General features: G+C 36.9%; 2 protein-coding genes across 6 annotated transcripts in view; one reads left to right on the top strand and one right to left on the bottom strand.

Annotated features, from left to right (window-relative positions):
- Window positions 1-3,524: 3,524 nt before the first annotated feature.
- On the bottom strand, window positions 3,525-44,994 carry ZFC3H1 (zinc finger C3H1-type containing). Of its 5 annotated transcripts, none has more exons than XM_015627857.2 (35): window positions 44,353-44,994; window positions 39,603-40,022; window positions 36,389-36,447; window positions 35,941-36,136; window positions 35,564-35,790; window positions 33,880-34,003; window positions 32,220-32,317; window positions 31,089-31,292; window positions 30,290-30,454; window positions 28,583-28,720; window positions 28,066-28,184; window positions 27,589-27,735; window positions 26,497-26,671; window positions 26,153-26,281; window positions 25,071-25,619; window positions 24,878-24,987; window positions 23,528-23,659; window positions 22,538-22,659; window positions 21,891-21,992; window positions 21,406-21,522; window positions 19,968-20,151; window positions 18,101-18,287; window positions 17,486-17,677; window positions 15,316-15,553; window positions 14,099-14,204; window positions 13,824-14,022; window positions 13,244-13,338; window positions 12,240-12,350; window positions 9,913-10,017; window positions 9,655-9,820; window positions 8,881-8,981; window positions 7,643-7,744; window positions 7,008-7,047; window positions 4,508-4,570; window positions 3,525-4,382 (listed from the first exon to the last, which is right to left on the bottom strand). In XM_015627857.2, the coding sequence occupies exons 1-35, from the start codon at window positions 44,936-44,938 to the stop codon at window positions 4,245-4,247; spliced, it is 5,946 nt and encodes a 1,981-aa protein (XP_015483343.1). In that variant the 5' UTR covers window positions 44,939-44,994; the 3' UTR covers window positions 3,525-4,244. The 5 variants fall into 5 exon arrangements, with proteins under 5 accessions (XP_015483343.1, XP_015483342.1, XP_015483341.1 ...); XM_015627856.2 differs by having other exon boundaries at window positions 35,941-36,139; XM_015627855.3 differs by having other exon boundaries at window positions 36,389-36,453.
- A 15,172-nt stretch (window positions 44,995-60,166) lies between these two features.
- The window catches only part of TMEM19 (transmembrane protein 19), an 11,212-nt gene continuing 9,120 nt past the window's right edge, over window positions 60,167-62,258 (top strand). The window contains exon 1 of the mRNA XM_033514514.1: window positions 60,167-60,190. Within this exon, the coding sequence (XP_033370405.1) occupies window positions 60,182-60,190 (9 nt within the window). The 5' untranslated portion in view covers window positions 60,167-60,181. The remainder of the gene's footprint in view (window positions 60,191-62,258) is intronic.

Here is a 62,258-nt window from a genome sequence, read left to right on the forward strand (position 1 = left end):
CCATCACCCAGGTGATCACCTGACTGCTTGGATGCTGGGCTGATGACAGGGCTATGAGCCTGGAATGAGGGGGCAGGGAAACCAAGCAGCTGGGATCACCTTCTAAGCTCTGGAAAACCTGCACTATATTAATGGTATCATCATGTGAGGCACTAAGCAGCAGATTCTTTTGAGAAAGGAAGGAAAGCATTAAAAACTAAAATTTCTTATTAACTTTTCTTATCTCAACCCATATATTTTACTTTATTTCCCATTTTTATCCCCAACCCAATGGGAAAGGGAGCAGTATTAGCAAGGGGCTGTGTAGTACTTGGCTGCTGACTGGGGTTAAACCACAACATAGAGGGTGAAGAAAGTCTCAGGACGGAAAGGTGAGAGCTGATGTGATTACAGAAAGTAGGTGTTGAGAAAATACAGGCTATTTCCACATCACATAAAATCACAACTAAAACTTCCTCTTGGAAGCTAGCAAAGGCAGTCCTTATGTCTTCCTACTCTTGCTGTATTAACCCTGGTCAATATAAGAGAAAACATCACTGCACTTAAGACCCATTCTTAAAAGTTCCCCAAACACCTCTCCTCAGCCAGACAGTTTTCTCAAACTGACCAGCAAAACCTAACTCCAAGGGTCACAAATGAAAGCCAGATTGACAGCTGTAATGAAAATAGAGAGAGATAGAAATCAAAATGGATTATCATCTCATGGAGCAGATCCCCACAGATCACCTCTGGCCATCACATGCTGTGGCAGCAGAGAGAAATTAAAAATCAATACCTTTTCCAAAAATAGTTTTTCCCAGCTCACTCTGAAGCAAATCACTTCTACAACAGCACTGTATTTTCTGTTCTATTTTCTGCTAGATCAGGCCTTCCTGACTGCACTGAAAGGCTTCTTCCCATTTAATCTTTGTCAACATTTTACTGAGCCATCATACAGTCACTGCTGCCAGTACTCCAGGTGCAGCAGTGCAAACTTTATGGTTGCATTTTATGCTCCCATTAACAGAGAACAAACAGACATATTGGTAATTCATTGCTAACAGCTTTACAAGGTTTAAGTTTCAGTTACAGGCCATACTCTGCTTTATTATCTGCTACTCTGGTAGGACAATAACAAATAGTTGCATGCAATAAAAAAGAAAAGTAGCAGTTAACATTTATATCCTCTTTCAAGCCAAATTTTAATCTTGGGCTCCTTGCAAACGTTAAGCCACCTTACAGATAAGGGTAAGCTGACACTCCTGCTCTGTTCTGGAAAACCAACTTTTTCTGCTCTCACCTCTTTTTTGACCACTCCTTAAAAATCAAAGATAGGATGCTTCCCAGCCTCAGGTGAAATAGCAGGTCTTGTAAGGACACAGTCTACATTCCCCGGGTGCGATGCAGCTCACTGCCCTGTAATTCTGAATGACATTTAATGGGATGTGAACTGAAATTACCTGTGAGGAGGAAAGGGCTTAGTCAAGGTCTGACCAGCATAAGGAAAGATTCAGGCACCCCAAGGATGTGATAGTCACCCTTCCTGGATATGTTCCAAGAAATGAGTGGACTTGGCACCTCGTGATACGAGGTTTAGCAGGCATGCTGGTGAGGGCTAAGGCTGAACTTGATTTTGCAGGTCTTCTCCAAACTTAACAATTCAACGTGAGTGCTCTTGGAGCCTCACAGACACAAACTCATCTCACAGAACATTTATAGCAAAATGCAGGAGAATAGGGAGCCAAGGAAAAACACCTTATCTTCCTCTATTAACACAATCTTGACCTTGGGTATATTGTGAAACTGGATCCAAGCATGTGGTTGGACACAGTATACATGCAGGACATCAGCACAGACCAGTGAATATATGGGGGTTTGGGCTATATTGGGGTCTTCAGGGAAGCTGCAGGATGTGGAAGTTCTCACAGCCCCTTTTCACTTAGCTCATCTAAAGATTGTTTGCATTTCTAACGTTTGGGGGGATATGGACACATTGAGAAGTCAGCTACCCCTTTGAGTAGTTACTGAGCACAGCAGTAGCAGGAGAGATGCACAAGGAATATGCCTAAAGGATTTTGAAAGCAAGTCCATTTTACACCTTCTGAGAGATGAGGCAAGGTCTCAAAAACCTGCTGCACAAGATCAACACACCTCCTTCATCTTCTTCAGTTAAATTGTCCATTTTTCCGTTTCTGACAATCATCTTAACAAAAATTTACATAAAATTTTAAAAAAATGAAACAACCTAAAATATAATTTCCATCCAGAATTAATAAAGCCAGGCAGGAAGTCTCTATCAGTAACTGAAATCAGTGCACTGACTATATAAAACAAAAGGTGCAGTGGGGAACACCTCAGTAACAACATTAAAGACACCAAGAAGTCCATAGCTAGTTCTTCAGCTCCTGTATATACTAAGGCAAGAAGTATTTACAAAGTTAGTCAAGAGCAAAAGATCACACACTCACAGCTCTGCCTTGGCCAGAGATGGTCAGAAAGGACCAACACCACTGGCCTGGCCCTGTGCTTTTTGCCCTTGAGTAAAGGAGCAGAGACAACTAGGGCGGAAGGTGAGGTTGGTAAGACAGAGCTGGTGAAAGCACACAGGTTTACGTTCACCAGGAATGCAACAGCATTGAAAAATCACTGAAGCTGGAAGGGATCTCTGGAAATCACCTGCTTCAAACCTCTGCTCTAGCAGGGACATCTAGAGCCAGTTGTCAGAACATCCAGGTAGCTTTTAATGTCTCCATCTCTGGCCACCTGTGCTAGTGCATGCCACATGATGTAAGTGGGGAAAAAAATCAGGACACCACCCTACTCCAATAAAGAACAGGTTTGAGTCAGTTTTCCAATACTGGTTGTACAGTCTGCAGGAAAATCTGGCCCTTAAAGTGAGTGCCTGAAGTTTTATATTTAAGCATGAATTTTAAAATTAAGTATGAGTTGTTTAAAAGGATTTAAGGTGCATCAACACTCTCCATTCCCCTGGAAGAAAACCAGTATTTTTCCACTTTGTCCTCCTTTAAGAGAGCTGCTTCATGTTTAGCTTCAGATAAAGTAAGGGGTTTGAAAGCTGCTGTAAACACTATGTCACATTGCCTCACTCTCTACCATGAAGACTGCTCAATTACTGGCACCTTAATGAAACACCTATGCAATAGGTATTACAGCTACCTTTTGATATGACTTGGCACATATTTCATCTCTCTCTACAATGTAGATGTAGCAACTTTGGAAAGTGGGCCTCATTTCATTAAGGGCAAAAGGGACAACATAAAATGCATTTTCCTCTACTGAAGTGGTATTATTGATAAGATTAGTTGTTATGGGACAAACAACTGTGTACCTGAGGCAGAGGGAAGAAAGAAATCACAAAGGGACAGTTATTCTATAGCCACAATAGGCAGCTCAACCACATTTGCTTATGTCACGATCAAAATAACAGAAGACAACAATTTTTTTTAAAGGTCAGCTTGTATTGAAAATATCTCTATAAAAACACCTGTAATAGCGCAAGGTAGTACCAAAACAAAACAGATAAATGTTATCTTTCTTTAAACTGTTAAACTTTATTATAAATTAAAATTTCTTTACAAAAAAATTGCACATAATTGACCACTCTTAGGTTCTGATGCACTGGCATTTGCAAAAGTTTCTTTAATCTTCAAGTTTAATAGTCTCTGCCATGAGTCCAATGCAGAAAAGGGCAGTAAGCAACCCTCTTAGAGCCTTCAAGTGCAAGAAGCATACTTGTGGCCACGGCAGTTACACTTTCCTTAAGAGCGGCTGCTTTTGTTTTAAATCCTGTAATGAAAAAGTCTCAAAAAAGGTTTAAAAAAGGAAAAAACCCAAAATGGACTAGTTGTTTTTTACTGTAAACACAGCCCAGTAAATTAATCCCAAACACAGATCTCTCAGGCATCAGCGAGAGTGTCAAGTGAATCAGGAACAGCAAAACAAAAGAAAACAGTAAATAAAAAGAAAACATAAAAAAATAAAGTCTGTCATTTTGATTAACTATACTTACGTAGATGACGTTATGAGAATCTGGCAGGGCCCAGAAGCAAGGCCAGACAGGAAGTTCATGTTTCCAGATGAAGGTCATGTTAACTGTTTCCAGGTTCAAGGAAAGCAGACTGGAGACTTGATATGCTCAGCAATACTCATCTGCCTTACATAGATCTTAGGGCATGGATCAGCCTGAAGAACCATTCAACTGATTTTGGCAATTTATAGGACTTATGGCTGACCATACCCAGCGTTCAGTGATTCTTGTTTTCTGTTCTGTAAGTGTTTAAATTTAAAAGCTCATCTAGGCTGACTCCAACCTCTTGGCACTTGGAAACTAGTTTTCTCAGGTTATCAGTTTTACCTCCTCCTGATGCTTCAAACAAGAGTTGCTGAAAGAGATGGGGAAGCAGATATAAGATTTAGCCAGAGCCTGAGCATCACCACATCTATGGATATGGGATATGCAGAGAATTTATATGAAACCTCAAACTTAATCATAAGGAGAAAACATTACATCTTTCCACAGTGTTGCACATAGAGGTAACTTCTGAAGGGCTCTCTGATATAAATGATGGACCTGTAAAATAAAGGCAAGTATTAAAAGTCAGCACAATTTCATGCATTCAAAACGAATTATTTGAAGCACAAAAATCTCTTGCAATAATTTTTAAAATAGTTTTGAAGTCAAGCATTAAATTGGTACTAAAAGCAAATGCAAGTTTATGTCTGACCTTAATTCTGACCCTTGTATGAACATGATTAGTTACATGAGGACCTGCTATTTTTCTTCATAAGATTCTTGCCTCATTCATTGCACAGGATGGAACACATTCAGGGAATGAAGCAGCTTACTGAGTATTTCTCTCACCACTCAATATGTAGTCTCAAGTCTTGTTTATTGCATACCATCACAATCCTGCAATGAAAATAACTGTTTCATGGGCTTTTTTCCTTCAGCATCTATCTATCTATGCTTTAACAGTCAGTATGAGTCTTTGGAACTCTCAAAAGAAAAATGGTTTTACCATTTTATGGCTCAAAATAGAGGACCAAAATATTTAATACTAGTACTTACTCAAGTGTCCTTCAACTACTGGTATCTTAAGTCCCAACTTCAATCAGAGTCACTAGGGGAGGTATTTGTTGGCATTTTAAATACTTGCACTCATTTTCATATTCTTTTAACAAACCTTTACATGACCTCTGAAGGAAATAAATGACAGGTTCTCCAGGAACAGGAAATCCAGAATCTGAATCACAATTCAATTTTAAACAAATATCCTACTTGTTTACTAGAAAATCCAGTTATCTGGAACCATCACTGATTTGTGTAAACAGTTTTAAGTGCTCACTACATCCCAGACCAAAACCCCCACAAAAGCCCAACTGCACTGTGTGTGACTACTTAAAGTGATTTTACCACATACCGTATAATTAGTGAGGTGGTTGCAGAAGAAAACCACAAGATTTCTTCTGGGTGTAATCCAGCTACAATGTTTCACATATGCCTTCATCTTAATTGGCTCATTTTCTTTAAGGGCCCTCTTTTTTATGCATTTGACATACATTTTTCTAACCAAACAAATCAGAGTTCTTTTCAGTCACTAGCCTTACTATAGGCAGTGTCTTAAGATGTAGTCCATCTAATACAATGACTGAAGCAGGGATCTGTGACTTATTACAGATTACACCAAACCATCAACACAGAGACAGAATTAAGGTTGAATAGGCAATCCAGCCTTTGGTATCTCCTGACTTCGAGCTATTTGATCTAACAAACCAAGTAATTCTGCTTAGGGGATGCTCTTTTTAAACATTCTAGGAGACCATAAAAAAGGAAAGTAAACATTTCATATGCGAGTCCAACAACTGTCATGCTACCCTTTATGGATCAGTTAAAGCTTTAATATTGATCCAAAAGAAAGACCACTGACAAAAAAGAAGGATGCTAAGAGAAAGTCATTACAAGATGACAAAGAACCAGGTACAGCAAAGAAGCAGCTCAAATACCACAAGCAAGTGGTATATGTGGATGAGTCACGAACCCAGGGCCTCATTACAGCCCCCACCCTCAAATACATAGCATCTTTTCACAGGTGGAAGAGTATTTTAAAGTTGACAGCAACAATACCAGGAAGATCATTCTCTTTGAGAAGTGATGCAGCTGCTGTAACAAAAAAACCTCTTCCATGTTTGTACACAGAGTGATATTTCCCTACCCTAAGTACAAACAAGTAAACCTATTATTTCTGGAAAAAAGGAACTGGAGTCTTTTGTGTGGTCAGGAACTACGGCAACTCTTTCCGTACACTAGTTTGGCAGACCCACCCTTCCAGCTACTTCACAGAATCAAAGAATGGTTTGGGTTGGAAGGGACCTTACAGATCATGTAGATAAACAAATCCCCTGTCATATGCAGAGGCATCTTCCACTGAACTAAACTAGGTTGCTCAAAACCCCACCCAATCTGGTCTAGAAATCTCATCTCAGGAAGCAATCTACAACTTCTCTGGGCAACCTGTTTGTGTCTCACCACCTCACAGTGAAGCTGTTTTCCTTATTTCCAGTCTGAACCTCCCCTCAGTTTGAAGCTATTCTCTCTCATCCTAGTATTACATGCCCTTGCAAAAAGTTTCTCTCTGGCTCTCTTGTCCACTTGTAAAGATAGCCATTAGCATCTTTCAGCATGAGTTTGCTTCCCTCTGCTAGAACTTAAAATACAACAATCTCCACCAGGTAAAAAAAATAAAATGGGAGAAGAATCCAGCCTTCCCAGTATGGGAACAGAAACAGCGTGCACACAAAGAGCATGCACTCATACAATCCATTCTCCCTTGATTGTTAAAAACATTTCTCACACTTGAGGCACATGTTTTGGTGTTTATAAAAAAGAATATTTCAACTAACTAGGAATCCTGGATTTACAAGATTACCATTGCTCTGGATAAAGCCAAGGTATGAGAAGTTTTACAGAATTTCATAATTACTCATTTTAGTACACTGTGTTGACTTACTTCTCTTTGTCCCATTAGAAAGCATTCGGCAGCAATGGCTCTGAGGAAAAGAAATATATAAAAACATTTATTCTTGAATTATTTTAAATGCCATTAATGGCAGAATACTGACTGTGGAATGGAATTACTAATTCCTTGAGAAGAAACTAACTTCCAATGAGGTTAATCTATTGTGAAAAGATAAAAATAGCCATTTTTTAAAAACAACCTTACATGAGGCAAGACATTTCAGTGGTTCCCCATTATGAACAAACACTGAAGAAAAAGATCAGTTCAGCATCACTGGATAATGGAGAATACTGCTATTGTGATATATAAAGGGGAGGGGTAGAGAGGGGGAGACAGAAGTCAATAGTTGAATTTAAAAAGGCAACTTGTAAATACATCATTCATATTTATCTGCATATTATCCATTCACTTAAGTGTCCCAAGAGGGAAATTTCATTCTCATTTTAAAGAAATGACAGTATGTCCGTCTGCTGGTAACGAACAGTTCCTCTCTAAATAATAAGCTAATGAAAGAGAAGCTTCCAGTTCAAGCCCACTTGGAAGGACATTTCAGATTTACCTTTGTGAAGTAAACCTTACAAACAAAAGCAATAGCTATGAAAACAGATGTATGACTGTTGCATTACATTTTCCAGATGGCCAGGCATGTTGGGATATTATATGTAAACATCTTGGCTTGTAGTTTCAGAATCTGAACATTGCTCTCCTCCCAGTATCGCAGAAGCAGTCTGTAAAAGGCATTCATGAGAAAAGAACACTGCTCTAATCATTTGGAACAGAAAAGCTATCCAAAGATACAAACACATTACACAAAATATATTACGCCTCATCTGAGTCAAGAGCTGCAAGTAGGAAAAAGCCCAAGCCACCATATACAATATTGATTTGATCATGCTCTCAGAACAATACAAGTTAAGATCCACTTTCAGAGAATAACTAAGAAGTGTGAAATAGGAGAGAAAACATGATCTTGGCATATTGCAAGATTACAAATGGATTCACTTTTAGTATACAAAAGGTAAATGCACATTTGAAAAGAGACAAATTAGTTTTATAGTACTGGGGCTATTGATACTGTTCAGTCAGTTCTGCTCACCCATTTCACGCAGTATCAACACTGTCTAAGCAAGTTCCATCTAGACAGAATTGCAACTTGGTTTAAAATGAAGCCATTCAACTTCATGTGCCAAAGGCAGGTGTGTCACACTCTCCCCCATGCCCACAACCACACATGAGCCTTGCTCTGAGTTCTCTGGGATCGCTGTTGATGATGAACAGTGTTTTGGGACTTTTCAATATTACTCAAATATTCATGCATTCAGTGCACCTGAACACAGTAAAACACTTACTCTAATCCTGGCAGAGCACATTTTGAAATGCTGTTCAAGTAAGAGCCAGTGCAATGCTTACATTAACTGGTTGTTTCCCATCAGATTTCCTTTAAATTATGATTTCTCACTGCTAAACAAATGTCAAGTTAAGCCTTAACTAGTGTTAAAGACTAGTTATGGACTGGTGTATCCATTTTTATCTGTTCTGGAACTATACCTGTAATAGGTTATCAAGTAACAATAAATTCTTAATATATATCTGACATTTCTCTACCCACTTGAAATTTTGACCCATTGTAGTCATCATGTACAATGCAGAGGTAATTTTTGTATAATTATAACCTATTTGCAGATAGAACAGAACATTGTCAAATCTAAGATTGAGGTGATGTCAGTAGGCATAATATGTCTCAAGCAACATGCGATAATAGAGGAATAGTTTTACTTCTGTAGCAGAAAGTAAATCACGCATATCTTGCACAATAAACAAGTTATGTTAACCACCTGCCTTAATTGAAAGTATTTTTACATACCTCAGTGCAAGTCCAGGATTAGTAGGCATGGTAGAACAAAACCGTTCCAATGTTTTGGAATGCTGAGATTTTGGAATGCAGCTCAAATAAAAAAGAATTACCTGTAGAATTTGAATTATAAACATTAATCTACTTTATGGGCCTTATTTTGCTAAGAATACTGGTATGACAAACTATGAACACTATAACTGATTTTCCACCTTCAAACCTTATCACTCAAGGGTAGAGAAATTAATCTGTATAATATGAATTCAGTGTCAAGTTGATAGCACCACCTATTTTAGTTCTTCTAGCCTGCATTTAGTGCATAAATGCACTACTTGTCAGCAAAATGGGATCCAAGATTTCCATAAGCTTTATTCTGTCTAACTGCTCAACTTTTTCTGCCTACTTTATTTCTTCTCTTCTCAACCATTATGAGTTCTATGATCAAAACTGTTTCCATCTACCAGTGGCAGAGCTCTGCAGACATCTCTTGTGTAACCACATGTTCCTTCCCTTACCCATTTTCTCTTTTCTCTAGAAAAACATCATTTTTCATTACCATGCCAATAAGTTTTTCTTTGCATTACAGGATCTTTTTTTGAAAAGGCCAGTGCTAGACACTCTTCTGCTCAAAACACTACTACACTCAGACACTTCATTTTTTTTTCTAGCTCTCAGTGCTAGAAACTGGTGCTGCACTTGAACAAATAGATTACCTACTAATAGGTACCTACTAACAGGTCACCAGCCTCTTTGTTTAACTAAAACTGTCCACAGACACATTTTTACCTTATTATGAAACTCGTAATTGGTCCAATAATCAGCAGTACTAAATGGAATTGGGTATCGTGTGGGGACTGTCACCAGGCATCTGTTCACTAGATCAGTAAAAAGCTTGAATTCTTGAACTTTGTTGGTGGATTCAACAACTTTACTATTGAGAAAAACAAGATAACTGGAAGAAAAAAACAGAAAAGAAAAAAGATGGTTCTGGCAGTGTTCACTTCATAATTGAGATTAATTAACTTTCCTCCCTTAAGAACTTACTCCAACCAAATGTTCTGAACAGTTTCCTGCTGCATCACTGCCCCCAAAGCTGCTTCATAAGCATCCAGGGCTTCACCAACACTTGCATGAAGGGACTGGCACAAACTGTTTATATAAAAAGATAAAAACTGTTATATTTCATAAACAATATGCGTAATTATACATTAAGAGTAAGACATAATTAAGAATTTCCCATTCTCAGATGCAGGGAAAAAAAAAGCAGTGTTTTCAGTTTAACAGTATCATGGCCTAATCCATCAGTCAATTTATTAGAACGAATAAGTCTCAAAAGCAGGTTACAAGGAATAATAAAATAACCATGAAGTTTGAAATGCAATTCTTAAAAATAAGTATTACAAACTGCCTCCTACTCTTGTAAAGTACCCCCTACTAATCCTTCTAAAGGTAATGCTCTAATTGCTACAGAATGGAGACAAGTCTTGAGCGTCCATTTGGAAAGGTCCACAACAATACATTTTAAAGTCCAATTAAAGCCACTTGAGAAACTGTTTCTACTGCAGATCCTGATACTTACTGATTGTGTCAGAGGGGAAAAAAAAACCCTGCCAAGAAAGGTCAAAACCCCTCCCCTTAATTTTGTTCAACAGCTTCTCAAAGAAACATACAGTTAGACCAACACACAAGACCTCATCGAAGACAGAAGCAGACACATTCTTAGATCAAGACACAGTGAAAACTCCATATTTCAAAGTGTAATGTAACAATGAAAAAAGGTAAGACTTTCAATAAGTAATGGGGGGTGGGATCTAACAACCTCATAAAGGATTACACAGAAATATATTAAGGTAAGGCTGACCTTCCTTACCTTGCTACAGAACCCTCCTGACTCAAATCACATAATCAGTAGTTGATTCTACTCCGGCTTTCCCCAGGAATTATGAACTAAATCACCTATTTTCTACTCTAAAAGAGCGTGTGTAAACATTTGTATGCAAACACAAACGTGTGCACACACAAGTGATCTTGCCAAGTAAAACACTGTTACAAGGCCTTTAAGGTGTTGTTGATTTCAATCTATTTTCAGTTGGTAAAAGTGAACTTGATATATCTTTTGTCCTCCGTATCTGAAGAAAGGAAATACAGATACATAGGCCCAGATACCTGGACACTTACTGCAGCAAAACTTAAAACAGAGAAACACTCAATTATTAGCTCTGAAAGTAATTTAGGTACTTATTTGAAGAACATTTATTCTCCATCTTAGAAGCAGGTGCTAAAACACCAGAGAATCTGAGCTTAAGTAAGGGTACTTTATAACTAAATAGTGACCTCAAGTGTCTTAGTAACAATATCTCTACTGTGTAAGTGCCAAAACCAAAACTGAGCTTGTCAAGAAGTATTTTGTTAAAAAAAAAATAAATTGAAAGTGTTTAAGTTGGTAATAATAGACAACACAAAATAAACCCATAATCTTTATGAAAGGTCTAGATCAAATTTTCTTGAAAGCCATACATTTTACCTGGAAGTTGTCCACCAACTAAAAATAATAAGCAACAGTGTTGAAGTTCTGAAGAGTCCTCACTCTGTATGTGAAGCAATATCATCCTTGCCCTTTTACTTATCTGAAAAGCCAGCTACTTGTGAAGACTGACAAACCCACACTATGAAATGGTGAACTTCTTAAACAGCCTAAGCCAGCACCTCAGTAACCACATTTAAGTAATTAGTGTAAGTTACAGATGGTTAATAATGTGGTGTCTGGCAATCCTGCATACTGCTGCTATCAAAAGGAATGATGGAAGAAATAAGGAAAAAAAAACAATAAAGAAAAAAGTTTGTGTATAAGTGATAAAGACATGTATAACTTTACAACCTCTAGCAGAGGAATAGGTTACCCTCCTGCATTACTTTGCTGTGGAGTTTCTTCATGAACAGCTGAAACAATGAGTCAAGGAGCTGGAGAGATCAGAACTAAACAGAATGGAAACTTTTATGAAATAAAACTGTTGTAAAATAAAAGGGAGACAACTGAAAGCCAAGAGAATTAAGAACACTACTAGCCGCAGCAACCTAAAACAAAAGTAAAACAAACAAAAAATCATTTTGAGATGAACACACCTATTACCATAGGTCAGAATTTCTGAAAGATTTCTCAAGTGGAAAACTTATGTTGACATGCAACTCAGTTTTATGAAACTATCTCCATTGTGCAGCAGGCCAGTAGGTTTTCTAGGGACTGGCCAATCACTTATTCAGAGAATCCCAAGCAACACACCATCAGGCAAGTAATGAATACTCAGCTTTTGAAAATGCAATTTACTCAGACACAATAGCTGTTTCTCAGAAATTCCTGGGAAAAATCTCACCAGTAGATCTGCCACAGATACGGGATTTGCTGGTTAACAACATCATCTGTAAGATGTTCTTTATAGAGAGGTGATGTAAATTCAATTGGCATTGGAAAATTCAAGAGATATCTACAAGAGAAAAAAGGAGTAGTAATAGCCTCGTACATGGAAGAATCCTATGTAGATGTAATGTTCATTTACGAAGTTCAGTTCACAAAAAATACTAAAAAACATGCACTTTTCCTAGGTTTCAGTTTCACTCTACCCACATAAATTCTGTTAAAAAGCATTGCACAGAAATATAGAAATAATTAATACAGAAGGCATTTACTCTCTAATTATGTACAAAGTTAAATGCTGCCTTATATCACAGACTCTCCCCCTCCTTCATAGAATACATCAAGTACATAAATAAATGTAAGCAAAAATAAAATCTAACACCTAACTTAGAGATAAAAACATTTCATCTGAATGAGCTTTAGCATGTAAGGCTTTTGCTTTGCAGACCTTCAAAGGTATCTGTTTTGACCATAGGGAACTTGCAGATTTCCAAACTCCTCTCTTTCAAGTAGGTGCTAAAATTCATGGGGAAAATCATCAGGCTATATATGAAACCTGCATCTTTTCATCAACAATAACCTAATTAATAACATGCTGGACCTCTTGATGGAGGTCTTTTTTAAGTGCCTGAACAAGAGCATTTTAGATATGCAATTTTAGGCTCCTAGCTTTAGGGCAGAAAGAAAATAAACAAAACCAACTTTGGCATATATATAATTGATTTTCATTGCCCAAATCCAGACAATCTACTTGCTTGCTATTTCATTTTTAGATGTTCATGGCTTTATAAATTAGCATCTATGCAAAAAGAAGTGTAAACCTTACACCAAATCACCATTCACTGAAATTTTGGCAAAACATGCCATGCTAAAAACCAGAGTTTTTAAGTTCTAGATTATCATGTAAATCAAGAAAATACCAATACTGCCAACATTGAAATAAAAAAATTATTCTAAACGTACCTTAAGAGATCCATGGGACCATGTTGTTGGCATGTATTCTCAAAAAAAGCTGCTACGAAATCTTGCAACAGTGGAAGAATACTGCTTGACTTTTCCTGTTTTGTTGTTTGGGGTTTTTTTTAAAAACAATGAAAAAAATTAAAATCAAACATCAACTTGAATATGGTAAGACTAATTTAAGAAAAAAAAAAAAACAAACGAGGTGTGTCTATCTCTAAAATGCTCCATTCTCTTCATTCTCTCACAAATCAAGTTTAAATGGGGCAGTGAGCAGTAGAAAGAAACTGAAAAAATATTACAGGGTATAATTTTACTTTGTTACTCCTGCTTAAGGATATTATTAAACACTGAATTAGAAAAAAACAAATTATAATCTATGATTTTATGTAATTGCTAAGATTATATTTTATCATGTCACTTGTCTTGCCAATTATACTTTTCTTAATTACTGGAAGGAGTTCTAGACATTACAAAAATATCCCTAAGTCGAATCAATTTGATAAGACTTTTAAACAACACAGTAACCCCAAACTCTGCAGAGCTAGCAGACCAGCAAATAAGTTTTCAAGTGGAATATTACCTGTGAAACAAGAAATTTACACAATCGATAAAAAATTTCTGCATTCTGAGGATTCTTCTCAAAAGCTCCAATCCACACTCTGTGGGCATTTTCGCTCTGCTCCATCTGCAAATATAAGGTGGCCAAACTCTCCAAGAGCTGACAGTTGTTAGGGCAGAGCTCCAATAAAGATCTACAAAGTTCTGCAGCAGACTCCCACCTTAAAGAAAAGTAAAGGTTAAGTTTAACAAAACAGAGTTGAGTATTACAGTTAAGAATGTCTTGAAACAACTTACCTTTCCAGAAGTTTCAGCAGAGCTATCTTGTTTCTGTAGAGAGGAAAGCAGATGGCTATTCTTTTGTCAGCCTCAAGGCTTTCATCAGTACATGTTTTGACTGCATCTTCAAAACAAAAGTAAAAAACAAAGCCTTTACACCTCAGTGTCAAAGTTGTGCAAAATCTCCTTGAACATAAAGACTAAACATAAGCCTGAAAAGATACTTCTGAGAGTGCTGTTTTTGCAAATTATTAGAAATAGATGATGATCATGTTTGGAAAAGCTCTCTTATCACCACACTACAAAGACAAGTCTTTCAGTTTCATCTCTTACTCATTTTAAAAATAGGAAACATCCTACAAATGAAACATTAAGGCAATGTTACAGTCAGAAGCATATCCCTAGATTTCAAATCACATTCCAGGATTTTCAGTGCAGTTGCTGAAAGCTGTTGAAGCAAAAGCTGATATAGGATATTATTTTTCTCCTCAGAGTAATAGTCACCAACAATGAACACCCCATTACTATAGCTAGACTGCCTTCACTCACACAGTTGGGCTACTCCGTTGATCCTTGTGTATTTCAACACTGCTTTACCACCAGCAGCACAGGTATTTTTTCAGTGGCAACTCAATACTGCTGCTGGCTAACCACTAAATACTGACACTTATAAATACTATGTAACAGCATTTGTCTGCTAGTATGAAATCTACCTCTGGCAGCAACACCATAAGCTAAAAACTCAATTTTTTCTATTATCTTCATCTTACTTTTTAAAAAATGTATTCAATTTACTTAAACTCTTAATTAAGATAAACATGCATTGTTCTGCCTCTTTTAAGGAAATGCACTAGTATTCCAGGCCGATAAACATATTCTAGTGAGGGAAGAAAGGGTAAGAAAGAATGACAGCTGAAGCTTGGCTTTATGCTTGCATAAGCCCAAGAAAACTAGCAATGTCATACAATCACAAGTCACTGACTGGTCTTTTTCTCTGAACTATCACAGTCTACCAAGATGAAGCTGTGGGTTGAAACTACACTGAAAAACTCTGTGTTGGTTAAGCACCCAAGAATGTGGATTTTCCTCGTTATTCTGCTCAAATCAAAAAGCAATATTCACTGGATTAATTCAATGGCTTAACATAGCACTGCCTTGAAATTCTGAAGTTGAATAATATTTCTTGAATTACAACATATGAAGAATGTATTAAATATTTACCACCTTAATCTTACCTTCAAACATAGCTAGAAGTGTATCAGGATCAGTCTTCACATCTTGAGCTGTCTGCCATGGTATTAAAAATGGCTCTTTGTGCACAATCCTTGAAGGACTGACATTAGCAGGATCATAGAACTTGACTGGGAGAACACCAAATTCAATTAGATGTATGTAAGCCAGCCAAGCCAAGCAACGGTCACTTGCAGTAAGGTGTTCTGATATTATCTTTTCATTTGCTGATTTTAAAGCACTCTGTAAAGATTAAAAGAAGTAAAGACTTTGTGGTTGAAATGTAGTGTAAGATTTATGAATGGGAAAAGAAAACAGGAAGAGCAGGTTTTAATATTCTCAAAACTTTTCCAGAGAGAAGACCAGGACTAATCCTTCATGTAAATCAGGATCATATTCAGCTTATGTGAATATGCGGCTATTCAAATTATATGCAATTCCTAATAAAATTTCTAGTTCAGAAAAATTGCAGAAGATTGTTATTGTAAAAAGTGAAGAGAGATACTTTGAAAACATGCATCTCCTAACATGTGTTCGTTCTATTTTCCTGCTTTACTCCCCTATTACTTCCAGTTCCATAGAAGTATGGATAGATATTAAATCTATCTAGTATCTAGATAGAACTCATCTACAACCTGGATTCAACTTACTATATCCTACTAGGTTTTGTGCATTTGGGTTGTTTGTTAGGCTTGGGGCTTTTATTTAATGAATTCTAGTTATAAAACTAAGTTACACCTATTCAAGCCTACTGAGCGGCCACCATCTCCAGGTGTGCTCTAAAAAAATGTTTTGGAAGCCTTACTGAGAACAAGGATACTATTTCAAATTTTTCTACTAGTCCAGTTTAACTAGCAAATCCCAAATAAAATAATTAGAGCATGCAATTAAATAAAGTCTAAATACAAATTCCTTCTAAAACACAACAGAACCTCATGACTAGTGATGTGCCAACATTTTTCTGGACAAACACAGTATGATCAAAGAAGGCATGTTTCGAGAAAATGAATATACTTGCAAATTTATGCAAAATACAGCAAGACACATGTCTTGAAGTTGGTGAAAACTGGTGTTTCAAAAGCATTTCAGTTACTCATTCCACAAAATACTTCAAAAAAATTGCTTTCAAGTTTTCCAATACACTGTGCTATCAACTCTGAAGTAGCAGTAACTTGGAAATTATTTTGTCTGAAATATTATTAAATAATCTTTTGCCAAGCCATTCTTTTGAACTACACATTACAGATTAATTCAGAAAAATAATAGTTTGGCTTTATGATGATGATTTGTAAAAAAGGTAAGGGTAACCAATCAGTATTATTCTTCCTGGATTCTCTTACTGGATTTCCATGTTGATTTGACAAACAGATTTTTTTCCCTTATGCTCTTTTTATTCATTCAGAATAACATTTCTCAGTACATCTGGGGAAACCAGCACAGCACTGTGCTTTCCTTTTCCAACTGGAGCCAGACAAAAGCCTGAGGTTCTCAAGCTCTGTCTGCAGGCAATGGCAGGCTGCAGCAAGAAACAGGTGGCACCTGGTGGCAGGAATGAAACAACTTGCAATTGAAAGGACATTGCTCCCACTGTGGGGGAGGGTGATGTCCATTTCTCACCCTCAACCACCACTTTTATCATCCATGCAACAGTTAACAGTCACCTAAACTACTTCTACAGTCATAGTTCTGGCCTGAGATAACTCAATGACTTCAGAGTTGATAGGAGCAATAAAATCTAATTTTACAGTCTCCAGATTTGAGAGCAGGGTAATACTGTTAGATAACTACTGTATTCTTTCCCAAGAACTACTGGTTTGATAATTTCTGTAGCAATTTTGAGTAGTTAAAGAAATACTCACAGGCCTTTCATTGCAAAAACCTGATCTATGGTTTACTAGAAACCAAAAAATAAAAGTATCTATCTGGGAATTATTTTGATACGTAGTACTCTAGGTTATTAGCTACACAAACAAAAAAGTATACAACAGAACTCCCCCAAAGGTATCTGGCTTTTACAGTGGCATCACAGCTCAAAGCAGAAGCCTCTATTTGTTGAAAAAGTTCTCCTGAAGGAAGACACCAAGTTCCATTCCACCAAGCTCAAAATACCACAGTCACACACATTAAAAAGGTGAAGCTATGAAAACACTTCTGGGGTGGTAATGTGTAAGTTACCTGCAGCAGAACAAGAGCATTCTGATGTCTTCCTGTAAACAGGCTTAAATGAACCCTGTAGAGGAGAGTCTCCAGTAGCTGAAAGGACACAAGATTCGGGTTTTCTCCTCCTCCTGTCACTTCCATTAGGAACTGTAGCATCCTCCCACATACATAGTCTTTTCCATCAAAGGAATTCTCCAAATTCAAAAACTAGAGAAATAAATCATAGTAAAAACAATCACAATGTAAGTAAAGCTTCTATGTTAAAGTTTTGAAATCACACAGATCAAACTGAATAATGGCTTTTGCTATCTTATGAACTGTTTCCCTCCATCACACCAAATTTTCATACTAAACCTCAAAAGATATCACTTTTAATATGTACAAGAAGATCCAAATTCTGCAATCAGTGTAAAAATGTAACATGGATTTTAAAAAAACTCTTACTACCTGGGGAAAACTGATGATTTCTACAAATAACCTACAAGAACTTGAGTAATTTAATTTTCAACTTTTGAGTTTTCAAAAAACTACAGTGTTTTTCATTTGACACTTCCCCTGTCACACATGCTGACTATACAGTAGAAAACACACACAGGAACATCTCATATATACTTTGAAATTTTTACTTACTGTCCACCAGATTTGATAAGAGGGAGCATATGCCACTGCTGTTTCACACATTTCCTGTATCTCCTCCTTAGTTCCTCTTTTTGAGAAAAGTCTGAGGTAATGACACCAAATTTCAGGATTTTCTTTGTTGTTCTCAAGGGCTCGAGCCAAAACATTTAAAGTAGAATCTAAACACTCAGATGATGAACTGCAAAAATTAAATATTGAAAAAAGTACTCGGGTCAACTGTGTTGGTATTATGACTTACACAGTATCAAACATGAAAACAGATGCTTTTAGTTTGAATGGAAATCATACACAGTAGGTCATCATTTTTTACACATTGTCCTTCACTATCAAGGGTTCAAAGCTTCAGCAAGTTTTTTACCTTCAGAGGTTATCAGGTACAATTATCACAGTGCACAGAAAGTGCACTGTGCAAAGTAAGTATTCTGTCAAGATCGCAAATTCAAATAAGAGTTGAAATTAATTGCAAATGGGTAAGATTGATTGGTAAGCAAAGTTCTCAAGCTGCAAGGATATAAAGGCATTTACATCATAAAGGCTTAAGAACTTATGTAGATATTTTAAAGGTGCAGTGAAATAAGTTATATTTTTGTTAAATATTTAATTTACTTTCTATAGTCATTAAATATAAGCTTTATTTCAGTATATCATACAGGTTATGTCTCTAAGGCATGAAAAAAATGAAATTTTCTTTTTTGAAATAACGAATTGTGAGATGACACCCGCCAAGTAATATAAGATCAGCTAAAATAACTGACTCTACTGCAAACCACAAAGCTAAGCTTTAATTCATAAATACATCTTCCATAAAACCACAGAATGCTTCTGAGGTTCCACTTATTCTGAAAATATCTTTAGAAATTATTTTGCATGGACATTTATGAGAAGCAGTACCCAAGTCTCAAAAAAAACCTAACACAGCTAACCACGCGTAAGTCTGAAGCTTTTCCAGTCCCACTACTTTCACTACTACAGCAGTCAAATTTCTTCAGAGTACTGAGGAAGGGGGAATGGGAGAGGTGGCTGTTTTAAGAAAAGGGTGTGTACCTTCCACTGGCCTTTCCAGTTCTACCCGTTCTACTGTTCAGGCACCTACTGATACAGGTAAACTGATTTTTTTTCTGTATTTTCCATTATCCACAGTTTAAACAAGACTTTTAAAGCAGAAAGCTCTTTTAAAGCTCTTCTCCATTCCTCTTGCTTCCTGCTACAGTTGTTCAACTGTACCTCATTATTAAAATTAAAGTTAATCATCATAATGGGTGAAACCATCATGACAGAATTCCTATTGAAATGATCTGACTGCCTATAGAAACATGGTGCCCTGCAGCATAATTTTAAGGAACAAAAGCTAGAGAAACTTAGGAAACCAGTTTAAAAAAAATCACAAAATAAGAAACCAAATGCTCAGTTGGATGATTTCTACAGGGATAAAACCAGCTAGCATAACCATACTTAAAAGAAAGTTTGCTGATGCAAGTAATTTCAAACATTATTCCAAATCATTTACTCTGTAGAGGAGAATGATTTCAGCTCATTGGTCCACTTTTACTGCTGGAAGTAGTGCATTCCACTAAAATCCTACACAAAGGACTTCTCAAACACGAACAATTATTTCTCCCAAACTACTTTTCACCAACTTCCATTCTGAATCAAAATCTACCCAAAGATAAACCACCAGGGTAATTTATTACTCATATACTGTACTAAATACAGTAGGAAATATATTCTATTTTTTAGCCTGTTTTAAAGTAATGAATTATTCGTGGCATTATTGAAGAAAGTTCCTTAACATCAAATAGAAAACTTGATCATAGCAGCAAGGGTAAATGTAGCAAGGTCTCAAATGTAGCAGACATACCCTTCATTTTGATTCAAGTATTTATATGCAAGTTTAATCCAAAGCTGTACATCACAGGGGTTTTCTTGGACACTTGCTTCCAAGTTGGAAATGTCATCAGTCTCACTTGTAAAATACCGAACATCATCTGGAGTCACCACAGTATCGAGCACTGGAACTCTTTTTTTATGTTCTGTGGGATGGGCTGTAAATAATATACAAATTTTTAAAAAAAGAAAATTTCCTTTTTAAAACAGTAGTGATCTGTAACTCTCACAAGAGGTGGCATTTATGTATTTCAAGTATACCCATCGATCAGAACTAAAGAGCATTCTCTCAACACCCTTCAAACTGTATTGCCTGTAGAGAACTAGTTATATTTCAAATGTGAAGGAATGAAAGAATTAGCAGTAAAGGCTGCCTTGGATCAATAGACACCAACTAAGGCAGCTCGTAAGGCAGCATTAAGAACAAAGACACATTTGACAAAGAATTTATCTCAATTCTGAGCCTCAAAAAATCCTTTTTAGAGATTTGTTAACAAATCCTAAAGCTCCTATGTCACTGTTGGACATGAAATAAAGAGTGTGGATGCAATGCAACAGGAAGAGTGAGGACGATCAGATGATCAGAAGCCTTTATTTCTGAACTTTTCAGCTTCTTTATAGGGTGTTACGATACAGGTTCAACATGATTGGTAAAGGGAACACCACCTTTCTTGTCCCATTGGTGGAACAAGAGAAAAATACCCAGCACAGCTGTACTACATTTGTTTTGAGAAAAATGAAGTTATTTACAAAACTGGTCCTTGAGAGAAAACGTTCTCAAGAGACGTTCCCTTGGAAACAGATCAGCCACTGACAGGCTGGGAACTCTCTCGGACTCAGAAAATCAGGTCCACACTCCTACCTGCAAGAGTCACATGTGAAACACTATCAGGTTACTAATGCTCTAGAAGCTTCCAAGTCTCAAATGCTACTTTAACTCCTGACCTCACACCAAATATTAACTGTGTACAAATTTAAAGTCACTGAACATTGATGTTTTACTATTTAAAGTTCAGGAGGAGGGGGAAGGAGAAAGCAGGGCTGTTGAAGGTAAAAATTTATTTTTTGAAGGTAAAAATATATTTTTTTTTAATCCTAATGGTGTATGGGCAAGGCTGAAACCTTCTAGGGAAACAGTTCCTTATGTTCCTTTCAAGAACACGTAAATAGAAATTCCACCCTAATTTCCTGTCACATTAAAGAAAAAAAATCTAACAGAATTATAAGTGTAGGTCAACTTTTACCCAAAAATCTATGTAAAATAAAGTTAGCATACAGGAAGTATGAAGTCAAGAAAACTATTAAAAGCACTGGTTTTCTCAAGAAGCATCTTAAAAATCCAAGTGTTACAAAGAAGTGGGTGAGTTTTTTCCTCCAGTACTCATTTAAAGGGTGCCACATATCCAGATTACCATATTTAATAGGTCCAACAAACTGCTCCTCTTCACTGCTGCTACTATCTAACAGAGGTTTTCTCCAGTACTTTGGTCTCCATTTCCTTTTCTCTTTCCAAGTTGTATGCGGAGGTGCTGTAAAGGCAAACAAGGCAGTAAAAATTCTTCCACTTTTCTGTGTTCAAGACTAAAATATCTTTCCTAATAAAGGTTCTAAATAAAAAGATAGTGAGTTCAACAGAAGTGTATAAATTTCAATACTACTTATTTAAAATTTGTAATTTGTTGTGCTTAAGTGCATAAATAAATTCTACATAAGGAACTCCAAAACTATTGTATTGTTGCCTTAAACTCTGTTGACTTTATTTTACAATGATCAGAATTTATAATACTGAGATAAATAAACAATATGAAAATATGTTCTTGGTTTACAAAATCATCAAGATACTTAGATAACTTTTAAAAATTTATATATATTGTATTTAATCTACCAAGTCACTTACTGTGACTTTTACTCTCGTTGACGTTGCTGGCCAGAAGAACAGCCATCTGATCCACTGACATACGATCCTGGTTTATACCAAAAAGCTTTTCAACGTATTTTTCTGAAACAAGAATATGTGCGGTTTAGGTAAGCATATAGATTAAAACAGCTAAGTAACTTAACAGCAATTTAACACAATCTATGCTAAATTTATGAAATATGACTGCTTTAAGAGGCATGGTGATTTAACACACTAGCATAAAGAAAAGAAAATTAAGGAAGTTCCATTTGGCAACTTGCCTGTGTGGCAAAGGGATCGTTATAAACTTCTAGCTCCACTGAAACAGGTCAGTCCAGTAGTTATAGAAAGAACAGAGGCAGGAGCGAGGTAAAGAATCCACATTCACTGCTCCCCAACACCCTAAATCCCAGCAATACTTGTCTTTGAGTGAAATGCTCCTCAGAGCAGTGATTTAATTCCTTGCTGTAAAACACCAAGGTATCCACCCACTACAAAGGACTGAAATGGACAACCAAAGAAACTTCATGTATCTGTATCTTATATACTGCTTCACATCAAAGTCCTTGCACCTGGAGCTTTTAATGAAGCACGTTCCTTTCAGATATTAATTTTTACATACAAAAGAGAACAGAAGACTCAATAACCTGTGGCAGCGCTGATTTCCTCATCAGTGCTTTTTTCTGAACATCCAATCAATTCTAAATTGTAAGAAAGAATATCCTGAAAGAGCTGCTTACGGTTAAGAGTGCAATCTTTCATGTGCTGCCTAAAACAAATAAAAAAGCAATTAATACATTTATCATAGGGGAAAAAAAAAAGTTTTACTACACACTTGGGTGAGGCATAAAGAAAACAATATCCCCGGGAAAACTATTGTTTGCTTTGAAATTTGGTTAAATATATCTGGGCCTCTTCTAAACTTAAGCCTACATCACGATATTTAGAACTTTCCAGTTCAAGTAAGTTAATTATAGGAATTAGATATCATTTTGTATCTTAAGGAGTCAAACAATGGTCTGATGACAACAGTTAAAAACTGATCCAGAATAACATTCACTCCTACTGCACTAGTAGTTAGGTTTCCCTATTGAGTTCATTCCTAACCAATTCATATCCGCTTTTAAATATACTGCACGTTGGTAAACCAATTATTTTTTAATACAATTTAACACCAGCCTTTAAAGAAACAAACTTAGCCAGTTCTTTTCCTGGAAACTACAATATTATTTTTTTACTTCATCACTTATTTGGTATACATTTTTCTCATCAAGTGTGCTTAACAATATCAACCACTATGTGAGGTTCTACAATGACTTGAAGTTATGCTGAAGTCGTATGCAACCAGTTCCATTTGAATTACTAGAAAAATGTGAAATATTCTCTATCAGGCCATATTATTTTTATAAATTTACATCTCGAGAGCCTCCTCTTTCTTCATAGCTTAGATTAAAGTGGTTTGCCTTCCAACTAAGTATCTACAATAGAGTATTAAAGACAACCTTGTCTAGAACTTGTACATAAGATCACATATCCAGATCTTTCAAAGTAAAGAAAACCATACTTATTTCAGACTCAAGAGTCAGACATGTAGAAGAGAGGTTTAGTTTAAGCCAAGAAAATTAAAAAGAACTTACCACTGACAGTCATCATCATTACACGTGCCTGTTAAATCAAAGCGGCAGAAACACTGTTTTGGCTCAATCATATTGCTATACGTTATTGAACTGAGGTACAGCTTTTCCTTCGTACGAAAATAAGGACTAAACCTAAAATGAATCAGCAAATTATTGTCATAAAGCACACAAGGCAAGACATCAGTTTTCTAAAAAAAGTCATTAAAAATCACTTTCTGTATTAAATCTCATTTTTTCCAAACCTCTGGTACTAACCAAAAGCATCATTAACCTACAGGCTAAGAACAAGGTAAAAACAAGAGCAAAAGGAACATTTAGGTTGAGAAGTATTCCTTTAAGTTCTTCTCTAGCATTCTCTTCTCCTTTAGGTGCAGAACTTCATTAATATGAAATCTGAAGAGTAGAGAAAAGCCAGTATAGAAAGCAAACTACTGAAAGTGCATTTTAGTAGTTTATAGAAAATCTCATGCTCTAATCAGCATTAAGACCAACACCAAACAGAAGTGTAAAGAGAACTGTTAAAGATTAACTTGAAGAAAGAGTGGGGAAAAAAAGAGTATATACCTTAGAATGTAAAAACAAACAAAACTAGTCTTAGTCTAGCAGATTAACACTTGTTTTAAATCTTTAGCTGAAGTTTGACAATTTGGGGATCTCTAGCTCCTTCAAAAACTTGATGTCACAACCTACAAGTTAAAATTAATATTTCTGCAAAGATGGCATCCTCCTACTACTTAAGACCACAACAATAAAAACCTGAAGCACGTGGTAGGATACAACTTCTCCAGTTTAAATTCCAGACTTTTGTTTTCTAAAATTTGGTATCTAGGAACAAAGTTCTCTTTAGTCAAAAGACAAGTGTGTCAAATTGAATACACTTGCAGATGTTACTGTCAAGTCAAGATGAATCACTGTGATTATGCCTCTTTCACTAAAGAGGAATCCAAAAAACATGACTAAGCCAATTTTGACTCAGATAACGTAAATCCTAGCCAAGTTCAAAGACTGCATAATTGAAATATGCTTCTTGGATTTACATTCTCTCATACTAGATATAAAAATCCTGTGTTCAAACGCTTAACCACTTTTTTAGTTTAGCTGTATCAAGCAATGTGCAATATAATGCAAAAGAAACATATTGCACAAAACCAAGGGTCATGTGCATAGCAGAAAAAAAGACTGAATAAAATCATTATATTCCCTAAACCAGACAACATTGTTAATGCATAGTCAAGTTTCTCACTAGGACTTGTCTTTCTGAACATGCCTGGGTATCAAGGAAGAGCACTGAAGAATATTTGAAAAAGAACATGTAAGTGTAAGTCAAAGAGCTTCTTACAGTCCTCATACCTGTAGGATTTAAACAGCAGAAGAGGACTACGATACGGCCCAAGCGGAAATGGTTTCACTTCTGCTTGTTTACTTTGTGATGTAAAAACATCCATGTCCACTGAAATTTCCTAGGAAACAGATAAACAGATATACAGCAGTTGTGATACCACCTAATAAAGACAAGCTTCATATTTAGTCGTTAAACATTTACCTGACCACACAAGAGATCTTCCTTAGACACAATACAGGCAGTACTTTTCATTAGCAGTTCCTTTAAGCTGTCAGCTTTAGCATGAAGTTTTTTCAGTTCATCAATATTCAACCCAAGGAACAGCTCAGGCTCCTCTGAAGCCTTTTTAGAAAGTTTGTTTATAGTTTCTTGTTTTGGAGTGTCCATGTGTTTAAGATTTGGCTTAGTAAAAGAATTAGATTCTCTGAAAGACCTCCTTCGTTCTCTGTTTGAATTAGACGACACTTCATCATCAAAGTAATTTTCTTCACTGTCCAAAGTCAATTTGTCCTGTGTAAGATCATGAAGCGATGGCTGAGGTAATGCAAATTCAGATTCCTCTTCTACATGAGGTGCAGTACTTGATTGTTCCTTCGTTTGAAGTGCACGGGCCTCCTTCAACTTCTGAATCTTTAGGGCATATTCATACTCTAGTTGCTGCAGTCGTTTTTTCTCCAGTGCAATCGATTCTGCTGAAGTCTTTTTTGGACTTGATGCAGGGGAGGTATCCAATTTCAATATTTTGCTTGGCTGAAAAAAAAAATTATCTTTATTTCAATTTTCTCATCTACTGATCTATCGACAGCAGGGAAAAACCTAGGCAAAATACTTAATTCAGAGTTTATAAAAACACATAAAACTCTTGCCTGAAGATTTCAAGAAACAGTGGAAAAACAACAAAAGTTTGCCACTAATCAAGTGGCAGATTTGCAGGCTTTCCGATAACTACTACCCTACATCATGTACAGCGCTTCAACAGAAGTTCTGGCCCCAGTTAAAAGTTGAGCTATAAAACAAGTACACAGTAATGCTGGGAGTAGGAGCAATAAAATTCAGAAAAATATTTTAGCCTTCTCTCTGTTTATTTTGTTTTTCAAAACAGTATCAGATCCCCTCTGCACAACTTAGCCTGACAATTAATCATTGATCGAAAGTGAACAACACCAATTTGTTTTTCAAAAACATTGTTTCTGAAATGCTTTCCTGAAATTCAGTTTGAATCTTGTTAATCAAAATTGATGTTCTTTTTCCAAGAAGTTTGGTTTAAAAACATGCCAACTTACACCATGATCTTGCTCTAGCTTTCGTTTCCCAATTTCCTTACTTGCTACTGCTTTTGCACGAGCAAGTTCTTCTCCATATTTTAATGCCAGAGCTTTTTTTACTGTAACCCGTTGTTGAACTTTATGTATCTGAAAAAATAAAAATAAAACTGAATACTAGAGCAAGATGCAAATTTACAGATATGACCAGATAATAAAATATAATTACATGGAATTAATGAGATATAATATAACTAGATGGGAATTAGTAAATAATTCAAAGAAAGCCTACTGCCTCCAAAAATCAGGCATCCCATTTCAAGATTTCCAGCTCTAGGAAACAAACATTTCAGAGTGCCAGTTACATGTTCCTGAAGTCTCTTGAGAAACGCCTTGTTAGCATTCAAGATCTTCTCTGTTGCTTGTAGCTGTTCAGCCAGTTTGTTAATTTTATTTTCAGCAATTCGAACATTCTCTCTCTTCTTGGCCTGTTGTTGCAATAAGTTTCTCAAGACAGACTCATCCTTCATCAACAGCATTCTGAAATAGAAAAGGAACGTACATAATTTTATCCAAAGGTGAGCTTAGAGCTAGTGAGCTAATGCTGCTCCTCCAAAACCCATTATTTAAGAGCACAGTTCTCCTCACTTATAAAAAGACTACAAATTAACACCTCTCCAGATAGTCCTAACATCCCTAAGACAGTAAATACTGTCAATATATGTCAATATATGCAGCATGTTTCAGCATCCAAAGTTCCAAGTGTACAAGTATAATGTGGATAAAAATATGTTACAAGGATAGGGGAAGATAAGCAAATGCTCTCTTTAAAACTATTTTTAATATCATGACGACCAGGACACCTATACTCTTGCTTTCTGTTAAGTAACAGCCTAGTTCCATCTTAGGGCACTTAGAAACATTAGCAGATTAAAACCTGTAATATTATGGCACAACAGTAGACATATTACAAAAAGCTGCGCATCAAAGGAAGATAAACACTTAGGTAGATGGGTGTGGATAAAGAGAGCAGGGCATATTGTTCTTCAGTTGATGACTGATCACAAACCAATTTGTTCACAAGATGGTACAAAAATAATCAAGCAGCAAAAGAAGCTGAGAAGAGGATGCAAAGCACTTGTACTTCAACCATAACTTGAAATTAGAGTGAAAAACACAGAAGAGGCATGCCACAAGAGAAAAGCCAAATTAGGTGGCACAAATCATATTCTAGTCACTGAACATAAACACAGCTGAAAACACTTAGTATGACAAATTAAACTTAAAAGTGATCAAGCTACAACACAATTTCTATTCAACAGCAATAGCATTAAAGGCTGAATAGTTCAAAACAACAGGAAATATCATTAATTGGTATTTAAATGCTATAACATTTAAAAATATTTACTCTTTTCATCATAAGCAAAAGGTAGGACTTTCAATAGTGAAATGCATACCTATTTTTCCTCAGCTTTGCTTCTGCTTCTGTGACTTGTTTGGCCACTACTGCTATTCTCCCAATTCCATCAACTTCACCATCAGAATTTGCAGGGGATGAACTGTTCTTCACTGGATCAGACTTAATTAAGCGCTGTTTCTCACGACTGAAACAAATGTTATAAACAAAGATGCTCAGAAGCTTCAACATTCATTTTAGTGTGTACTCCCAAGAGTTTTTACATCTTTGAAAAGAGTAGCAGGACACAATTTCAAGTTATAAGTACTTTCCACAATTGCAATCAGTTACTTTAAGTCAGTTCCAATCCAAGGATTTTCTTTAGACCTCTATGTTGTCTTACCAAAAAACAGCATGGGAGAAAAGCCTGAAGGTGATGGCAAGGTTTTTAAACTCAGATCTTCCTTCAAGTTACAAAAGTAGACTAATATGGCTACAAATAAAACATATTTTACATTAACAATTAAACTAAGCTTACCTGGCAATCTCTTCTTTTAGAAGTCTGTATTCTATTTTCTTATCTTCTGGCAGAGCCTCTGGAGTTCTCATTGGATCATTCTCTTTTTCTGATTTTGGAGGGGCTTTGATTTTTGATGCCTGTTACAATTAGACTCAAGTCAGTACCAGTCACACTAGTTTAAAATACAGTTATCAAGTAGTATTTTTAAGAGGAATTTCAGTGCTAAGTTAAAGCTGTTCAAGGCTAGGTAAAATCTTTTAAGCCACTACTTTTTTGCTTCACGATGCACTGAATTTTAATTGAAAAAAACAAACCAAAATATATTACAAGTTCTATCTTCAGGATGCCATCTTCAACAAAAAATTTTGATTAGCTTGTGCAATCCTAATTACAATGTAGTTGTCCAGACAGGAGTAATGTACTCAACTCTTACTCTCTTCTGATGTAATTCAGTATTTCTTGATCAAATTCTAAAGTTTAAATTCTATATATAAAGAAAAATAATTAAAATTATTAAAATTTTGACAGCATTTACCTCAACATTTCTCCTTGCTTCTTTTATCATAGATTCTAGTCCTCCAAACACACTGCTAGTTGAGTTAGAGGGCTCTCCATCAGACTCACTGTCATCTGAGTCATTTAATGTAACCACAACAGACTTGTGTTTTGGAAGCTGGGGTGAGAATGTAAAAGGTTTTATAGTAAGAAGACAAAATTAGAGACACAGGTGCAACAGAGGACATACTTACAAGAATAGAAAAGGTTAACTCCTTTTGTCATCACACACATCAATCCCACATTGTAAGGAAAAAATAAACATGTGTACTTCTCCACAGGACAGTAATATTACACAGTCCTGATATTGTAACATGAAAGGTATTCCAACGTTTTCAACCTGCTCCCAAGCATCTGCAGCATATTTATTGGTCCATGGTCATAGCATACAAATCTCAAACATCTAACTCCTATACTTGATTCATTACTTTAACTGCAATTAAAATTATCATGTGTCATTTGCAAGGAATTTTTTTAATTAACTGAGAGGTAACAGCCAATCAAATCCGAATTGACGTGGCAGACATACTAAAACTCCCTCATCTTTCTGCTACACAGTTGTGATGTCTCTTGTCCCACAGCTGTACTTAGCTGATCTTACACTGAGCTGCTCAGGTAGTTTAATTGGTAGAACACCAAAAGAATGTAATGAATAGATGAAATCACTATTAATCACCTTTTGCCAAGACAACTTTAAAAAGTTCACTGAAGATCAGGTGACTGCCAATTCCAGCACAAAAAAAAAAAAAAAATGCAGAAACAAGCAGGCTATCTAGATTAACCTCAAATGCTCTGGAGTTATAGCTTGGAAAAAAAGCAATTTATTTCACATTTCCAGGACTGCTCTTCTGATCTCCCACTGTAGATCTGGATAATTATAGTTATACATTAACCCTTTATCTCAGAATAGAACCATGTCCAAGCTCCAAGTGTCTTTTAAGCATTAACCCCACTAAAAAAAACACCATTTTTTTAAAATGAAAAATACTCAGATTTTCACAGTTGGTTCTTTTTGGTACTCTGGGCAATTCTCAAGATATGGGATATCTACTACTTCTAAACGTACTCCAGCTGCATCATTTTTTTCACCACAACAGAACAGGCAGGTGAAATTCCAGTTTATGTTGGTGCAAGGCACTGGTCCTCTCTTCACAAATACTCTCTTCCAGCCACACTCACAGACATGTTAACTCTGACATACACACTAGTCACTGAAAAAATTCAACTCCTCCTTGAAGGAAAAGTACTTTTTCCCCCACAAAAGTTAGTTTTCCAATCAATTTAGTATGTTCAGTAAGTTCAGCAAGGGGAGTGATGCTCCAGACCCCACTTTAAAGGAAGGGAGACACCAATTGGCCAGGTGCAGGAGGAAGAGCAAGACTGCCCCTGTTTTGGCAATGGTGTCTGTTCTAGTCTGGAAAAGAAAATAATTGAACTACATTTACAATCTCTTAGTTCACTGCATGCTGGCATACTTTGATGCTCTCTACAGCTAGAAATTCTCGCTTCAAAGTCTTTCTAGAATAGCATATGGATTGTCAAAGTGACTAATAATTCAAATGCTTAACTGAAGCTTCACTCTACTGTGCTGTATCACTAGAAAACCTAAGTCTAAGTCTGCTCTTCACTTAAACTGACCTCAGTTTCAATTCAATCTTATTATTAGGAAGCAACAGTATTTCCTTACTGTGATCACAGCTCGTGGAAGTCTTGGTACTCTAACAAACTTTGTGTTTTGCACCCGTGGCTGAGACACAGTATTAATACTGACAGCAGACAGATTGCTTCTAGGCACAGGCTGCAAGTTGTCTGGAACAGGAGGGGAAGGCGGACCACTGTTACTTGATGTTTCCTAAAAAACAGAACCAAAATATGGTCTTAAAAATAAACACCATACGTAGCTGTATTAAAAAGAATCAGTACAAAATAGGCTGTTTCATACACATCTTGGAACTTGAAAATGTGATTTAGGCAACTATTGAAATGTATTAGACAAATGTTGCAATTCTGCAGTAATATCAAAAAGGCACACGAGAAGGGCAGTTATTCACAAGTCAACTGCAAAAGACCCATTAAGTAAGGTCAAAACCAATATATTCTTTCAAAACCACAAGCTTAGCTTCTCCAACAAAAAACTGCTGAAACAACAACAACCAGTTAACCTCCTTTTCCTAGAAGGCTGAAACAAAGTTACTTGTCTTTCTAACTGAAAGTTCAGAAGTAATAAACATATTCCAGCAGAAAACCCCCATTCATTTGATTCCTTTGGCTAACTTCATTTTCAGTACCCTGAAGTTTCATAATTGCTTCAGAAATAACAGGAAATAGGCAATTTACAAGTCCAGAGTGGTTCTTGTTGATTTTTTTTTTTAAGTTTCCAGAAATGCAGAATAAAACTCCTGTAAGCCTCACTTACAGGAGGTCACATTGAAATTTTAGTGAAGATTGCCATCTAGAGGCTTAGATTCAAAAATACAATAGAGTACCTCAGCTCTGAAAGCACGCTTGTTGGCTAAAGACTTGAGTAATTCTTCTCTTAAGAGCATCTCCTCCTCCTCTTCCTCATCAGCAAACGGAGGTTTTGGTGGCTGTTCAGGCTCTTCAGGGGGAAGAGGGGGAAGAGGTGGAGGTGGCTCAAGAGAAACACAAGGAATACCCTCCATGTAAAGATGGCTCGAAGATGGAACAAGCTGAGAAAAGAAGTAGAACAAGTTTGAAATGTGAAAATTACTACTTCTTTATGATTACTTAGCAGAGGTTGAGACCTAGATTATTCCATGGTTTAAAAGTAATCTAAACTGTACCAGTTTAATTAACAGTCAAACTATATTTACATCCCTGTCAAAGGCTGTCACTGAAGTTAGTAATTTCTCACAGAGGTTAATGGAAGCAATACAGCTACATTTGAACAGTGGAAGCTGTGGAGACATACAAACTAAATGTAAATGAGAATCTGAACCACACGTAGTCTACCCAGAGAAACAGAGTTGACCAGAAGTCTTCAAACAGTTTCATGAAACTGTCTTAGCTAACAAAATTACAACTTCCCTTAGTCAAAAGTTCAGAAGTTATCATGAGAGGAAATGCTACCTTTCTATTGCTTTTCTGAGTAACAGTCATTCAGTGAAAAAACCTGGTAGTAAAAAAACTCCACAGTAATTCAATTTCCATGGGGACTCTTAGGTGAGAAGACAGAAAACACAGTCAAAAAGCACAAAGTTTGAATGACTGATGAGCTATATGTCTTGGCCTTTCCCCCGCTCTAGGTAACACGTCAGAGATCAAGCCTATCTACCTATATATGTAGCCTAGAGATAAGAGGCAAGGTTGCCTTGTACTAACAGTTCCTATTCATTCTTTCTCCTTATGGGCTTCAGACAGTTTTTGCTTTCTGTATGAAAAAGCACAGCTCTAACAATGCAGAGATTAATTGTTACACTGATTCCACAACTGCATCAGCCAAGAGACAGCTGAAACAGAGTTTTAAAAACCAACCACAACAGATAGTTCAAGGGAATCATTAAACAAGAGTATAGTACCAAAACCAAAATCTAAATTTAATCCTAGCTTTAGCATTAGAAATCAAATACAAAATGAGAATTATCAAGGTTACTTACTGGAATTGGAGGAGGTAGTGGCAAGGAAATGGGTGGTACTGGAGGTGGAAAATACCCTACTGGACACTCAAAGAAAGGAGGCTGCACTGGGGAAGAAGCTGTAATTAAAATACTGAATGTAAGATATCTGACAGGTATTTATTAAACAACCACTCATACTTCAACTGATTTAATGTTGAAGAAAAGAGACAAATGTTTTTACAATGTGCCAATTTCAAAGGTAACACCAGACACAGCACGGTGCCTTTTTTTACATGTATATATCTTTCAAAAAGGAGTAGTTACATTTTTTTTTCTGTTTTACATACGAAATATAAGCACGGCCAACCAGTACTAAAGTAATGCAGCCCTCAAATTTAATTTAATTTACAAGAATTTACCTTCTAAAACAAAGTATCTAAGCAGCCTGATTACAGGCTACCAAAAATGCAACACAACACAAAGTAGGACAGAAGCAGAGACAAAGCACAGCTGAAAAATTCTGAAACATTAAATGAGAGAGAGATTGAGATGCTTTACCAAGAGAGATTTTGTAGCTTACAGATACAAAATAGCAGGTTTAGTAATTTATTGAATACATAAGGAAGGCTGACAAGAAAGGAGGGAGAAAAAAAAAAAAAAAAGAAAAAAAGTATGGAAGACGAAAAGCAAGAGAAAAAAAAGTAGCCAATCAAGTATAGTATGCTTAATGAAGTTCTCAACTCTCTACATGTTGAGATGGAACACAGAAATCCAACTACCTTAAATGCACCTCAGACTCAAGTCAATAAACCATTTAGGCTGGAAGAGACTTATAGAAGATATGTGACCCCAGCATAAGTGCCCAAAGCAGGCCTCCCACAAAGTCAGGCTGTCAAGTTCCAGGTGTATTTGGAGGTTCCACAACATTTAAACCTGCTCTAGTGTTTGACCATCTTCTAGCTAAGCAGAATTTGTTTTGTTGCAATTTAAGTGTTGCTACTTGTCCTTCCTTGCCCACTTGACTGAAAAGTGTGGTTCTGTCTTGTCTGCAACTGCCCACTAAGTAGTTGAAGACAAGTGCAAAATCCTTCCTAAGCCTTCTCTACACAAATACAGCTTTCTCAGTCTCCTTCTGTAAGCAAGGTGCTCCAGTCTCCCAATTAACTTTATGAAAAACAGGCCTGAAACAGTTTCCCTTACTCAAAAAGGTCTTTTGTTAGGCTCATTCTAGAATTCACTCATACTGTGAAACCAGAAAACTGGCAGTCTCATCAGTCATTACCAGGCCCCTCCAGCCACTGACCCATAACAGTCACACTGCCACAACCCAGGCTACGGTTCATCTGTTACCCAAAGCCACACTGCTGACTCGCATGTCACTCAATGTCCACTGGGACACACAGGCCCTTTTTTTGCAAAGCTGCTGTCTGTCCAGTTAACACCCTGCACAGCTGATTGGGAAGATACAAGCATAAAACCTACAGTACTGCAATGAGAAAAATATACCCTGAAGACTTTAAAAATACCACTACAGCAGAGATGGAAAGAGTCAACATTAATATAATTAGCTCACCTTATAATGTTAGTTCTATAATTCAGATAGCTCAAAACAGACTTTCTTTCTAGAACAGTGGCTTATTTCCTATATTTTACCTATTTTTACCAATCATAATATAAGAAAGTTGTAACCAAGTCTTACCTGGTGAGTTAGTTTCACTGTCTGTATCCATAGCAACTTCATCGTAATTATCATACTGATATATGCCTCCTGCACTCTCTGTAGACTGCTTATCCAAAGACCATCTCAAGTCTGTATCTGATGACTAAGCACACAAAAAAGGATTTTATTTAGCTGGTCTTACATCATTATTTCAGAGTAATATAGAAATATAGAGAGAGAAATATATTTTGGAAGAAGGCCTGTAGAATATTTTCTTCTAACTGACTTATAAATACAATATACTTATATTGTACAGGAAGTAGACACTGAGTATTACCTTTTAATCATATCCACGGCAGGTAGCAACTAGACAAAATGACAAGGAGTTTTAAAACCGAATCTCTTCCAGGATGATGGGGTGGGGGGGTGTTATGATACATGGAAACAACTTTTCAAATATCTTTTTGGTCATTATATATCTGGTAAATTTCTGAACAACTGCAAGTGAATTAAATGCTTCATTTCTGGTAATCTACCAATGCAACTACCAAGAATGCTTGAAACAACTCTCAGGTGAAAAATCTTTTTATTGTCGAAGAAGCCACATGCCCCACTGAGACAAAACCAGAGACTGTCAACTCATAAATCAGGTTGTTTGAAGATCTCCTAACATTGTATGGATGCAAATCTATTTTCAGGACTGAAAATACACAGAGCAACTAAGTAAGACTTCTCAGACTCCTTAACTTGTATCTTTAAGAGGCATACAGAAGACATTTTGGTAGCTTCTAGAATATCTACTGTTTACAGTCAAACATTTTTACTCTCCATTTTCGACTTGGTATTATTATAAATGTGATTCTTCTACAACATGACCTCAAACAGGGAGCCTCAATTCCCTTAGACGCTGTTTTTTCTTACAGCATTAATAGCTCCAAGCACTTGAAGCATCCAGCTGCAGTGGCTGCACTGCTTCCAGGCTGAAAGAATTAATGCTGTAGAAACAGTCTTTTTTTTCTGTAATGTACCAATGTTTTAAGAGACAGACACGAGCTACTCAGGTGCCCTTTGCAAATCTCAATATGAGAGAACAAGAACAGCCTACAAGGATAGCATGATTACCACTACAGTAATTATTACTCCATCAATTTGACACCATGCAAGGTTAAACAAATTATCTTTTGTCTAGGCTTATCTTTTGCCTCAACACAATAGATTAAATACTACATTAAAAAAATACTACAAAGCAGCCAAGCCCTCCAATGACATTCTGAAAGAAGCAAGTCACTAAGGTTGTATACACAACCTTAAACAAACAAACAAAAAACCCACAAGTCTGAAAATGTGAAGAAAACCTTGAAATCTAAAAGAAGCCAAAGGAGTTTCATTGATGGTTAAATTACAGACTGCTCTTTGATCACATTTAAAATGTCCTTAGGAGAAAAATGTTTTACCATTAACTTGCAACTGTACAACTCATACAAAACTGATTTTTCCAAATCCAAAGGGAATGCTTGTCAAGCATGGGATTAAAACACTAAACACTAAAGTATATTGAGCTTTTCTTTCATTGCTACATTTTGATTATTCTAGGGGTGGGGAAAGTGGGGACAAGAACAGGGGGATTCAGATAGGATGGTGACACAAAACCAGGTGGGACAAGACAGAAATAATTCATGAATACTAAATGTAATACCAGAACATCAAGTAAGAGATTTGTTACCCTGCTCCTTGATCTCCTCTTTCCTCCAACTAGCTTCATGAATCGATTGTACTGCTCTTCTTGATTTGAGAGGTCCCTAATTTTTCTTATTTCTTCTTCTCTCTTTCTTCTCTCCTCCTCTTCTTCTTGTTTCCTCTGGTCTTCCTCTTTCTGCCGCCTGTCTAGCTCCTTTTGCTGCTGAATCTTCTTTGATGTCTTTGTCTGTGGCTTCCTCAGAGCTTGCTTGCCTTTCAATAAAAAAGTATGTGATTAATTCCATGCTACCTAATTGGTTCCACCTAATCCTAGTGACTAAAGGCTCATTGCTCACATAACTTTTTTTTTTTTTTGGGCACACACACCATTGACAGCTGTATCAGTAACATTAAACTTATTACCTGTAGTACTAGGTTTTTTTGTTGAATGTGCTTTTGTACTGGCTTTGACTTTCTGTGTGACACTTTTTGTTTTTGTTAATTTTTCCTTGCTTTCCTTCATCACCTGCTGTTCTTTTTGCTGCCATTTTTTACTAGCAGACTGAAGTGCAAGAAGCCTAAGTTGCAATTCAGACATCTCCTCTTCATCATCAAGCAGCTTCTTGAGAAAAAAACAGAAGAAAGGACAAGACTAAGTCAAGAAACATAATTTGACAACTTTAAGGTCTTTTGGAATCTTTCCCCAATATTTTTACTAAAAGAAAGCTCAAAATCCTACTTTACTGGTAAGTGTAATTTATTTAAAACTGACAGCTCCTATGACCAGAATGTTTCTAGACTGTAATTTGGAAAAAGCCATCAGAGTATTATAATGGAATCATACCTCATCTATGGAGGAATATTTTCTTACCTTTTCAGATGCAACATCTGAACTGCTAAGCTTTCGTGCTGATGTTTGTTCTTTGTCTTCTGCACCTTCCAAGAAAAAAAACACCATATTTTTGAACAAGCTGTTTCTCAGGAGACAGAGATACATGAAAATGATACATCAATTTTAATCTATACAACCGTATTTTATCAGTATCACCAATACATAGTATGAAACAACAGCAGTGGCACATGCAAGATCATACGAACAAACATTCATATAGATTTGGTATGCCTGATAAAATCATCATGACTCCATAAGGCTATGGCAAGATTGTCATTTCTTAGTAACTCTGTCTTAAGGTTCACATGTACTTCCTCAAGAAACATAGAAAAACAGATTTGCAGACATGGGGAAGACTTCTTGTCATGTGTTTTATACTACGATCTCATATCAGCTGCTGTCCTGAGCATCTCATGTTTCACTGGCTGCTATTTTGAGTAACTGGTCATTCTTCTGCAGAATTAAATATAAAGGCCCAAAGCCTCAGTAAGAACATACTTGATCCATTTCAGACCAAAGAAAAACAGAAGTTATCCTATGGAAATTAAAAGTATAGCACATTTTTTTCCTGCTAAATATTTAGATGTTAAAATATTACTTTCTTAACACTTTGCAAAACATAGCCAATTCTCATAATGTGTGTATATATGTATATACACACACATATTAACATACCATATTTTACATATGGTATGCATAATGCTGTACATATTGCAGTGTGACATACATTATAGCAAATAATTAGTAATATAATTGGCTGCAAAAAATACTTACACATTTTTATATAACCATACATTTATATGTTTATATGCATCAGACAAAGGAAGGAAACATTTAGGGAAGCTTGGAGTTCTTTTGCTATATTAGTCTTCAAAGAAAGATTCCTTCCCACAATTCAAAATGGTGGAAAATAATTCAGATTTTGTACAGCTTTAACTCTTCCTAGAATTTCATAAAAATTATATTCAGAAAGGCACTGTTCAAAGTACACCAAGACCTTATACATAAACAAAAATGAAACTTAAAATGCTGAAGGTCTTCCTCCTTGCACACGCATGCATTTTTTAAAAATGCACATACAAGAAAAACAAGAGTAGTATCTAATACATATGAACTACAGAAAAAAAATTAAAAAGTTAGTGTAATATGTGAAGTTCACATACATATTACATATCCAGTTCACAGGATGAAAGTAGGAAGACAGATGGAATAGTAGGTTTTTTTTTGATGTAGGCATATGAAGGGACAGTCTATAAAAGCACAAATGCTCTTTCAAACCAAAAGGGGACAACAAAGACACAACAGGCTAATGCACAACACAGGAAGTAAAGTGGGGAATACTGTCCAGCCTGTCAGAGCAGCTGAACCACAGCAAATTAATTTGAGAGAGAGACTGAACCCTTCCTGAGTTTTAAGACAAGTTCTTCAACTTTTACAGGGCTGCAGAAACATCCAGTACACCATGTAAAAATAAATAAAATGGGAAAATCACATTTTCCTGATTTCCCAATACATGCAGTGTGTATTGCAACAGTAAGGAGATTAATAGAGTATATACTCAATACATATGAATCTGCAATAAATCTAATGTTAAAATTCCTATGTTAACTCCAATGTTGAGCCTGCCTTACATTGTCATAAACATCCATTTGTACATAATCTGTCTGCTTTCCGATCATTTATGTATCATAAATTTGATTATCATGCAAAAATTAAATACTACTAATATGCATATTACAGCATCTATTTTTCACTATCATATGAACTTGTATTATCAAATTCAGTGCTTTTACATTTGGAAGGTGGATTTTTGAGACGATTTTGCTTTTTAAATAGATACTTTACTCCTGTCTTCCTATATTCTCTTCCCACGGATTACTAGTTCTTCTTTTATCACCAAAATTTGTTTTCTTCATGTCTGCCAATAAAACCTCTATGACCTCTTAAAGAACACCAAAAAAACTTTGTCATTAATGGGAAACACACTAGAATGAGGTGGTTTGACTACTAATTATCAGTTTTCTCTTTTGTTTTCTTTACAAGAGCTGTCTTGTTCTGAAGTCATACATCTATCATTCTGATTTTCAGTGCTCTAGTCCTACCTTTCTTCATATTCCTGCCAATTACACACCTGCACTCTTATTCAATCCATTAACTAGTTTGTCTCTTCCCACTCAAATTGATAGTTTACACATACTGGCAAATTAGTGAACATCAGATGACAAGAGATAGCCTCAAGCACCACCCTCAACCACAGCAATCACTTAGTGGAACAACGTGAAGCCTTAGAGTAGGAAGCTTAAGTCAGCTGCCTTATTTTGCTGCAGACTTAGAAGTGAGCTCAAATGCTTTTACCACAGGTCAGGTGGACACGATCACTTCTTTTTCCATAACTAGTTAATGCATCCAAGCAATTACCCTCTCTAGTCAGCGGTCCAGGACTATCTTTGACAAGACACTTATTCTACCCTTTGGCTGCATTTCATCTACAAATCTTTCCCATTTGTGGCCTATGATTTCTTGACTATTGGTGAATATAAACAACGATCAAAGTAATTCTCATGAAAGTATCTTACGGTGTTAATAACGCCAAGGTTGTGAGTTTGATCCCTGTATAGGACATTAACTTTTAAGAGTAAGACTTGATGATCCTTGTGGGTGCCTTCCAACTCACAATATTCCATGATTCTGATCTTACACTTAAGAAAACACACAAAGATGAAATGCAGAAAAAGGGGTCTCTAAATGTTCTCTTTTCAGCTAAAAAACCCCACATTTTGCTTCTGCAGAAAAGAACAGGACAAAAGCAGAAATAGAACTTCCAGTGAAAAGTCATTTCTGCTGTGAACAGCGATTAAAACCTTCAAGTCTTGCTCCTCCTCCTCATGCTTTCTGCTAAACAACTGGTCTAAGAAAACACATTATTGAAAATACAAATCCAGAGCAAAAACATGCTTCCAAGCATGTTTATGTAATTTAAGGAATTACAAAACAAAAGACTCAATTACATTAAATCTTTAACTTGTAACTTTTAATATTATAATCATAGTAATATATTCCCCAACACTTAATAAATAATATCAATAATAATTAATTATATATATTAATTATATAATTATATATAATAATAAATAAATAATAGCAAGTAAATAGACCTTTGCAAACTAAAATAATTTTACAGGTATTTCTTTACCTTGGCCAGATTCTGTTACTTCAGATTTCTGTGAGGACTGCTTCATTCCTTCTTTGCTTTTTTTCAATCTGCTCCTCTCAGCTGGAGTAGGCAGTTTTTGTCTAAGAGGTTTCAGTTCAAATGCCTGAAAGCCCATAACCGGATTTTTCTCCTCAGGAGGTACTTCTTTTATAGTGTCCGTTTTAATACTGTCATTTTCTACAGTTTTTTGGTCCTCTGTGTCCACTGTTTTTTCATCATCTTGCTTCTCATTTTCTTCCCTGTTGCTCAAAGCCAGTCTCTCATCTTTATTAATGTGTTCAAGTTCTAGTTGTATCTGCTTATACTTCAAGAGCAGATCCTCAAAACTTTCTTCCACAGAGCTTTCATTTTTAGAAGAGTAGTTCTGCTTTCTAGATGGGGACCTTCCAAAAGTTTTAGCTGAATTACTGGTCAAGAAATTTAAGACAAGAACTTGCATAATCTTAAAACAGTATCAGTATTACCATTGTCAGACCAAATTAAGACAAACATAACTTATGTTCTCATATATTTTACCTCAAGGCTAGTTTGAAAAATATCCTTAAACACAAGCAGCATGCAAAAGCTGTAGCCATTATTATATATTGACAAACATTTTCTCAAACCAACAATTCCAAATACCCTACTTATGACAAGAAGGTCGTGAATTGCTGAGAAGTCTCCATCTCTTACACCATCCTCCAGGAAACAACAGCTATAACGCTGAGATGGTTTTCTATCATGAAAAGTCAGACTTCCAGAGTTTGTAACTCCAGTACTGACTTCCCATCTGACATTCTGAAAAAGATTAAATTCTTCCTCACTCATTTTAGTCCTTCATAAAATGCCACATCTAGCCAACACTAAGTCTGGCCACAGCACAATTACACACTGTAGTAAATGAAGTTCAGCAAATGAGGTAAGGCACAGAAGAATCAATGAACAACTGAAGGGAATAAAAAGAATTAACAAAGACTCAAAACATTCAGAAATGCTCAAGACAACTGGGAACCACTGGTTGCTCAGAAAAGATTGCTTATGAATGTCCAAGGCAAGCAGTGAGAATATTCTTAGGCATCTCTACCCAGAACAAAAGTTGTCACTATTAGAGGTTCAACTCACCTTAACCTGATCCTTGAAAATGATCCTGTAAAATAATCGTGCTCAAGGGGAAATATTTCAGGATACCAAGTCAGGTTTTACTCATTTGACTCACAGTATCAACCCCACTGTGGTAACAGCTGACTCACATACCCAGTTATGCAGAATGCTTTTTCAACCAAATCATCTCTTAAAGCAATAAGCAGAATAAAACCATAAGCTAAAATAGGTGTCCTCTGAATGCAGACATACTTAATCCAGAGGAAAATGTATCTGTCTTCTGCTCAGAACAAGTAATGACTACTTGGATGTTTTACTACGTTAAGTTCTAACATTAGTATGAAGAATCTCGACATGTATCCTGCAAAAGCTACTTCTGTAATGTTCTGAAATGTTTTGCTATACAGTGCTTTCTCAAGTGTCAGCACAAAAAGCAGAAACTAGCAAAGATAAACTATATAAAACCCCAAAAAACAAACAGTCTATAAATATCCCGAAAAAACTAAAAGCTGTACGCAGTATAACACCAAATTATGCAATAAGCATACTTGCAAAATTCCCTTCCAACATATTTCTGCTTCCAAAGAGCCAACTATGTTCATAATTTCGTAAGTCACAGGGAATTCTGAAGCTAATTGACTTACCATCATTTATAAAAGTAAGTCTAACTGCTATTTGCTATGGGAATACATCAATAGGGAGCCTCTAAAGTCATCTGGAGATGGATAACAAGACAGCTTTGAGATGTTTTCCATTCTCAGGATAATACAATTGCTAGAAGCTCCTACAATGGAGTTAACCAGAAATTCTGTGGTTCACATACATAGAAATTTTTTTGAGGGGGGTCTACACACAGAATGCAGACTCCATGAAGTGCTGTGAAAGGCAGGCATTTAAATATTAGTATTTATGTAAATATTAAAACAACTGTGCTTCAACCAACTCAAGAGAAATTCCATTCAAAAACCAAAAAGAAGAAACTGGGAGTCAGAAATGGAAGAAAAATGCACACTGCAAAAAGTTCAGAATTCAACGAAAACAAAGTCCCATTAGATTCAAATTCCACAATTCTCTATGCAAGAATTCCTGGAGAATTACTATATAATGAATTAACATTGCCAAGAATTGAAAGAGAAAAGACTATTAAAAGCTAGCACACCCAAAAAAGTAACAAGAATTCTTTAAGTGTTCCACCATGTCCTTTACTCCACTTACATATATATTCCTGTAAAACTTGGTGCAAAGTTTTTTGATCCTAAATCAAGTAAACAATCTTTGTCTTACCAGACTGACATGGTTTATCCCTGGTCAGCAACTTATTACCCCATACTCCCACTCCTCCCTCCCTTTCATGGTGGGATGGAGAAAGAACCTGGAAAAAGGTAATGTGGGTTGACAAAGTGGGTTGAAAAAAAAAACAGTTAAATAATGTAAATCAAATAAAATAGTAGTAATAACGAAAAGGGAGATAACAAAAAGAGAGAGTGGAATAACGCCCAAGAAAGGAGGGTGATACACAATACAACTGCTCACTACCCTCACTTACCTGGACTGAGATGCCCAGCCCAGCCCCGAGCAGCAATCAATGGCTCTCAGCCAACTCCCCACAGTTTATACACTGGGCATGACATTCTGTGCTATGCAACACCACTTTGGCCAAGTTTGGGTCTCAGTTTTGCACACTGCCAGCTTCTTGTGCACCTCCTCAGCAGCAGAGCATGGGATGCTACAAGTCCATCTTAGTGTAGGCACTTCTCAGCAGCAACTGAAACACCAGTGTGTTAACAACATTATTCTAATACTGAAGCCAAAACACAGCACTGTACCAGCTACTAAGAAGCCAAAACCAGGACTCCAGACACTTAAAACATTTTATTTTCCAAGGGGAATTTCAAATTCGAGGCCACAAGCTTCCTTGTACCAGTTGATATGAAAGCCTCCTCTGAAGTCACATGCCAATGAACTACACCAGTACTCCATTAATGTTAGCAACATGGAGGTACCTTAGTATTTATGAATTCTCTAATATTGACTGTGTTAGGTGGCAAGCATGAGAAAAATTCCAACAGTAATTCATAGAGAGGGAAAATCATGGACCTTCCTTAACTACACGATCCATAAACAACTGAATATTCACTTATTAGAGAGAAAGAGTAATAGAACAATCTCCATCCACCATAGTTCAACAGATGAGTGAATCTTAAGTGCCAGGAATAAAAACATTTTCAACATCTTCATTTTCTATTTTTCGTTTGAAAATGGAATTATTAATTCCTGAATACTCTTTTAATTAAAAGGGAGGAGACTCTGCACAAGTCTCACTAAGAAACATTGCAAGGTCTGTTAAGGACAATCTTTACATTTGCCCTGCAAATTACACCTTACACAGAAAGTAACCACTTTCAGTACTCAGAGCAACACTGCAAAGAGATTTGAAAACTATTTTCAGCATTAGAATTATCTTACTGCGAAACCTTGGGCAAATCCCATCTTCACTTGCTGCCTTCTTAAGATAAAACCCTTGAATGAAGGGCTCCAATGAAGTCTTCAATAATGCTTTAACTTTACCACATGAGACCAAATAAAAGCACCTCTATTGCTAATTTACATATTCCGTCCACATTTAAACAAATAAAAATATTAATTATGTAAATAATAATCTTGTATATGAAACAAGATCCAAGAAATCAACCTGCACAGTCTAGCAAAAACACATCCTTTGACTGTTGATATGAAGGACAACAAAACACTGCAAATTCTGGAGAATAGAATTTAACCACTATCTCTCTTGCTCAGTGTCTTTTTAATCATCTACATTTTCAGTTAGGCAACAATGCAATTACATCCAGCAACCAGGCTGTCCCAAGCTACATCCAGCATCTGTTCTTTACGTTACTTCCTATGGCAAACAAGAAAAATTAGGGAAGCTTTTCCCACCACCTGCACAATTCCTGCTCCTAAAAGGATGAAATATCAGAACTCTAGTAATGAGTGACCTAAATAAATCTTAAGAGCAATCAATGGAGATCATCCTACAAGAAATGGTGTGTATGGCTTTCATCTGAATGCCCATATAAACTACATTTTTTGTGTGCAGATCCACTCCAGCTTAGCTAAAACTGACTAAAGCTAAACCTATGTGTAATAGCCTCTGAAGGGATGAAAGCGAAAATGAAAAAAAGAGTAGCTCCTTCATTGCCCAATACAGTAAAGCTTAGGGTTTTAGCTTCACAATTGTGACGCTAATTATACATATTAAAAATGCCGCACCAAAGACTGACCCCACTTCATAATATTCGCACTTGGAGCTACAAAAGCAGCCGCTCAGAATCCGACCGACAAAAGCTTCCTTTCAGGCTATGCTTTTCCTTTTTCCCTACACACGACAGATCGGCCAAGCCGCAAGCCAGGTCACGGCAGTAATCCGACTTCCCAGCAGCCTCTCCTTAAGCAGGGCCGACTGCCCCGGCCAAGCCCCAGGATTAGCTTGGGAGCCTCCTTCTCGGTTACCGTTGCGTGAATCCTACTGCCAGAGCGGGAGGGAAACGCGTCCCTTCCCAGGGCTTTCGGCCACGTAGCGCGGAACCGCCACACCCAGGCCCACAGCAGCAGCACGGGCCCCCCGCCCCCGCTCACGTCTCAAGGATACATTTTCGAGGAGAGGGCTCCCTCCAGCCCTGGCTGCTACTGAACCCGGTGCCGCCTCCCCCTCCGGGCGGCCTCCCCGGAGGATTGCTAGGCCGGTCGCTGCAGCCTCGGCTCCGGCCCCAGCGCCCACCGCCCCGGTAGGGCCGGCCTCGAAAGCGGAACCGGTCCAGGGCGTTGTGGCTGCGCTCCCAGAAGGAGAGCCGGGGGCCTGCATCGGAGTGTGAGCCCGGCGGCATCCGCGGCGCCGGCGGGTGGGAGCGGAACGAGTCCTTAGGCCGGTAGCCGCCGTGGCCGTGCACGTGTCCCGTGTCGGGCGGGGGCTGGTGCCGCGAGCGCGGGAAGGGCCGCCCGGGGGAGGACATGGAGCCGCTCCCGTGGAGGCCGGGGGGCGGCCGGCGCCTCGAGTACGGCCTGCTACTGCTGCTGCTGCCGCCGCTACCGAGGCCGCCGGCAGGCTCGGAGCCGCCGCCATAGGGCCCAAAGCCGTTGTTGTCATCATCGCTGATCTCGCCATCCTCCAGCTCCCCTTCCTCCTTCGGGGAGAGCCCGCTAGGGTCGGGCGCGGTCGCCGCCTCCGCGGCCGCCATGGGCCCACGACAACGGTCTCGGCGCGCCCTGCACCCTCTCAGCCAGGCCGCGCGGACTCTCGCGAGACCACGCCCCATCCGTCAGGCCCAGGAGGAGACAGAACCTCGATGCGTAAGAAAAGAAGAGGGGCGGGGCAACGCCCCTATTGTGGAGCATCTTGGGTAATGTAGTTCCCCGCTCGGGGAGAGGCCGTGCAAAGCACAGCGTGGGGAAGGCGGCCCCTCAGCCTATCGCGGGGCGGCGGGTGCCAATGGGCGCGCGGCCCTCCATGTTGGTAGAGGAGGCGAGAGAGGAGTTCGCCATCTTATCGAAGGGCACGGTGCTATGTGGGTAGTGAGGAGTCGCATGGCGGTGGGCTGCGCTGCACTGCCCCGCTGTCCGCCGCGGGACGATCAGTGGCAGCTCCCTTTAGCGCCGTCCAGGCTGCGGGGGCTTGGGCCTCCTGGGTGCTCATTGCGGGTGCTGACTACTGTTTTACTGAGTCCTCTGTTGGTGGGGCCCGTGCCCTGCTGCTCTCTCCAAACAGTGCATAGGCTGCTAAAGAAGGGAAAGCAGCGGGTGTTCAGGCATTAACCCCCAGACCCCTCTTGGTAGCTAAACTAAAGTTAAAATCTTTTAGAAGGACGTTTCTGCAAAGCTCTCCAAACCTGTAATTGCCTAGAAGTTCAGATTGGCCCTAATGCCTTCACTGATTCAAGTGACAAGTGAACATCAGTGAACGTAAGACAACTATATAAACACCTTCAATCATTTGTTTTATTTTCATATCTCCAAGTAGCATTCTGTTGTTACCTAGTTGGTTGTTAAGGGATGCAGCATCCTACCAAGACTGCTGACTGGACAGCAGTGATGATTTACTTGTGCAGAAGAAAACTCATTTAAGATAAAACCTTTCTAAGTCAGATTGGTGTCTCCTGTAAAACTCACAAACCCTGACTTTTAAAGCTGAGAAACCTGAGTGTTCTCAATTCTTTTCAATTATGCATGCGAATTGTCTGCAGATTTGCCACCATTTTCAAATTTGGAGAAAGATGGCTTTATCTTCATGCTTTTCCTGAGAGTGAATTACTAAGGTGTTTTGTTGGGTATTCGTTAGTGACTTGTCGCACTGTATTAGGAGCAGTAATATTGATGACATAGACTCTCAAGCTTAGTTGCAAAAGAGAATGTATTTTATTCTTCCAGATCCTTTTTTATAGGCAGTTCCAAAAGGGTCCAGAGGGCTAAAACTTTAATTGTCCATTAAACCAACACACCACCATCATCGGACAGTTAGGAACAACACCCCTTGGCTGTTTCTTGCAAGTAAACAACAAGGAGACAAACAGCACCTGCAAAGATTGTTTTCCTTCTCTAAAGACTGTTTGAGTTCCTGCTCACAATTTCTCAGGGCACACTTTCTCAGGCCAGTGAGAGAAGGTTATGTGACTTAGTTTGACACAGACGCTGTTCTACCTGCCTGATCTCTCACATTCAGCATCCACACTGAGTAATGTGCTATGAAATTACAAGCACCAAAATAAAACTCAGTATCACGTTACTATTTCTTTTCCCTTGCCTTCCTCTCTAGACTTCATTTAAATCCAACAAGAATAGAGTGGATAATGGATATGCTTTGTGAAGTCCAAAATGTTGTGCCAAACTTACTTTTCTTTGCTCAAAACACTTTTCACCCTTTTTTTTTTGATACAGGACAAGCTATATGACTCAAAATAGATGCCATTGCAATAACTTCATACAAACCAGGACAGAATAATGGAAGGTTTATATCATGTCCTAAATTTCTCAAATTTTTTTCTGTTTAAAACTGTGTGTGCATTCTTTAAAGATGTTTACAGAGAAGCAAGTTAAAGGTTTGTTTTTTCACTCCCCCTCCCCAACCCTCATATACATCATTCTACTTTAGTGTGTTATTTGTGTCAGTACTTCTGTTCAAAGTGTTGGTATCTCTAGGAATCAAGCTTACATTATTTTACATAACCCACAGTACTAAAAACATGCAAATATGACATAGGATATACTGAAAACTTTCCCAAGTAGCAGCTGGAGGTCAAGCAGGTTTCTTAAACATTGCTGGGTGCATATGTCCATGTCTGAAATCTAGTCCACTGTAGTTACAAAGCAGTTTCAGTACTACTACATTAAGCTGCAGAAATCTCCCTCCCTGCACACATCCTTATTTGGGCATCCCAGAGCTTTGCAGATGTCTGATTCCAGTTGCCTTTGTACAGTTACCTTTTTTTCTAAGTGTTTACATACACCAGTAGGAAATTAGTATCAGTATCTTTTATATAGGAAAGGAAAACATTTATAGAACTGTAAGGTATTGGCAAAACATCAACTCTTTATGGGAAATTACCCTGATGTGTGTACACCCACTCCATTGATTGTTTATTGTATGTTTACTTACTGTTCATCCAACAAGTGTGCTGAATTTATTAAAAAATGCTATATGATCTGTATTATAAATTTCTATCTAAGAGAAAACTTAACCATCTGTACTTAACCATCTGTAAAAGAATACCCTGAGAATCTTCCAGTGGTTTTGTATAGCCTATGGTATCGTATGTCCCTTCTTTCATTTCAGTCATCTGATATTCCTAGCTTTTTGCTATCATCTAAGGTTATCATGCGAGTAATTTTAGATTTCCAGAAAGAAGCAGATTCACCACAGTTAACAAATAGAGGAATCAATAATGTTAAATTCTTTTCTGTAAAGGGAATAAAAAGGCATGTGTTAAAAGAAAGTTTTTCTGATGGTTTTGCTACCTACACATTTGAACAAAGGCCATAAACATTTGAAAACTGCAAGGGAGCTGCCATTCAAATAGAAAACATGAAGATACTTCCTTGCTTAAGACATGAGTAATAGATAAAGAATTTTTTGTGAGGTCTCATTGCAATGTGTGAACTTAAGAGAAAAAATAAATTTTATTTTAGCTGCATTTTACTTCATGCCTCTGAAATAGATTATATTGCTGCTGGAGAAAAAAATAAATTGTATTTAGTAGTAAACATAATTTTAGTTGTTACAAATGCATATCACATTATTGGCTTTTCGCAAATATTATAATGAATGCTATATGTGTAAGATTAGAAAATTCTGCTGTATTAATATAGTTTCCTTTATTTCTGTTATTGATGAAACTTAGAAATAGTGGTATAATACATGTATGTTAAGGTATGGCATAGTATTAAAACAAAAATTACTTCTGTTTGTATAACCCAAAGACTGAAAAAGATATCTAGAGACCCCCTGCATTCTTAGGCTATCTTATCCAGATGAAGACCGCCATGACCAGAGTTCTGGGGGAGAAATTTATTGCATTTCTGTTATCAGGGAATGTAAATCTCAGTGGCACCAAGAAGATTGATCTATTGGGAAGGGGGCAAAAAAAAACTAAACAGAAGAACCCCAAAAATCCTAAGAAGAATGTCTGAATATGTATGAGAATTTTTAGATATGTAGTAGGGTTCTGTTTTTAAAGGACAATCCTTTGTTAGTAAGGTGTGCTCTCTTGGCTGAATGCAGAGACACCCGGCCGTATCTGTATACTTTACTTTATTTTTATCTCCTAATTGTCTTTTTATTAAAATCTTAAATTCTATAAAAAAATTATGTGAACCTCATTTTTCACACAGTGAAGGACAAATTGAATAATTTTAAATACAGAAGACCATATGTTTTAGTACAGGAGCAATGAATTTGACTTATTTAAAAGTTTGAGGCAGGAAATTAGTAATATGTTTACCATATAAATTAAATTCAATTATAAAAAGTAATGTAAATTTTGTTTTTACAGAAGCACAGTCTGATTTATAAGGACTTTGCCAGATTTCAGAATATAAAAGACATTCAGTATTTTTTGGTGCTATAACATTTGGCTTAGGCTAAAATTATTTTTGCTTTTCTTGCTTTCCAATTTTCAATTACTTTCACAGGTTCAGGGTGGAATCCCTGGTTGTTGAGGTAACAAAGATAAATGTATTCTTTGCATTTCCTCCACAGTTTTGTGTTTTTTCCTAAGTTCTGCCTGTGCCAGCTGACTCAATGTCCAGTTAACCCATAATTTGACACTGTTGCACAATTTCACATAATTTTGTTGTTCTGTTTCTTAACTTATTTCTTTTGGATTTTTTGTTTGGTTTTTGTTGTTTTGTTAGGTTTTTTTTAAACAGAAAGCTGTGTGAAATCTTCCAGAGAAGAAATCAGTTTCTATCCAAGCAGGAGCATCCAACTTCAAAATTAACACTGAGTGTAGGTAAGTTCTTACTGAACATAGTCTAACACAGTGTCTTGAACACAATGCTTTCACAATACATATGAAAGTAAAAAGAAGTAAAAAGTAGAGGAGACCATAAGTTTGAAAAAAGAACAAAGAATCACACTCAAATAGCAGGCAGAGCTGCATAATGATAGAATTACATACTTGCCTCATGACATGCTTAAAATCAACTAGTATTTCACCAAGAGATATATCTGAACAAATTATGTTAAATACCTAAAGGAATCTTCCCTTGAATGAAGTAAAAGTATGACATATTTATATGAGATAGGAGATTAAAATGATATATTTTACAGAAGACTGTAAAAGGTTTTTAAATAAAAAAGTAGTTAGTCATCTTTATTTTGGTATTTATGGGGAGTTAATGCTAAAATACAAATTAGTCACACTGTTATATTCTCAGACATGCACTTGGTGATGAGAAAAATCTCCTTTTTATGACAGTGCAATTATTCAGTACCTATCAGTTACTAAAGAAGACTTTTTAAAAATCTGGAAGATGTCAAAATGGGATTTTAGGTTTTTACCTCAGGTATTAATAGTCTGGAAGAGCTGATTCTAAGAGTTCTGTCTTTCCAAAAGACAGAACTCTTGCAATACAAGAAGCTTTTTTCTTTTGCAAGAGACATTGTTTTTAGGAACATAAAGTAATCACTGCAGATAACTTCAGATGAAGCACACTCAAGTAGCAGTTAACTCCTTCCTGTTAGATGTTGCTAAAAAGAATGGCTCTTTCCTCTCAGGAACCTCAGCACCCTTTCCTGTTCCCTCAGAGGTTTTCAACTGAGGATCCTGCACTGGTACTTGAGACCCTACACAAGCCTTTTGAGCTAGGACTCCTAGAAGTAAGCAACATGTTGGAGAGAATTAAGCAAGCAAGGTCAGAAACTGAACCATAGAACTCTTGCCTTCTTCATGGCAAAGAAGACTGTAGGCTTTTTCTGCTGAGTTTGTACTTGTATTGGACACTTAGCCCATGGTTAAACCCAAAGACTGTGGTGAGTGTGTAGTGCTTTTTTTTTTGCTCTTTGATAGCATGTTTGGTGTTCCTTAATTCTTCAAATTGTGTACAGGGTTGATTACAGTTATTGATAGCGTTATTTACAGAATGCAGGTGCTACAGCCAAGATAGAGATATTTAAGAGATCAAGTGTCTGTGGTAATTTTTCATGCTTAGATAGTTATGCATGTACATATATAGTAGATTAAGCACAGCATTTTCTACTATTTTTGTATTTTCCTCAGTGCTTCTTAAATACTTCATATATTCCTCAAAACATGAGACATTTAATCTGAAACTAAAAGCTCAAATTAGCATGATTTAAAATAATATAAGCAATTATAACTTTTCTATTTGGTAAGTGAATACTTCAATGGAGTTGGTTCCACACAGAATGCTGGAAGGAGAAAGAAGTGAAGAAATAAATTTCACATTAATTTCCTGAGGGTTTTTTTTTCTGATCAGGATCATGAAATTATACTGTAGCATGGTCATCTATGTATAGAAGGTAAAATACCTTTGTTTTTGTTAAAAACACTGTAGAAACATATAGAAGCAATATCCTATCATGTCCTGCAGTTTTGAGAATTACTCTGTCCCACATGGCATGTTGCATTTGCTTTCAAGTAAGAAGTGTTCTCAGGTGCAACTAATCCCAGGTGATGGGTAGGACTTGGAGCTTCATGCATATCTCTATTGGATCAACTTGGATCAGTTCCCATCTGTGACTTGGACAAGGAATTTCTGCCTTCAGGGTTTTCCAGATTGGTTGTTCCATGTCAGCAGGGCAGTCATGGCAATCTCCACAGGCAGGGCCACAATGTAATGCTACAGAGTTAAGGACACAACAGCAAGAGTCCTAGGAGTTTTTGTTGGAAAATGTATCTGTGCTAGTTGGAAATATGCGGAGTTTAATTTCTACCTATCTGTCTGTCTATCTATCTATCTCCTATATTCTATATATAGAATATAGGATATTCTATATCCTATAGAGAAATCTATCCTATTTCTATATAGGATATATAGAAATATATTATAAAAATATAGGATATATAGAAATATCCTAGAATATTTCTAGGATATCAAGGGAATATCCTAGAACCAGAGTATCAGGGTGGGTTTTTTTTTCAATTAAAACATCAGCTGCAATAACCTTCCATAATTTTGTTTGTTTAAGTTTTATTTAGTTTTTTTCCATTCAATATCTTTTCATACTAGCTGAAAAAGACATCCCCTTGCACTGTGCCACCAGGTTGCCTGATTATTTATACTATTAAACTTTCCAACAAGGGAGCCAGACTTTAAAAAATGAATGCCTTATAAAAACGGTATTACAAAATAGGAGTATGCATATAACTTCTCGGTAGATGTGAAGTGTGGGGACAGCGGGCCCAGAGAACTAAACTGATATGTAAAGAGGTGTGACACAGTCCTCAGTGCAAGGACAATTTCTCAGCTTTTCTTGCAGCAGTTCACTGTTACTTTTAAATGTAATCTGAACTATGAATATGTAGGAAAATTATATTTTAAATGTTTTGTCCAGCTCCAAACAACTTTCCTTTATGCTATTTTCAGGAAAGCTCAGGAACCTTAACTTGGCAAGGAAACGAGTTGAAGGGGATGGTAGTTACAAAGGCACAGAGGGTTGATATTTCACTTTGCCTGTTCTGCTAAATAGGTGGGCTTAGATTCAATCCCTCAAGAGCAGCTGGTTTTTAGGACTAGCCCACTCTAGGCACTTCCTGGAATCATCTCCTCAGAGCAGTACAAATATGTCTGGAGAGTAGCTTTACAGATAAGCAGTGTCAGTTACTGAGAGGTCAGTGTTTCAGCTGCAGCCGGCTGCTATTAATTTTTTCATTTACCAGTATAAGTATATAAACAAAGTCTTCTGTGTTAGTTACTGTAGAAAGGTTTCTTTACTGGTTGTTTCAGTTCCCCTGCTAAAGTGACTTCAGAGGGGAGATATAATGCAGAAATCTTGTGTTAATTAGTAGGAGGACAGTGACATCCATAAACACAAATTGACTGTATACAAATGTCCTAAGATGATTCTTGAACAACTTGAACCATTCCTGCAAATGTTTCAGTACCTTAAGTCAGCCAGCAGCTACTAGTGGCCTGATTCTTGTACAGAAAACTTTTCATTACTAGTTATATTTGCATGTGAGCCTTTTCTAGTAAAACTGTAAGAGCAGTTTTCAGGAAAAAAAATACAAATTCAGAAGCTCTCCATGTGACAATTCTGACTCTGGAAGAATTCTTGAATTTCTTGTTTTCACAGCCTTTGACAAATGTTCTTTGGGGTTTGAATCTTTAGGGGAAGGAAAAAGAAAACAGCTCCAGCACACCTAAATCAATGTCTAACATAAGAGAAATTAAACATATAAAAGGAATTCCAGGTAGTTGGACATATTTACAGGTGGAAGTCTCAAATAATTAACATAAAAGCAGGCTGGTAAAGTCTCAAGACAAAAGGCTGCAAAATATATTTTAAAAAAGTCATGAGGCAGTCTACAAACATAATCATGGATGTTAAAAATGTTCACTTTTTATTTATTTATTGAGATTTCTTCTGAGAAGATTTTGTTTCAATCCTAGTCATTCTCATTTCTGCATCCATATTACCAAATGCCAATGTCATCAAGAAAAAATAAATTACTTGCAAGACTTGGCAGCTGGGAGATAACCTCCTGTTGTTATAGTGATGCCATAGACTTCACAAAACTGAAGAATTTTATATCTTGAAAAGCAAAGCACCAGGTTTTGTTTATATTTGTTATGAGAAGTGTATAAATAAGGCATAAATGCAGATTCCTTTCACAGATGAAGAAATTACTCCCCAACCCCCACCAGCTTGTCAAAACTTTTTTTCAGAGATTAAAACTTCAGTGCTATCTTAGTGGGTTGTGTACAGTGGCAGGATGTTCTGGGACTTCAGTACCAATTTCTGACACTGGGTGGATCTCTGAAGTCAGGAGAACAAGAAAGTAAATCTTTAATTGACACTGTTATGGCATGAGAAGAGTGGATTGGGCTCCACCCTGTTTGTTAGTGTCTTGGTTTCTCCATTTTTAATCTGCTTCAGGACAGAATGACTTCCTGTGGCATTTACTGTTGTTGCCTGAAAGAATGGGAGTAAGTTATCACAGCAAAGAAAAAAGCAGAATACTCAGTGCAATAGTCTTTCTGATGAGAAACTTCAGTTGCTGAAGAGAATCTGCAATTCTTTGTCATAGGACTTAAACTCATCTTACTTTTGAAATACTTTTTCTGCACCAGTTCTGCTGAATCTGGACTGAAGAGAGAAAGGTAAGGGATATTTCTGCTTAACTTTTGAACACATGTTGTTATAGCCACGTGTTTTTGGTAAAACTTTCTTTCCTTATTCCATAGTTTTAGTTTTCCAGGATATTTTCACATTTCAAACTTAATTATCCAGTTTCTAAACTGAAAAAATCTTCAGTTCCCTAGCAGTGTTTGAAGTTGGATGTGTGGGTATTTGCCCTGGGAGAACCAGGACCAAAATTCTGTACTGCCAAAGTCAAAATGTTGTATTTGCATGACTTATTTTTTTTTGATTTAATAAGTATTGAATGATACAAAACTCATTCTTTATTAAAAAGTAGATTTCCCAAAATCCAGTTGATTGATCACAGAGTACTTGCTGCTTTTGTCTCTCTGCAAAATACAGCTAAATCTGTAGTGCACTTGCCAAGTGCATTATCCTCTAACATTTATCTCTCTGAGGAAATAATATTTATCTGGTTTAACAAAAAACTGAACATTTGCCCAGGTTAGACACAATATATAATTTTTCAGATACAATCTTACAAATACAAGTTTACAATCTACAGTAAATCTAAGAATTATGAGTTTGAATTTATAGTATAAACTTCATAATAATTGCTGCAGAGTATGTAAGCAAAATAATTCTCTCAAAAACATAAGGTATCACTGCTGTCCATAGTAGTTTTTAATAGGCTGCAGCTGAAGTGTAGACTCTTTCATGGCACAAGACCAAATCAATACAAGATTTCTACATTGTATCAAATGTGGAAGGTCCCATTGTGCTGGGGATTTGAATTTGCATTCAACCCACAGCTGGCAATTTCCCTCATGACCTTTCCTTATAACTTCTTTGGTAGTTATATGGGTAACAACTGAAAAATGATTTTATCATTTATATTAATATATTATTATAATATATTTATATTATATATGATTTTTCTTATTTATATTATATCCTTAGGGTTCAAGACAACTTTTACAAATGTTTAATAAAATGTTTAATAAAATGCTTCACTGTGTTTAAAAAAAGGGCAGATCATCTGGTTTTATGTTGTTAAGTTTTTCATGTGATCTGGAACAAGGCATTGACCAGTGTTACTTCCCTTCCTTAAATTTTGCCCATTTGTGAAGTTTTTTTAACTTTGTATGATTAACTGCTATAGAAATGTAAACTACTTGTTGCTAATTCAGAGACACAATATCCTCAGTATTTAAGCTTGTGTCTTTGTAGCTGATGCTTGTGCCTCTCACCTGTATATAACACCCTGCTATAATGTAACACTAATAGTGCCTTTATTCAATTTTAATATTCATATTAATTTTGATACTTCACTTTCTACTATTCCATGTTTTTAGTAACATAAAAAGATGAAATAAAGTTGAAGGTTATTTAAGATGCATTTTACATGCTTTAGTAGATTGTATATGATGGATTATAAATGTAAACTAAGAAATATAACTGCAGAAAAGCAATGTGACAACTATTTTTCTATACTTCCCTAGTCAGAACTGAATTAAATACATACGCAGCAGCCTCTACTTTGCCTCCAAAATTAATCAACTGAAACAGACATAAATGAGGATTACACTGAATAGTGGATAAAGTGAAGAGATGGTTACTGTATTTCTCCTATCAGAACTATCAGGAGCTTATCAGTATTCAACATATAGTTTCATTCATCCATTTGATGGTGTTGTTATCATCTCCCTTGAGTTTTTGGGTCAGTCTTCACATTGTATCACCACATCTTCCCTGACTTTCATGGCACTGCAGCATCATACAGCCGCAAAGGGTTCACACCAAAATGCATGAAGTCTGTTTCATTACAAAAGCATCCCACTCTCTTCACCTGGAAAAGGCAGAGAACTGGAGTCACTATAGCTTAGAGCACCTGAAAACAATGCTGGCAAAAGGCAGTGGGGAAGATACAAATTCATATCCTGACTGGAGGCCCAACAGATGAAACACTATCACCCACCGATTACACTGGCAGAGTTTACCCTTCAAACAGCCATTGTGTGGTTTAGTGCCCTTTTATTTCAGATGCAGATAGAGACATTATGAGCAACTGCTTGAAAAGTCTCAGTTAAAAACCATTTACATTGACACAGCATTTTGGTACTTGAGCTACTGTTCAAAGAAAGCATAATTTACCATCCTATTAAGGAGATTATTTTTGAAATGAACCACATCTTTCCATTGCTCCTCATCTTCCAGTGACTCACAGTGTGGTCTATGTTTTTAACCTCTACACTAAAATGTAAATTCACAAACAGTCGGACTTGATAGCCTGTTCATATGGTTTCTCTATTAGGAAGAAATGTTAAGGGATACCACAAATTATTTTTTCTTTTGCTAAGTGCTGCTGAGCTAATATCAAAACATACCAGTTGTAACTGATTTTTTTGGGTTTTGTTTGTTGGCTTGTTTTTTGTTTGTTAGAGGGGTTTTTTGTTTGTTTTTGTTGGAAAGCTTCTAAAGTCAGTACAGAATGCAAACAAAACTCTTGTAATACAGACATCCGCAAGAAAACACATTAGTCTGCTAGTCAGAATAGTCAGTTAAAAATAGAAAATCAAATTTCCATCCTTGTTCTGCTTAGTTCTAGCAAATCATGACTAGTTAGCATTGGTCTTCTATGTGCCCAGTGATTTCCAAGTTGTCGATAAAACTGTCATGTCTGCAGTCAGACATCTCTTTTTGAGCTCATTACATTCAATCTTGATAACGAGAAGACACAAAAATTGTTTTAAAAATGTTTGGCAAGCTTGCAAGAATCCAGGCCTGGTCACTAACAACCTGGTGGCAATATATTTTTATTAAGATTTTATTCCATATCTTGATGTAGCTTTGGTTGACCCCCTCACCTCCCAGTATCGCTACAAATTATTTTAAGCACAATGAAAGTTAGTCACCTTAAATCTTTAGCAGTACTTACCAGAACTGTCTGCTAAACAACCTAGAGGTAAATGTGACAGTTCTTAAGCCAAAGATCTGTCCTAGTTTAGACTGGGATAGAGTTAATGTCTTCTTGGTAGCTGGTACATTGCTGTGTTTTGGATTCAGTATGAGAATGATGTTGATAACAACCTGGTGTTTCGGTTGTTGCTAAATTGTGTTTATCCAAGGACTTTCTTGGCCTCATGCTCTGACAGTGAGGTGGTACACAACCAAAAAAAAAAAAAAACCAAAACAAAACAAAAAAAACCCTACAAACACAAAAAACCCCATGAAAAAATACCCTTGCAAAAACAAAACACTAACAAACCAAAAACCCACAAAAGACCTCTAACAAGAAAATCCAAAACAACTGTGAGTGAGCATAGCTTGGACAGTTTACCTGAACTGGCAAAAGGGATATTCCACACTAGACCATCCTGCATAAACTGAGGGAGTTACCTGTAAGGGGGGCTAACTGGAGTTCAGGGATGGCATCTGGAATCAGTCAGCAGATGATGAGCTATTGCTTTTTTTCCTCTTCAATGTCATTATTATTACTTCTTTTTTTCTTTTATTTCAATTATTAAACTGTTCTTATCTCAACCTACAAGTTTTGCTTTTGATTCTCCTCCCCATTCCGCCAGAGTGGGGAGGAAATAAGTGAGTAACTGCGGGGTTCTTAGTTGCCAACTGGGTTTAAACCCCAACAACACCCTAAAATCTAACTATGACCAGTTGGGAAAAAATATATACTTACATAGTTTTATCACTACTTCTCAGTCTGCCTAAACAAGTTAAACTGCTGATTTGAATCATTATGTATGACAAGTTACACTACTTGCTGTGGCAGATGTGGAGGACATGAGTTTTCACAGGAAAAAAATGTAACTTAATGATTCTGAATCATTTAAAAGTTATCTCAATCTAAGAGCCAGCCATTCCTGTTCCCTGCATAGCTATAATTCTGCATAGACTATGCTCTACATCATGCAGCAGAGATGCAGTTCTTACACCAGTCAGTGGTACTCTACCAAGCACACCCTTGAAGAGACCAGTCTCCTCTCCTGAAGTCCGGAGCAGTGAGCTTGCTGTGCACCCTCCTCGCTGCCCTAGGTATCCTGAAAGCCACCATTCCATGGTCACAAGCTGCCCTTGGCATCATGTGCCACAGCAGCCCCTCCTTGTTGGGGAGAGCAAGGCCCAGCAAAGAACCTCTCCTTGCTGGCTTCCGTGTCACTTGGAGAAGGAAGTTATCATCAACACACTTCAGGAACCTCCTGTATTGCTCATGGCCTGCTGTGTTGTCCTTCCAATAGATATTCTTATAGTTGAAGTCCCTTGGGAAGGTGAGAGCTTGTGAATGTGAGGGCGCTCCTATCTGTCACTGAAAAGATGCATCCTTCTGGTATGTCTGAGAATCTGTATCCTTCCATTCTAATGCTGGTCACAGAAGCCATCCCACCATGTCTCCATGGTTCCAGTAAGAGCATGGCTCTGCAGGCACATGCACATCTCTAACTCCAGATGTTTATTCCCTGTGCTGTGTGCGTTTGCATAAAGCCATTTAAGGCAGATTCCTTGATGAAGCCAACTCATTGGGTGGGGTGGCTGGAATTCCTTTGTGCTGCTCTTCAGGTGCTCTCCTGCTAACCTATTGTTGCCTAAAATCAGATGAAAAACTTTCCAAACAATATTAGAATGAATAACATAAAGAGCAGTCTTTTAATGAAAGCTTTTAGGTGCACAGATTATCCCTATGCACACATGCAGCATCAAATTTTCACAAGTTTTAAAAGTTTAATTACTATATCTAGCTAGTATATCCAATGGGAGACTGGTTGCCCTGGTACCCCACCCTTGGACCTGCCCCACTGGAGTCCCTCCAAAGGGTTATTAGCCCTGTATTTTGTTATGTCTCCCAGGTGCTGGTGGAAAACAAGACATCCTTGTTGGAAATTCTTTTACTTCAAAATAAAACACAGCATAAACACATAGTTAAAAGGTGGGTCACTTGTAATAAATGACTGGAAAAAGGAAAATTAGGCTACTATGAATAAATTTAATTGGTGTCAATGTTCTTGGATAAATTCATTTAACATAAAGCAAAAGCCTATCCACGCATATTTAATTAATGTAATACTTAAAGCTTCATTCAAAGTTCTGGTTTTTTTTGGTAAGCAATTTGGATATTTATTCTTCATTTGCTGCTTTATAGTCCACTATGCGAATCCTGGTATGAATAGTTTTGCTATAGTGTTAAGCACTGACATTTTTAACTGTCTCAAAAATGTTAGGAATTCATCTGTATAGCATTTTCATCTTTCGGTATGACAATTACTGTTTGCAATTTGGTTGGTATTTTCACAGGCAACTACTAATTATGAATGCTCTATTTAAGATGAATATTTATCTGCAGTATTACTTTTCCCTTCCAGCAGTGTAACTTTTCCCCTTCTGTTTTCTGTAGCTATCTAAATACACCGTCAGCATAAAATTTTACAGTCTTACTATGTTGTCTTTTCTAAGAGTGTGAGTATTATTCAAGGCCCTTGTGAACAGCTATACTTAATACAATATCAACAATGTTTACAGGGTTTTAATTTCATGTATTGAATAGTATTTTGTCTTCAATCAGTTTTTGGTTATTGAGAAAACAAGATTAACAACAAAGAAAAAAAGATGTTTAAATTAGTATTTAACTTTCAAGCTATATTATTCATAATACATTCTATCAAGCATAAATATGAATAATGTTCTAAGTGGTGAAGAGAAATGGAAAGTTCTATCTCAGAGATACAAAAAAAAGGCAGAAAGCCTACTTCTAAAATTGTCATAAAAGTTTAGAAACGTTATGCTGTATAATGGCAAATCTACTAAATTCCTAGCAAAAGAATGAGTGTTAAAAAGTTATTAGCATGCTGTGTACAGTAACGTTATTATCTTCTTTCTGTTGCACTGCTTTTAATCATCTCACATTCCTGCCTCTTATTAAATCATACTTACTTTTTTTTTTCCTAGACTCTGCATTGGCCGTGCTTTGCATCCTATACATTTAGGGAAAAAGTAAGAAGAAACTCTTCTTCTAAATATTGGGTAGCTTATAATTCCAATTTCTTAAAATTTAATCTTCTCATATTTTTCTTATTCCATGTATGAATTTGGATGGGAAAGCATGAGCAAAAGCTTTCAGATCTATTTGCCGTAAGCAACTGTTACTTGCTGGTTTTTTAATTATTGAGCTTATCACTACTATTAGGTGTAAATAAGGAATGAGGGAAGGGTTATAAGTAAAAACTGATTATGAAATTAATGTATTGCATGTATTAAGTATACATAGTGCTTTTCTGACTGATTCAGGATGGCTTTTTAAATACATTCATTCTTTATTCACAATACTGTAAGCATATAGATGGCCATTTAATTTTTTTTAAAACCTAGCTTTTACTAATTAAAAACGATGTTGTTGTTGCTATTATTATCATTGTTACAGGAATTAGTGAAAAAAAAAAGGGACAACATTTAGAAAAGAGGAATTTAAACACAATATATGGGGCAGTTACAGAACTGTTGTAGACATTACTTTCAAAACTGTAGCTACTTCTTTCAGCTTCCAAATGTAGAAAGAAGTCTAATTTTGTGTGCCTTTCTTTCTTGTTTTCTAATCTACTTGTGAAATTAATGTGTACCAACCTACTGCAGGAAAATTTGTTGGCAATCAGAAACAATGGAAGAGGTATGTATGAAGCCACATTTAACAAAAGACTAAGAGCTGAAAAGGGAGTGAAAGTCAGCATTCATGCACTGGATGTTAGACATTTACTGACCAGAACCACCTTTCTCACACCAGGGGTGGAGAGCTATGCTACCTTTTGCTGTTTTTGCTCAGGTAAACTCCAGCAGCAGCAGCCCCTTTGGCTTTAAGCCAAATGCAAGGTCTGTAGATCACCCAGTGCAATAATCTGGTATGTCCCTAAATCAGTGCCAAGTGCTACTTCACATGGGTATGGGATCTATGAAGGAAAATGAAGAGTCCTTTAGAGCTCCACAAACCTGCCCCCTCTTCACACCAGCTTGTGTGTTGCCATTAATCACAGTCCCACAGTTTTATAGAACCACAGATAACAGCCAGGGCTCTAGGATTTCTGCAGGAAAATTTGTTTCTCTGCCAAAAATTCCAGTATCAGTCTGTTAGAGTTTAGAAAACAAAAAGTAAGCAGTAAATTAAATAAAACAATTTATTACAGTTAAGGGTGTATTTGAATAAGTTTATGGGAGTTGGTTATACCAGAACAAGCCACTGCTTGTTCTGCCACCAGTTTAAGTAGAGTTGATCTTGTTCTGGTTGAAAAATCTCAGCTATTTAGACTTTGGCAGAAGAACCTAAGCAATGTCATGTCAGTGCTAGTTTTGAAAGGTGTCCCATTCTTAAAAAGCAGCCCAGATACTGAGTCTCTGATTCTTAGATCTCAAATTCAAACCTCAGATGAATGTTTAATGAAATTTTGGGAGGTAAGAATGAAGACTAGATATACCAAAATCAGTACTCCTACATTAGCATTACTGTTTTAGGTATTTCTACCTGAGATAAATTTTGGGTGTTACCAGTATTTGGTACCAATAAACATAACAGAAAATAAGATAAGGCCTTGTCTAAAGTGCCTGTTCCAAATTTTGTCTCTAATTGCCTGGAGAAAATACCTTATGAACACACAAGTATTAACTTTAGCCTCTGGAATAGGCCTACTTTCTAAAACCAGGTATCTGTAAGTTTTTAAGAAGTCTCTTAACTTAGAATCTGAAAAAGCAGCTCTGAGTTGTAACTGAGTATTTCTATCACAACAATATGAAAATATATCCAAGTTTGAGAGAAAATAATCATGTTCTTTTTCTGAGAGAAAAAGAACACATGGGCTGTATTCACACCTTGACAGACACCTGCTCCAGATGCTGAATGAAAAATAAGAGAACATGCCTCAAAAATAAATGGGTGCCACAAGCCAGAAATATTCCTAAATTCAGTAAGAAAATTATCATCTCTTAAGATTGCTCCCTTGAATTTTCTAACTTTTAAACTACTTCTGTTGTATATCAAAGACCTTTTACTGTCCTTTTTTGTATTACTCTGCCCCTTGCTGAAAAATTAAGTAAATATTCTGTTGTGCTGCTGCTGCTACAAATCCATGAGGAAAAAGCACCAGAGGTTATTGATGTTCCTGAGGTGACTCATCTGTACAACTTGAAGGTTTTGGTCTACATAAGTGCTGAATACATAAATGCTTCATCAGCATTATCTCCTGAGATGCCTGGATGCTTATTTATGTCATTATTTCTCGTTTATTTTGAGGCTGCTGCTTCAAAACAAGGGGTTTTTGAAAAGTTGTGAAGTTTCACATCTGTCTTGTTGACAAAGCCTAGTGTGTTAGTGGGAGCTGTGCAGTCCGTCCCGTACCTAATGTCAGCTTATTTACAAGTGGAGTGTTTTGGGAGTAATTCTGGTGTGCCCCAAGAAAAGCCACCAAGCAGGTTTGGCACGTTTTCATCCCAAGTCAACTTTAGGAAACGTTTCAAGTCTCTTCCTTCTGCAGTTAATGAACTTCGAAGTGCTCTAACAAGTTTCAGACCTCATCCAGGTACTCATTGGTCTCACTAATTATCCACAGACTTCATGCCTTTCACAGGCGTGTCGTTCCCGCTTTTATTTCGCAAACTGGATCTCCGTTGGCAGCATCCGTCGGATGAACGCTGCCGCATCCCGGCCGCTGCCGCATCCCGGCCGCTGCCGCATCCCGGCCGCTGCCGCA

The sequence above is a fragment of the Parus major genome, chromosome 1A, assembly GCF_001522545.3.
Source record: "Parus major isolate Abel chromosome 1A, Parus_major1.1, whole genome shotgun sequence".
Classification (NCBI taxonomy): Eukaryota; Metazoa; Chordata; class Aves; order Passeriformes; family Paridae; genus Parus; species Parus major.

Excerpts from the sequence above, each read along its gene's own strand:
- ZFC3H1 (XM_015627854.2), bottom strand. The coding sequence starts at position 44,938 with ATGGCGGCCGCGGAGGCGGCGACCGCGCCCGACCCTAGCGGGCTCTCC. Across the intron at positions 31,293-32,219 it reads CACTACCTCCTCCAATTCCA|CTTGTTCCATCTTCGAGCCA; the intron begins GTAAGTAACCTT and ends TTCTTTTCTCAG. Across the intron at positions 28,721-30,289 it reads TTCCACGAGCTGTGATCACA|CTTCCAAAACACAAGTCTGT; the intron begins GTAAGGAAATAC and ends TTCTCACCCCAG.